At 44.2% G+C, this 72,089-nt stretch overlaps 2 long non-coding RNA genes across 2 annotated transcripts; both read left to right on the top strand.

Annotated features, from left to right (window-relative positions):
- The first annotated feature begins 29,481 nt into the window (after positions 1–29,481).
- On the top strand, positions 29,482–42,335 carry LOC119383540 (uncharacterized). Its single transcript, XR_005181681.2, has 4 exons — positions 29,482–29,712; positions 34,221–34,338; positions 35,801–36,001; positions 42,111–42,335. It is a non-coding gene; the product is annotated as an uncharacterized LOC119383540 (long non-coding RNA).
- A 7,982-nt stretch (positions 42,336–50,317) lies between these two features.
- LOC119381259 (uncharacterized) lies at positions 50,318–56,844 on the top strand. The gene is made up of 3 exons (XR_005181344.2): positions 50,318–50,426; positions 52,752–52,850; positions 56,776–56,844. It is a non-coding gene; the product is annotated as an uncharacterized LOC119381259 (long non-coding RNA).
- Positions 56,845–72,089: the final 15,245 nt, after the last annotated feature.

Raw genomic sequence — 72,089 nt, 5'->3', positions numbered from 1 at the left:
ATCGTGGTTTCGGGACGTTAAACCCCAGATATTATTATTATTATTAAGCTTACATGATGCAGTGACGTGAATCCTCGTTTCGTAATCTACGACGATCGTAGCGCTAGTTATTAGTTCAAAGATCGAGCGCTACAAGTGAAAGCAACCTGAACTCTGACATCAACCTCAGGCGAGTTTCTCATACTGATGACAGCCTTACGATACGGCCTGTGCGACCAGGCTTTGAAGGTTACTGAAATTAGTCAGTTTAGTTGGGAATTGGTGCTTACGACGAGTAAAGCAGGAAACAAAATTAACGTGATTAATCGTTACGTCGCATAGACTACTGCCAGTAGTAAAAATCTGCTAATGAAAAACGGATGAACTTAAGTATTTTAAGTTACAAAGTATGTCAGCCATCTAGCGATAATATTTGAAGGAAAACACGCCAGGCAGTAAGGAGGGAAATATAAGGCAGTCGTATACTGCGGCTGAATGTTTTGCGACGCTGTAAATCATCCGCTTCTAATTCATTGCAACCAGCAACAAAAATTTTTCTGAAAGGTTTGTACAATGTTGTTGACGGAGGCACTGGCTAATTTCTTTTGTTTGTTTGGCTCTCAGCATTCTTGACGTCGGAGTATATTTACGATTCCTTTGCGTTAGCCGAAATGAGATACGATATTAGTCTGCAGTTGAATGTGGTGTATATTTGTTGGCTTGGTATAAGTGTAAGAACTCTGCTGCGGGGTGCCTTATATTTCAAGATCGAGTAGACGTTTTCGAGCAAAATACGTTTTCGCATCTGCCTTTCACTGACACTCCATGTCCATCGAGTAAGCCGGAGAGAAGAAAAAAAAAACACTGAGTCAGGGGTAAGCAGAAAATAACGTAAATTCTAATAAAAATATATCAGATTTCTGAATGCTCAATCGTTCTTCACCAAGCGAGGACTTCCTGTTTACCCAGTGGTCGCATACGACACGCCTATGCGGGCGCACTTCTCCGAGAGCTATCCTGTCCGGCTTCAGCAATTCGCCGCCAAAAAGAGATATCTTGCTATTTGCATCGTCACTTTGACAGACGTACGCGAAGCGTCGGTGTAGTACCGAAATTTGATGACCGTCATGAATCTTTCATCGAGTTTCTTTCACTCTCGGACAACCTTTGTGGTGATGCACTTGCCTACGTCCGAGACCATACATTGGAGATTACTCCAGCTGGGCGTTTATTTAAAAAGACTTCCTCGGCCTTGCTCTGGCGCGGATATGACGGGGGGTACGTCAGCACATTTTGCCAACGAACGAAAGATACAAAATAAATAAATTTTAACAAGACACTTGCAGAACAAAATGTGCGGGCAAAACTTATTTAAATGTTTCGAAACTTTCAGTTCTTTCAAATTATGCAATGATATTTGAGCGTCTGCCACGCGCATATGATCAGCAGGAATTTTCACACCTTGTTACATTGAGGGAGATGCAGTTCTTATGACTCGGGCCTCGGGAAAAAAGCACATGTGGGCATGAAAGTAAGTGTTCGCTGGGAGCACGTGCCACACAACGGAGACAAAAACCACTACATCACTCTCTGGACTGAACGAAGAAAAATAAAAGTAAGGAACTCGCCGGCTCATTTCAGGTAACTGTATACCGTTGCTAGAAAATGCACCATGTCTACTTACGCCTTGATTCCAACGCACAAAAAAAATAGGGAACCTTCGCGCTGGTGGCGCGAAGCCTGAAGGGACAGCGGTCTGGGTTGCCTTCCTTAGCATACAAGCCAAGCCTAGCCTACAGATAGGTAGTTAATCCTGGCAAAGCCAAGTTCAGCGTAGGAAACCCAAGTTGAGGCTCTCTCTCTACTTATCTGTCCCTGTTTATTAAATGCGAAGCATTTCTTAGCGAACTTCTGCGACTTTGAGCGTATCTATCTATCTATCTATCTATCTATCTATCTATCTATCTATCTATCTATCTATCTATCTATCTATCTATCTATCTATCTATCTATCTATCTATCTATCTATCTATCTATCTATCTATCTATCTATCTATCTATCTATCTATCTAGCCGCCTACGACTTTGTGCTCTCCTAGTCGCTTGGTTAGTCGAATGTACACCAAAATTGGTATGGCGTAACATGACTGTATGACGAACATAATTGACGAGTCATAACATGAAAATCATGACACGCATGTCATGTACACCATGATTTACATGCCACGCTCATGGTGCACTGGCAGCCGTTTCGCTAGCTTGATATACACCAAAACTGGTATCTTGCGACGTGACTGTGTGACGAAGATAAATAACACGAGTTAACATGAAAATCATGACACGCATGTCATGTACAGCATGTCTTACGTGCCACGCTCATGGGGCGCTGGCGGCCGTTTCGCTAGCTTGATCTACCCCGGAATTGGTATTGCGCGACGTGACTGTGTGACGAACATAAATGACACGAGTTAACATGAAAATCATGACACGCATGTCATGTACAGCATGACTTACGTGCCACGCTCACGGTGCGCTGGTGGCCGTTTCGCTAGTTTTATGTACACCAAAATTGGTATCTTGCGACGTGACTGTGTAACGAACATAAATAACACGAGTTAACATGAAAAACATGACACGCATTTTCCTCAGTGACATACAAGTCGATGTATGCAGCTCTTTGCTGGCTGCTTCGCATTACATCGATTCCCACAATGCGTGGGATCTGCCGGCTTTTTCTCTTTCATTCAATTTCTCTCAGTCTCTCTTTTTCTGTCTTTATCTCTATTATTTCCTCTTTCTCTCGCCCGAGCAACGCAATCGTATGCTTTCCATAAACGGTTGTTTTGCTTGCACGCCTTGCAATTCTGGACGTGTGTACATGTATGTGTTTGCCTCGCTTTTTAGATGCCTTCTCTAGTGTGAAACAATGTGTGTTTTGTGGATGTTAGGTTAACTAAAATGTGATGAATTATTTTATGCGCAGTTGACAATTGCAGGTAATTTTTCCGTGCATAAATGAGAAAAAAAAACATGCCTGGATAGTGGGTACGACGCTCGCCTTCGGACAACAGGCACCCGGGTTCGAATCGCGCCTCGCCAAGAATTTTTTTGTTTTATTTATGTCTTCTCCTCTTTCTCTCCACCTATCTTCTCTCCTCTACCTTTGCTTCTTCCAACGCGTTGGAGGAAGGAAAGGTGGAGGCGACGCATGGTGATGCCATCACTCGACGGACTTTTTGCCAACGTCAACGGACCAAGGTCGAGCCTAAACAGCTCTGCTGATAAAACATTCCGTGGCTTACAGAATACTACAGCCCTACCAAATAATATTCATCTCATGTGTCCATCAGAGGAGCAACCGGAATATCGACTGCTTTATTGGCTGTACTGTTGGATAAAAGGAAATGTTTTTCTTTCACGGCCTGCCATTCTGTTGCAACAATGGAATATAACAGCGGGAAACATTGTTCAGTTGTCGTCGCTTCTGCAGCGCAAAAGGATTACAGCACGCTGACAGTGCGGCATCGACATTCCACTGTTTTCTTTTAATCTAGCCTGAGTGCTTCTAATGCAGAGAGCTTCTAATACAGAGAGCTGAGGCCACCGGCACGTGCTTTGCATCTCAAATTAGTTGCCAGCATCCAGCAAATTAGTTGCCAGAAACAAAGAGCAGCAAACAAAAATAAGCTTCGTCGTGCGCATTAGTTCGCGGTGGTTTCTTCGTGCGTGCGTTCGTGCGAGCATCTGCTTATTTTTTACGACTAAAGAGCAGAATTTGATAACCGTCTGGATATAGCGTAAGTCAACGTCGATAAACGAGTTGGAAAATTCGGCCTCGTGAATTCTCACGCTCATTTTTTTTCTTCTGCCACACCACCGTGTAAGTCTCGGTAAATAACGCTCTCGAAATGCTACGTTCCCATAGTATTCATTCCTGCATGAACCGAAGATTGAAGAAAATGCTGTCGTTTAACTCCCTTTTACCTTATTGAATTTTCTCGGTACTCAATTGTTGATAACTAACCGATGTGCTGGTTAGCGTTGAAAGACCAACATGGGCCTGTTTTCTCAAAAAGATCTGGCGCTAGTCTTGCGAGGAAGAGAAAATATCAGCCTATCCAAGTTTTCGCCAACAACCTTTCTTCCAGCAATATCAATACACGAGGCGCTTTTAGTTATTGCTGCAGCTTTTTCGTTGACCTCGCTGAGAGAAGTCCAAGACGTCCTACCAACGGCGATTCTGGGCATTCTCCTCCAACTTGTTTTATATTTATCTGATATATATATTATCGCCTCAGCGCCTTGTAAATTTTTCAGTCTGGCGGCTTTCGACCGCAGCCTGACCGCAAATCTTCACGCTTATTGCCATTCTGCAGAGACCTTTCACATGACACCGTTCAAGTGTACATCAAGACCCTGCTTGCTTTTTCTTTCTTTTGCGCTTTAGCTGTGCGCAATTGCTCCCGGTAATAGTTTGGATGGAGAACCGGAAGTGCTCCTAGGTGCCATCGGGTACGTTTACTTTCCGGAAAGCACCTAATCCTCAACAAAGTACAGAAAGCTGCGCGGACAATCCTGAAATTGTATTTTGGAAGCACGCCACATCGTAAGAAGGATAAGACAAAATAAAGAGCGGGAAAAGCTGTAAAGTACGTGAGGAAATGTCGAGAAAATCAAATAACAAAGGTGACCACGCTGTCATAGCATTTCAGGGCTGCTTTTAGTCCGAGAAAAAAAAGTCCCGTCGCAAATCCTCCGTCCGGCTGCATGTGTCACAAGCAGAACAATGGAAGGGCCGACATGCCGTATCTTATTAGTCTTGGATATATTTTATATATATATATATATATATATATATATGTAACGTATGAACAAGGCGATGGTAGGAGAAGGCGACGAAGAAGAAGTGCGCGTGCATTAGAATAAATGCATGGCAACTGAACCACGACGCGTCTCTGTTTTGTAACGTTACACAAGTCGACAGGATCGACCTCATCAACCTGCCATGGCTAAGCCGAAGCCTCCGCTCAACATACCGAAGTACAAGGGAACACCAGAAGACGTCCCCGTCGACAAGTGGCTTCTTCTTTTCGATACGAAGGCGGTCGAGGCATCGTGGACACACAGCGATCGGGTCAGTCAGTTCAGCGAATACATCGAAGGGGAAGCGTTCAAGTGGTACCTAACAGAGATTTTCGGAAAAGGCGAGACATGGGACGATATCAAGAGCGGCATGCAAAACCGCTTTGCTACGACCGACGGAGATGCCTTCCGTCTCTTCATTCACTACCGGCTGAAAGGAGGGCAGACCATCAAGGACTACTACGACGAGAAAAAACGACTGGGCTCCTTGGCCGACCTTAAAGAGTGCCACATCATTTCTGGACTGACTGACGGTGTTCCTCCTGATGTGGAACTAGCGCTTGCCGGACTGTCTTTCAACTCGTCATCAGAGTGGCTCGCCGCTGCTCAACGGGTCGAGACATCCTTAAAACGGGTGAGAGGAGTTTCTTTTGCTCGTAATCCTGGCACTACATCAGGAGCTTCACGTCTCTTCAGCAAACCGCAGCAGCCAACGTTGACTTCTCGACCGCGTGCCCCACAAAGCGAATGTAGATATTGCTCTGCTGCTGGCTTCCCACGGCAGTTTCACTGGCACAACGAATGTCCGCGCCGCGGCAACGTGTCCGCTATTGAGACTAGACCGGGAAACGAGGAGAGCGACCCAGAGTTTCATTAATACGCTTCAAAGCTCTCATCAACGGAAGGTCAGTAACTGCAATTCTTGATACAGGAGCAACCATTACTTGTATCAGTGAGGATGTGTACAAACAGCTCAAACTTCAGTTGATGAGAGACTCAAGCATCGCTGTCCAGCAAGTTACTTCAAGCATTCGAACTTTGGGTCGCGTAAACATTCACTTGCAAATTGGGAATGTAACAAAGAAAGTTTATGTACACGTTCTGCGAGGCATGAGAACGCAATTAATTCTTGGCCTAGACAGCGCTTCGTACTTCAATCTTTCTGTAAATTTGGAAAACAAGTCAGTGACGCAAGGACATCAAAATTTGAACCTACCGGATCATAATGAAAAGCAAACCATTGAAGCCCCGCTGATGAACACCCTGACTTCGGAAAACTTATCAGAGCGTGAATCTGCAGTGCTCGACTCTCTTTTAAACAAGTATGACGAGATCTTTTCGAAATCCCAAACAGATATTGGATGCATCACTACTGAGCAACATAGGATCGCACTTACCAATGCTGTCCCAATTCATCGAGCACCATACAGATGTTCACAGGCAGACAAAGCGGAGATTAACAAACAAGTTGACGCCCTCATTAAGCAAGGGGTTGTGAGGCCTTCGTTGTCCCCCTACGCCGCACCGGTCATCTTAGCGGAAAAGAAGGGCGAAGGACGTACTCGGTTATGTATTGACTACCGCAAGCTCAACGCCATAACGGTACCCGACTATCAACCAATTCCACGTATAGATGATATTCTTGACCACTTGGGAAAGGCGGAGTTTTTCACTACGTTGGATGTAACGTCCGGATACTGGCATGTCCGAATGCATCCCGATGACGTTCAGAAAACTGCGTTTGTCACGGCTAATGGTCATTATGAGTGGTTGGTAATGCCGTTCGGGTTAAAGAACGCTCCGGCTACATTTGAAAGAGCCATGAAATCAATAATAGCCAAACATCAGCTCACTAATGTTAACAACTACTTTGACGATGTGGTCGTATACTCGGAGACATTTGACGATCATATACGACACCTTGAGGCTTTATTGAAAGCTCTTAAAACCGAGAACGTAAGACTAAAACGGAAAAAGTGCCAGTTTGCAAGATCCAGCATTGAATACTTGGGCCACAAGATTTCACGTGGAATAGTGACACCTAAGCAAAGTAACGTGGCTGCAATACTCAGATTTCCGACACCTAAACGAGAGATAGATCTCCAGCGTTTCCTGGGCACTGTAAACACTTACAGACAGTACATCCCTCATTTCAGCGATATCGCTCTTCCCCTCACGAAGCTACTCTGCAAAGGCAGCAAGTGGTCGTGGACAGAAGCATGCGAGCAAGCCTTTCGGGAACTGAAGGAGCGAATGACTGAAGAACCGGTGCTTCGCATATACGATCCTTCTATACCATGTACTGTGTACTGTGACGCGTCTGCCGAAGGCATTGGTGCAGTGCTGAAGCAGCCTGACGACAAAGGCAAGGAACATCCCATTGCCTATTATTCCCGCAAACTACTGAAGCATGAGATGAACTATGCTATTACAGAGAGAGAATACCTTGCCATTATAGATGCCATTGATAAATGGCATTGCTACCTTCACGGAAAGCCATTCACTGTCGTAACGGATCACTCTGCACTTCAGTGGTTGAAGAATGTTAAGAATCCTCAAGGTCGTCTCTTCCGGTGGTCTTTAAAGCTGTCAATGTATGAAGTCAACATCAAACATCAAAAAGGCGTAAGCAACGTAGAAGCGGATACACTCTCCAGAGCCCCCATAGTTCAACTTCTGTCACACGACGAACTTCAACGATGCGCCAATGAGCACCCAAGAGGACCGTATTCATTGGAAAACAACATAGTCATCGTCAAAAGAAAAGGACTAAGGAAGATATATGTGCCACATGAACTGCGCCCTACCATTCTTAAGAACGCACATCAACATTTCGGGCATGTCGGAGTTAAGAAGACACTGTCACTCCTGTCTCCACAATACTATTGGCCGGATATGGTAACCGATGTTGCCACCTATATTCGGCATTGCGATACATGCCAGAGATGCAAGAAGACGAAAACAAAGAAGTATGGGACACTTGAATCACTGCCTCCAGCTGAAGAGCCTTTTGACCTCTTCGCAATGGACACCATTGGAGGATTTTCTGGATACGGCTCATCAAAAAGGTTTATCCATTTGGTTATTGATCATGCTACTCGCTACGTATGGGCGTTCGCTCATAAAAGTGAAAACAGTGACGCCTACATCTCATGCCTGAAAACCATTTTTGCTGCGGGAAAACCAAGGAAGTTCCTTTCAGATCGTGGAACGGGATTCACTGCAGGAAAATTTAAGCAGTTCCTAAAGCACAACCGAATACATCAACTCTTCACTTCATCTCATCATCCGCAATGCAATGGTATGAATGAGCGGACAAACCAGACCATTGTAACCAGACTTAAATGTAAGATCAATGACGAGCCACAGAAGTGTTGGACAAAACTGCTCTCGGAAGTAATAGACGAATACAACAGAACGCCCCACGAAGTTACTGGCTACGCACCTTCATTCCTGATGTATGGAATTCCATCGTATCCAACTATTCTGGAACAACGAGAAGAAACTGTTGAAGAAGCGCGGAAAGCTGCGGTTAACAATTCCATCGCCTACCACAATAAGAACAAAGTCGTCTATGATAGGAAATTTCTCCCGATTGAGTTCCAAGTCGGTGACTTCGTCCTTTACGAGACACCATGGCATCCCAACAACGGCAAACTGAGTTCCATCATGGAAGGTCCTTACAAGATTCTACGCAAGGTCTCACCAGTGAACTACGAGATCAACCGCTCTGTGTTTCCTTTAGGTAGAAACTCTGATATTGTTCATGTTAGCAAACTGCGGCGTTATTTTGTACCTTCTGAACTGCGACTTTCTCGGGGGGAGGGGGAAAAGTGTAACGTATGAACAAGGCGATGGTAGGAGAAGGCGACGAAGAAGAAGTGCGCGTGCATTAGAATAAATGCATGGCAACTGAACCACGACGCGTCTCTGTTTTGTAACGTTACACACATATATATATATATATATATATATATATATATATATATATATATATATATATATAGTGAGAGAGAGACAGAGATACTTCAGTTGTGTGTTTTTCTGCTGGGCACGGCCTTTATCCCGAAGCACCAGAGCGCAGCTGAAGTTTCCATAAAAACGTTTGTTTTTCCAGATGAAATTGCTCAAGTGCGCGTGCGTGTGTTCGCGCCTAGACATGTTGGTTCAATAAGTATTTATTTCTACTGTACAATGTTGGAACAAAGACTTCTTAAGGTGAAGCTGCGACCAAGTACATCGCTCAGGCCATACATGTTTGAAACGAGGCGACGCAGAAAAGGTAAAATTGCGATAAAACTGTTTTGAGACGCATTGCATAGACGAGCGGTCACGGAAGCACAGGCTGATATCACATCGCTTTCTAACACGAGCGCCGACACAACAGTTGAGTGCATGATAGGGAGTCATCCATCACATTACAGGAGACGCGTACCTCGCAAAAGTAGTTCTTTCGCATACGTAGCTCAAGCGTTACGTTGTGCCTTTTGTGGACCTGACTTTTTGGTCCATGACAGCGTGTAACGGCGTACGAAGCGTGTCACTGCCAGTACCATACACTCGCAACCTCCATCTTCGCCATTCTGGCGTCACATTACGTCTACCTAGACCAGTGCACCGTGCGACGTGTGCATGAGGTACCCTCTCCGTTATTTGATTTGCACGAACGCCACCCTGTGCGCACGGGGCGTTTCATGCGCGCCGCCAGCAGCCCAAAGCGGATTTCCCAGCTTCGAGCAAGCGCATTTTCGAGAGCCTGAAAAAAAGAAAGGTCAAACAGGGTATCTAGAGTTGACCTCAAAAATAAGAGTGTAAAACCAAGTTTCAGACTCACCCATACACTCTCCTCTCCATTGAGCTTTATCCTCCACCTCTTTTTGCACTGATAAGAAGGGAACACTATTTTTTCGCATGTTTAGTGAAGGCGCTAAAGCGCGCGTAGGCGGAACTTTGGTTTTCGCGCCTCAGCCGCTTGAGGGATAACCGTGTCTCCGTTGCAGAAGAGGATGATAAAAAAGAATGATCATTCGCTTATGCGTTTGGTAAAAATAAATTAAAATCCCACAAGGCTGCAGAGAAGGGGATGGAGATAGCGAGAATCGTATGGTCTCCCTTTTGTTCAATTTCATCACACTCTTCACAAAATCGGGCAATGTAGCGTCTTAGAAATAGATGTATATGTGTGTTTAAAACATCTGCGATTGTAGGTATGTGTATTGGCTTCTAACACACAAACACAGACGCACGCAAACACGTGTGTATGTGTGTGTGTGGTTATCTTCATCATTTCGGATGGGCGGGTTCGGATGGCAGCCCGCCGATGGTGGGAGATGGTGTAATTTTACTTTAGCGGGAGATGGCGTAATTAATAAAATTACACCATCTCCGGCTAAAGGGGACCATGAGGCGATGCGAAGCAGCGTTTCGGCATGTCGAGCCGGCGTTTCATCAGTAGCAGTTTCCCGCCGACGTTGCCGTTTGCGCTGGGCTCTCCTAGCCCGGAGCTCGGGGTCCGTTTCCCGACGTTTACGCTGCGCTTCGGCGCGTCGAGACCTCTGCTGCTCCTCCCGATGCTCCGCGATCTCGGCAGATGTTAAGGTATTACTGCAACTGGCTCCGACGTTGACGTTGGAACTCATGACACCGGCGCAGCCGGCTCAGTGACTGAGCGTGTGTACGACCTAACGCGAGCCTTTTATCTAAACGAGGAGGGGAGTGGAGAGGGGGAGAGGAGAGGAGGTGTGTGAAGAGGGTTTGCGCATGCACAGTAAGGGTGGTCACGCCGCACACCACCGGATTGAACTCCACCATATGCTGCTTCGCATCTAAAAATACAGTCGGTTACATCAGCGTTACTTTTCTCTCAACTTTCATTAATATTACGTGAACGAAAAAGACACTACGAGATAGCCAGTTGCTCACTTATTGCCGCCGCTTAAGTCATCCCACCTCTTTACTTTCACTAACTACTGCCTGCCAGCATTTTCTCTTGTCATCTTCCATTGTTCTCTTGTCGGGATAGCAGCAACTACAACAATGCAGTGCTCGATGCAGGGTTCTCAAGGACACGTTTTACCTTGCCCTGCATATACACATGGCACATTTCTCACGCACACATTATTGCGTTCGTGATGAGAATCTATGTGTCTACTAGGGTGCATACTCTCCTCTCTGCGACACAGATAGTAAGCGCCATCGCTAAAAATGCATGCACCGCAGATTAATATTTAAAACGAAATTAACCGAAACATCCCTTCACGGGTACTTTCAATTTAGTTCATGTTTGAACACTTCAGCTCATGTTTCAATACATTCATAGATGTTAATAATGTAAGTGACCCTGTAAGGCCATTCGAAATTTTCATCGTCGAAAATGTTGATGTCATTTTTCCGTAGTTCGTTACAGATTGACGCTGCATATTCAACAAACTGTTTTGATCTAGTGATTGCCACATGAAGGAGTAGCTGTAGTGAGAAGAAACTTTGCTCTATAATGAATTCAGTCAATAGAAATATTCTGCTTAACTAAATTGCAGCAAAACTCGATGCATCCTGTAAAAGTGTAGCAAGTAACAAATGTAAGGCCTTTTTTTATCCTTCTGTGATATCCGCGTATAGCGGGCATTGATATGGTTCTATAAGTACCGCAGTAATAAAAGAAATTTTTGCTTTCGATTGTGCAAAAAAAGTATTTCCCGCTTTCAGTCAATGTTGAGGCATGTACAAGAGAAATCACCGCAACACTCGAAAACTTTTTGCAATAAGATGCTTGCGTAATGTCTACTCCCGCCAAGGTTAGGCGTCTGATCAATCTTACGGAAAGGATATGGAACTACCGCCCATACCGACAGTGAAGAGTATAGGCTGCTGCCAGCTGACTTTCCTGTTGGCAAAAACGAAAAAAATAGTTGTCGGCACTCTGCTGCAACCGCATCGCGGCTTCAGTTGATCTATTTTCCACATGTCTGAGATACGCTGGAAGTTAGAAATGCAGCGGTCCGCGGGACATAAAGAAATTCTGAAGCCCTTAGCGGCGACTGAATCTGACAGCGCGAGGTTGCGGAACCGTTCGCCAAATGGCACGGGTAGCTCTTGACGCTGTCAGAGAGCGTGATGAAATGCTGTTCATAGCCAAGAAGCGTCATGGGCTGCATTACTAGGTTCTGGAAAAAAAAGGGAGTTGCGCGTTTCACAATCGAGAGTGTGATCGCAGCACCAAAAAAAAAAACGCATGGTTTACGCGCATATCGATTGCTTGGCACGCTCTAAAGCGGCACGTGGTTTCCATACCAACGAAATTTAAACTTATTGCCATCGCTGAGTCTTTCGCACGAAAATGTTGGCGGGAAACGCCATGCTGCGCAAAAGACGAGGGTAGAAGCAGGCGGAAGGCGGGGCTGCTCGTGAGCACGCAATAAAAGAGAAAAAGAAGTGTCAGATCGGGGCAACACGGGTGTCGGTCTCTACTCTGTCTCTATAATATTGGTGCCGAAACCCGGGAGAAGGCCGAAGCCCTCCGCGCCTATACCGTACCGAGGATGGAGAAGTTGCACTGACATCGAGGCGTCTTTCGTGGTGCCACCACCCGACTCCTCTCCGAGGCCAGCGAGATCTTTTTGCAAGGCACTCTATCATCTTCCGGCGACCTGCAGGAGATCATCGACGGGCCTCACGACAAAGACTCAGGTTTCGCCGAACTAGATAAACAGATCGCTGACGCCCTTGACGGTGAGCAGCTTGACGAAGAAAATTATGGCCCTATGGCCCCACGAAACGTTCACAAAAGTCGTCAACGAACCTCAAGGCTGTGGACACCTTGACGTCACCTCATCTACCGTCCACCGTAGCACTAACAGCATATTCATCATCGCCAGGTACGACATTAAAACCTGCGCAGACTATGTGTCCCCTCTGTGCCATCCCAAGTCACGTGACGTGTGATTGCCGAGCCATGCTCTCAGCGGAGAAAAAACTTGAGCGGCTATGGCTGCAGGACGTTCATTGCGACGAGCATGTTCCATCTGATGCCGAGGACTTGTGGAAGAAGTCGGTATCAGAACAGCATGTACTGTCTGCCCTTGGCATTCCACGTTGCCGGTCATCTCAGGATGACCGCTCTCTAACGCAACTCTGCCAAGACACCGACGTTGCACGGGCGCCAACACTATCGCACTTCCTAACCAACAAGGACATCGTGCAGCTACCAACAAGAGCTACCGGCTGTTTTCCTGGTTCCACCGCGCACTACCTGCGAAGGCGTGTGAAGTGCAAACACCAGCTTCTGCTACGATTGTGGAAAAGAGGCAAGAAAGGGTACTTGCTTCTCCTGCACTCCGCACATCAGTGCCAGACATCTTCGTTGCGACTGCACGTTGGTGACCTTGTGACTCTACAGAATGACAGCATACCGGTACTGCAGTGGAAACTCGGCAGAGTGGTCTAGGCATCTCCAGGCAAGGACGGCACTGAGAGGTATTTCGAAATCGCCTTCCCAAACGGCCAGCTAGTCTGGCGCACCACTCATCGGCTGTACCTGTTGAAGGCGAGCAACCACACCGCGGAGCGGCCTCGGAAGAATGTCGAGTCTACCGCGGGAAAAGCTTGGCGGGAAACGCCATGCGGCGCACCAGACAAAGGAAGACGAGGGCGGAAGGCGGGGCTGCTCGTGAGCAAGCAATAAAGAGAGAAAGTGTTGGATCAGGGCAACTCAATTCTTGACCGAACCCCCACAGTGGGTGTGAATCACAGTTAATTGATGAACATTATCAACAACCAGCAACGCGGGTGTCGGTTTCATCTCTGCCTCTAAAGACATGAAAGACGGATTCTCAATCTGCTTTCCGCAAATACCCTGAGTATCATGCATTCTTATCCTTATTTTTTTGTTCATTGCATCTCAGTTCTTCACCGTCATTAAATAAGGGTCTCTTAGGGAGTCTTCTTAACCTTGAACCTCACTATGTATAAAATCATGCAGTAAGGTATGTAATGCAACTGCGTGCAGAATAATCAAAAACATTATCGCACTGTGTCAGTGTGGTTATTGTTAAAGTAACGATTTTACCTAATTATTTACCTTCATTGTAAGTGAACTGTTGCAGTAGATCGTGTACTGCATAGCAGTGAGAATGTTCGTTTGGTATATAGAACAGCCCTTAGCACCACTTCGCTATGAGATCGAGGCATCTGTATAAAGAACACCTGTCCTAAGCCACGTTCATTTCGCAAGTAATTTTTTTTTCATCTACCATATCTGTCTTGAGATTAAGCGCATATTGGTATAAGGACAACCTTATCGTCGAATGCTTTTGATGCGTTTGCGTGTTTTGATATATATCCTCATATGAAGACTTACCTCACTCTCAGTCGCGCAATCAATGGGGCGAGTATATTGCTTGAACATCACTTGTGGTGTTTCTCACTCATATCGGCGAAACACGCTAATCTCTCTCTCTCTCTCTCTCTACACACACACACATCGATATAATATATATATATATATATATATATATATATATATATATATATATATATATATATATATATATATATATATATATATATATATATTTCAGCTGCATAATTTACCATGAGGCATTACAACTATGCAACCTCAAGCATTACTGGGTCATGCAGATTTGACCCTTCTTAAAGGGATCCTGCAACACTTTTTAGCATGGTCAGAAACGCAGCCGATCGGTGTCCTGCGAACACGCGAGCCAAACATTATAGCGTAGCACGAGTTAAAAATAATTTACGATTGATTCTCAAAATCAGCTTGAAATCTTCCCTCTTCTATCAACAAATTATGCCATAAATTTAAGAGACCGCGCCATAAACCCAAAGTCCACGGCCATTCTCTGATTAGAGCATCGTGTGCGGCATAGTTACCGCCGGCCACCACTGGATGCCGCCACGTGCCCGCGCGAGCTTTCGCGATCACGCTGAAGTAATCCGCGCGTTCGAAGAACAAAAAAAGAAAAAAAATGCTCGAGCTCATGATGCGCGTTGACGCAGGGATGGATCTTCTTTCTACATTGCCATCCCCTCTCTGCGCAGCTTTCAGCGCGCTCGCTGGCACGAAAGGAGAGAAAAAGCGCTTAAAGCATGCGGCCAATCCCTCTAACTCCGCTCGTACTTGGCGGATTCTAAAAATGTGTGTGGCAGTCGATTTGTGAGGCAATAAACTTCTTTAATGATGACATTCGACGATTTCTTCGGAAAGTGTCGCAGGGCCCCTTTATAGACGCACCTGAGGCCACGCTAACGCGTAAAACCGATCAACGTCCGAACTCTCCAAGAAAACTTTCCGCCGTGTGTCGGAAAAGACCGGCAGCCGGAAGCCGGAGACCGGAAGAGACCTGGCGAAAAGCCGGAGAACGCACTTGTCCCGCCAAGCGGTTATTGTGACGATCAGAGTACCGGAAACGGGCACTAAATCCACATCCGCTTTTCAGCATCTTTTATTGTCTATTTATTTCGTTCGTTGTTGTTATCAATTCTTGGAGATTTTTTTTTCTCTTCCCTTCCATGGCGAAGAGGGAGAACATTGTTTAAGCACTTTCATATGGCTTGGTGTACAGCCTACGTGACAGCCAACCAGATCCTTTACTCGTTTACCTCGCTCTTTTCTGCCTTTTATTATTTTTTTAATTTTTATTGTAGAAATGCTTTCCGTGAAGCCACTGAAACGATGACATTCTGAATCGTGACCGGAAAGTTTAAACAGTCACTACATTTTCGTGAGAGGGTGAATTCTGCCACACCTGATTACGCGGCGTCGGAGTTTTGTTTTTCTTGTAAGGGTCGTCGTTTTCCTTCGTCAGTGCCCCTAGTCACAAATAATCGGTCGAGTCTCTTCACATTTGCGCTTGCGTCATGGAGAGAGATACTCCAGCATTGATCCGAGAAACTCACCAAGCATGTTGTTAGCGAACTCGACCGCTCAGCGGTCCTTATAACTAGAGGGTACAGTTAGAACACGAAACTTTGCCTCACAGGTTTACGTCTGCACATGAAACGGGAAATAATTTTCTATGAGGCAGAAGGAAGGTACGTAGTAAATGGTACACAAGCTTTCGAGAAACAAACAACACCGGGATGCTGAGCCAGTTCGAAGTTTAGCGGGCAAGAAGAGTGTCTCGTCATTCCCCCAAATGGCGGCCCAACAGCATGGAAACAGAAATTCAGAGAGATGTACGTACAAACAAACCGTTCCAGAAAGACACGCATGCTCTCTCTCTTTCTGCCCGCTTTCGCTGTCTGTCTCTACCGTACTGAGAAGCAAATCAATGAGCGCGCGGGGTCTGCCAAATCCACAGAAACGCAATTAGCGGAGCTGCTGTGCCACGTCCACATTTTTTTGTTCCCCTCGCTTGCAGGATGCCATACAAAATCGGCATTCATTCCCCGGCGCAGCCAGGGATCTTGGATGTCATACTTGCTCTTTGTCACATTGCTTTCAGCGTGTCCGTGGTGCATGAGGCAGTCTGCATAGCACGAACGAGACGTACATAGTATAGATACGTATATCGATAGCAAAACGTGCGGAGCTGAGGTTACACGGACATGAGAGAAAGAATGACTGATCTGTATACTGTAACATGAGAACTGGCTCTAAGGCGCTCGGGAAGTTATTGACGGTATAGAGACAAAAGCGGGACCGACTATTACCGCTTGTATTGCTTCTCTTTTTTTTGACAGTGGTAGTAGCGCATTAGGGCATGCATCTGGTTCTCGAGCGTTTCGGCAGTTATAACTAAAACCACCCTGCCATACAGGGCTATGTGCTCATGACCTTTTTGAAAGTGCCATACGAGCTCTCTGTACTCGCATTTCTTGCGTGCCTTTCTAGCGCGTGCCCTTGTGTATATACACGGCCAATTGCTGGGCTGATATCCCTCGTAATTTTCTTCCTGGTTAGGTTCGGTGGTTTCGTGCGTGACCGGGAAGGGCCGTCAGCGTGTGGAGTTGGGAGGTGTGCGAGAAAACTGCGGGTCGTAAAGGTTGAACGTCCGCACCTACAAACGCGCACGAAGGCACGCCACCAAACATTAATGAAGGAAAGTGTATATTACAGCGACAGTGGCAGGACCCTATGGGCAGTCTGTACCTTGCATAGCAGTGGCGGTTGCCAAGGGAACTGCGCAGGCATGAACGGAGCGGGGTGCTGTGACACCGGGCTCCCTAATGAAGCGGACGGCTGTCGGTCGCGCACGACGTAACGTTAATGGTACTGCACCCAGGAGTGGGTCGCAATGAGCGCCCGGTCAAGCAACGAAAAGAATCAGTATGGTCGAGGCTTGGGCTAGTTCGTTCATGGTTCTACCATGAACCTACCATACCTGTTATGCTCATTCGCCCTATCGCCTCACAGCATCGTGTGAGCGCGTGCACCTTACCGAAAGGCCGCCTTCCTGCGCCGCGGAATTTGCACGGTTTTGTTATGTACCTGCGCCTCAGTATTCTGCGAGTGTCTCTGCGTACGGGTTTAATTTGCCGTCTAAAACATTGCTACTGTGAAGAGCGAGGTGTGTGTGTGTGTGTGTGTGTGTGTGTGTGTGTGTGTGTGTGTGTGTGTGTGTGTGTGTGTGTGTGTGTGTGTGTGTGTGCGTGTGTGCGTGTGTGCATGTGTGCGTGTGTGCGTGCGTGTGTGTGTGTGTGCGTGTGTGTGTGTGTCTACTAAGGGATATCCCACATTATCATGTTTTGTGTGGCGCGAAAGTTAAAGTAGGTCGAGTTCGTTGCACAAGTGGCGCTAAGCATGTCTACTTAATTCCACGTCACGGGTCTGCATGCTTGTTTTGAACGCAAAATCGGTTCGGTACAGCATATGTTAAACTTTCCGTCTCTTGCCATGCGTGCGTCACTCGCACAAGTGGTTCGGATATCTCAGGCTGACCAAACTGGCGTGTGTTACAAAAGTTCAGCCAGCGACGAAACAATCCGGGTCGTTTGCTTCATTTTACGTTCTTGCTTTTGTCTAAACTACGCACACATAGTTGGCCGTTTGCTGCTTAACAACCAACTGCTTAATTGGAGTCTGCTTTATCAAAAGGTGTCACTTGCGTGGGCAGACATTGGAATATGTGCAATCGCTCCCATAGTCTTCGTAATCAAAAGTGTGTGGCGGGTGGAGCGGTGCCGGAACTTTACAGTGAGCCGTGAAGGGTGAATGGGTGAGTCGATCCAAGAGTGTGTGAAGGTGACACGGGTGCACAGATCCTTACAAGTACGACATATATAACGGTGTTCCCAGCACTGACCTCCATTAAAAAGGCTGGACGGCGCATCCCCGCTCTGCGAGGCGGTCGCTTGTGAAGCCACCGGAAGGTCCCCTGTTTGTCCCGGAAGTTGGCGTCTTCTCTCCGTCTCAGTAGCGCAATTCAAATATTCTCGGGTGGCAGCTGTTGTTATGATCGTTTTTCTTTTTTATTTTTCAAACTCTGCGTTTACGCCTCACTTTAGACGCCGACGAACGCTACACGCAAGATGACAGACGCCGTGCCGACACCGTCCGAATACGGCGGAGTGCTGCAACGTACAAAATGCGCAAAAAATAATGCAACTTTGAGGTACTTACGCGTGAAATGCCTTCCCTGACGACTTTTCCGGTCGATTTGTACAGTTTACTGCGCTACAAGAAGGTATTTCTTTAAAGAAGAAGAGAAAAGCTCTGTTCCGGGACAAAAAAAAATCACAGCATATCCACGGAGTGAATGATGATGAGTGGGCGAAGCTGCGGAGGTTCATCGGTAAACCGTGAATCTTCCGTGAATTTTGCCCAGTGCATCACCGACGTGAGATCGGGCGCGTTTATACTAAAGGTTCGATGAGTTATGACGACTTGCAGCTCACTTTAATTTTACATGTACGCTGTGAATTTTCATTGTTTAGAAAACCATTGCTTTAGAAAACATCTAGCGTCTTTCGTTAAGCAGCTGGCGTCTTTTCGTTTTGCTTTAGAAACATCTGGCGTTCTTTCGTTTTGCTTTTAGAAAACATCTGGCGTCTTTCGTTGGTTTATTTCATCAATCAACGGCGTTTTGAAGAAAATTTTTAATGTTTAATCGCGCACAGGAGAAATCTCGCCAGGCACTACCTTGGAGGTAAACAATGGCTGCTAATGGGAATGAGAGACAAAAGAAGTCGGCTTTTAGCTAAAACTTACACTTCTACTAACGTTTCCTACCGGAACATGCCAATGACAGCTAATGGGGAATGAGAGACAGAAGAATTCGGCTTTTAGTTAACGCGCACGCTGCGAATTTTTTATTGTTCAACAACGCACAGGAAAAATCTCCCACCGGCACCACATTGGAGGTCAAGATCTGGTACTAGCGTTACGACTGGTTACGCACTACTACGAGGGACGAACGGGTGCCGCCTTAAGGAGCTTCGCCCCTAAAACAGCGGCTTCCGGTGGCTTCACGCCCGCGTGCTCGATGCGCCATCCAGTTCCTCCTAGTGGAGATCAGTGGTTCACAGTATGGGTCCATTCTACAGGAAAATGAATTATGACGACGCTGGTAATGCTTTCGCATTACCGTCACTCGAGTGTTATATCAGGAATATGGTGCAATTTAAACTTCCTCGCATATTCATTCGTCTTTGGCGTCCAAGGCTCGCCATGTAGTTATAGCGACAGTTTGTCTGCACAGCTCAAGATCGGAAGTAAAAGCATGAAAAACATTTTCAGGATGAGGGACAATTGGTGAGGGCAAAATACTTCTCGCATCATCGGTGTGTCTCTGCGGTCACGTGGATCGGACGCGTTGTTTGAGTAATCGACTGACAACGTCGTCACCAGAGGTGCTGGATGTACGAAGGAGCACAGCTGTGTTTCATATTGTTTCGCGTGCATTTATACACCACGGCTGGCGGCGCTTCCATTGCCACCCCCGCAGAGGACATCACTAGACTGCAGGTCATTGCTGCATCCATACTGCCTACCATGTGGTCCATTGAACCTTTTTATGTGCTTATGCCGAATGGCGGCAAAAATTAGGTGAGTTCTTTTTTTTTTATTATTGCTTTAGTTTTGCCCTGCGGCATCGATACACATTGCGCACTGCAGAATGGTACTGTTGTGTTTCCTCCATGAAGTCCAGGACGGACGTATAGTTCGGGCGGTATAGCCATTGCAGCAAGTCAGGTGGCCTGGTGTGCTGAAGTCCCGCACGCCGCAGGTGGTATCGAGGAGCCACTTGTAGCTCAAAGCATGTCCATAGAAGGTGGTTCAGGTCTGGTTCCCGCACTGGCGCAGGGCAAATTGGGAAGTTTGAAGTTGTTTCGTTGTAGCCTCCCCCCCCCCTCGCTCGGATTGAATTGGAAATAATAAAATGCTTCTATACACGTGTTCCTTCAAAGTTTGTATGACTTTCAAGTGAAGCGATCTAAGGAGGTTACCCTTAAATCAGAGCCCACCAAGTTCTTTAAATCTGTTGCTTTTACCTCATGTTATTGATAGGGACCGCCTGTCTGTAGGTATACCGAGTTTTTTTAGGAGAACACGAGTTTAAGGAAGACAGATAACTAAAGGAATATCATGTGCCTACTGACCTAATTCACGTCTTTCGTTAAGCTGAGTTTATCGCCGTCATTGGTGTTCTGCTTAACTCTCTTCAATTTCAGACGTTGCGCGGCTTCGATTACGAGACAAAAAAAAGTTAGGCTTTTGTCTCTCCTCCTTGTTACTGCAGGCTGGCCAGGGCTACACGTTATAAAGGAAAGTATTAACGAAACTTCCACAAACTAAGACCACCTTATTCTCTTTTTTTTTTTTGACGAGAAGAAGGAAAGAAAACATTCGGCGAGGTCGTTTGGAATTTCCCAGATAAGAAGCGAAATGTAGGCTTTGTGCTAAAGATAATATAGCAATGACAGAGAGAAACAAACGCGATACACGCAACGTATCCGACGAGACTGCGACGGTATTACTATTAGAATAAAGTCTGCGATTTACTTCCTCCTAAACAACAGCTTTGAAAGCTTCGTGTTAATACAACAAAATTTTTCAATTATCCTTTCCTCAGACGCCATTCTCTTAGTCTGTAGTAGAGGTAAAATAATGTGGTGGGCGAAGTACGACACCTTTTTTTGACAGCAAAAGTAACTCACCTTCTAATGGACTGCGTGCAAAAACAGAACAGGCACAGGGGGTTTGTTATTTTGAAATATATTACATAGGACATCAAAAGCTTCCCTTCCACGTGTACCTAAAATCCATTATCTCGGCGCCAGCGTTCCCTGTCCTGAAAGAACATGGCGAGAGCGAAAGAAGTTCTCTGGGTACTTAGATTGTACTTGCACTGTATGAAAAGCTGATTCATGAAGCTAGCGCGCCGCAGATGAGCAAGCCGGCCTTCATCCAAAGTAAGCGTCCGCTTTGGCGTTTTGTATGCAGGTTTTAGGTACTCCTGTTTTAAAAGCAATGGGAAATTGGAGTTTTTTCTGCCGTACATGTTGTGAATGTCCGATTACGTTGGCTGAAAAGCAGTCTCTTTTAGCGCAGAGGCCTATGTTTATTTTCGTTTTCTTTTTTAATTGTGTGCTGAAAGGTGGAAAAGTTGTCCCTCTCTAAATGCGCGCTATTCCACTCACACTGTATTTTTTTCTTTTTCCAGGTGGAAGATGGCGCGCGATATCTTGAGTTTCGTAGTGGCTCGTTATTCAGGAGGCAATGTTCTGTACTAAGGTGATGATTATAGGAGGTTTACGAGAATCTGGTGTAATACTGGTGCTTTCTTATGTGGGTTCAGGTTATCGTGATATCATAATTACACACTTCATTGCGTATGAAAAACAGGGCTCTAAAAATGTCTTGTAACCTCTATAATTTCCTGTTAACCACCAATGCCAACTGTTTAAACGTGGTAGTAACTTTATCATACTTGGATGTGTCTTAACGTATCGGCAAATCTAGCTCGACCTACAATGAAATGAGTCCTAGTTAGACATTATATTGTCAAACGATGGCCCTCCCACCAAATTAGGACATACTCTAAACGCATATTACTGTGAACATATTTCTAAGTAGGGTTGTAATACAAAGTACAAAACCACAGTTTCAAGGAACACTTCGTATCCGACATGCTGTGCAGCAGTCTAGATCAAAGACAAACTTGGATTTCTGCACAAGATGTTGATCTCCTATCAACGTCGAAAAACGATCGGTGAGGGTTGCACGGGACTACACGGCGTGTATGACGCCATGTCAGCCTCCAGCATTTTTAACGATATCGCGCGAGCGTCGACCGCACGCGCTATCAGCGCCTTAAAACAGCGATAATATGCGACACCGCACTGCAAAAACTGTCCTTTAGAAGCACGAACAAGACAGCCGTAAAACTTACAGACGCCTCTCATTATTTGAAAATATGGAGGAGAGGGACGTGGATACCACGGACTTATTGCTTTATTTTAAGGTACGGAGAGTGTGACATTAACCAGGGACACACTCTCCGACTATTTACCAGTCTACTTTTTTCTTTAGAAGTGATGTGCTGATCAAAAGCCTGGGAAACGTTGAACTATACGAGTGCTCTCCATGGTTTATCTTTAATATTTTTATTGCGATAGCAATTATAGGGACACTCGATGGGCTTTTGCCGTCGCCGTCATGTTCCGTATAAAGTCCAAGTCGATAACGTCCCCCCGCGCATCGTATCCCTATTGAAGAAATCCATATGCCATCTCACGGAAAATATACGGATTCCATATATTTTCCATATAAAACATATGGATTTTGTGCGGACGTATACGGATGCATACGGAAATTGTACGGAAGATATGGAAAGTAACATATGGTACATAAGGAATTCCGTACGGGTGTATGGATAGAGTCTTACGGAACACACGAAATCCGCATCTGTTATACGGACAGACCCATGCGGCGATACGGAATATATGGAAACTATGATACGGAACGTGCGGAAACCACATGGGCATACGGAAAGAACAAACGGAATCCGTATCTGCTATGGAAATGGCCATGTGGCAATAAGGACTATATGGAAAGCATGGTCTTCTGCATAAGGAGCATAGGCGTGCGCAGGGTTCCCCTTCAAGGGGGCGAAGGTTCGTTGCAGCGCCCCCTCCCAATTATGTCAGCGCCCTCGGGGGGGGGGGGGGGCGCTGACATTGCGCCCCCCGCCGAGTCGCAGCGCCTCCTTCCCTATTATGTCACTGTGTGGAACTGACTTTGCGGCCCCCCTCTTACGTGAATAGGGGGGCGGCCCCCCTGCCCCCCCCTTGTGCGCACGCCTATGATAAGGAGGATGCATGGGCGCACTGGTGGCATTGAGCGGAACCCATTCGTGTGATACGCATGTGCGGAAAACATTTGTACGGCAGAAGTGAAAATATTTTAGCGCATAAGCTTCTCTATGAAATATGCAGAATATTTATTTATTTATTTCTGAACACTAAAATAATAAAAGATCATACTATGGCGATTAAAAAATAAAGATATGCAGGAAACAAACAAACATGGCACAGTAATTATTGCAGGAATAAGAATGATATATATGCAAAAGTATAAAAACACAAAGACTTACCAGCACAAAAATATAACCTAACTTGAGTATTCCCTCATGTTCATAGTCGTCTGTACGGTATGATGTTCATACTCACGTCTACTTACACCCCTCAACACTCACCCATACTCAGACTCACGGCTACTCACACCAATGAGTATTCACGTGCTGTCTACTCCCACCTCTCGACGACTCTTACTCACACCTACTCACACCGATGCCTATTCACTCACGTCTAATCCTACCCGTCAACACTCACTCATGCCTACTCATGCCCTTGCCTACCGCCACCCCTCAACACTCACTCATACTCACAGTCATGCCTACTCACACCTCTAAATATTCACTCATGTTCATACACACATCTCACATCCCTCATCCCTGGCTCATACTCACACTCACGAGTACTCACTCATGTTTATACTCACACCGACTAACACTCATTGTACTCACTCACGTCCATACTGCACACCGACTCACACTCATGATTAACCACTCATGCTCATACTCAGGTTTGCTTAAGCCCCTTGCTACTCACTTGTAATCACACTCACGCCTTTCAAATGACTGTGAGTGTGTGTACTCATGAGCATAGTTCGGCAAAAAAATGTGGAGCTCACTCAGGCTCTTTCACCAAGAATATTTTGCCTTTAGTGCTCACTCGGACTCAGACTCACCAAAATTTTTCTAAACCAGACTCACTCGGACTCAGACTCACTGAAGGTTTTCTCAACCGGACTCACTCAGTCTCAGATTCACAAAAATATTACTCAGCCTGACTCACTCAGACTCAGACTCATGGCTCGATCTGAGTCTGAGTCGACTCATTAGTGAGTTTGCCGACCTATCCTTATGAGTGAGTATGCCGAGCTGATTTTCACATCTTCTCTGGGTAAAAGACCTGTATACGCATTGATGGTTGCAAATGATTCAGTTCAAAAAAAGTGAGTTTTGTATTCATAAAAATATTTGTCTACGTTCATGGATTGGTTACCCAGAAGCTGTACAAGGTGGGCTGAAAGTAATATGCCTTAAAGTAAGTCAATGAAGTTCTTTAGCTGCGGTTAAGCACAGCGTTAAATTACTAGTTTAACCCATTGTAGTAGCACATGAACACTGGCAACAGACACATTCTCTTTGCCATAAAATGACTCCACAAAAACTGTTTTTCTTTTGTCATAATTGTGTGTTATTGAACTTCCTGTATTCTCAGTATTAAACCAACAATGACTTCAATCAAAGAAGACCCAGTGGCCTGTAGGCCTTGCTGTTTGGAAAGATTCACATTGAACAAGCACTTTCTCTGAAGCAGTATTAGGCTGTCCTTCATTCATATATATGTGTGCGTCATAAGAGCATAGTCACCTTAATATCGCTTGCACACACTTAAGTTCTGCCTAAAAGACCACATTAAATATATATCAGAGATCACGATTTAAGGTATACACGTGTAAATCGTTCATAAACTAGTGGTGCTACCTGTGTGTCCTCTTTATATGATGCAATTTTAACTTCTCTGAGACACTGGTCTTAATTAAATGCATTTTCTTACATATTGTGATATGCATACGCACAGTGTTGTACATATGAATACTTCATGAAACAAATGTATGCAGTTTTTGTTAAAAAGCTTCACTCTCAACCATTTATTTGCTCAAAAGGGTTTAAGAGCACACATGTGTTTACATAGTTCAGCCATAAAGGAAGTATTGATGTACTCAAATCTGTAGAAGAGAAAGCTCACTGCTCTCATTAAGAGTGACAATGTTGCACATCTGACCCCACTACTGTAATACCTTTGTCATCAGCTGGTTATACAGCTGAATAAGTGCCTGATCTTTTTTTTACATGTTGTCGTATGTGCTAATAAGTAAGGATGCTGTTCAAATCTCAAGTGATCAATAACACATACGCATCATCACACTGATGCTCACTGTCGAAGATCCCAAACCGCATGTCGAGCTGCTTGGTTATCAGTTTTCATGCAAGTTATCAACTAGCCAACTGTAAAATACAGATATATGAAGCAAATTTGCCTCTCTGCTCTACTTTCCTATAGACCCTGGGTGTTGATGCACATGATTAATACCTATTTATACTACAAGGGTACTTAAAATGAAAGAGAAAATAAAAAGAGGTAAAAGACGAAAGAAAGGCAGGCAGGTTCACCAGGTTGAATTGACTTGCTGCCCTACAGTCAGAGGGAAGGTGATCAGAAAACGAATTACTCATGAAGGCACAAGGGATGTGTACGCACACATAACCGTGTTCATCAATGATGCATCTATGAGGACTCACGTTCATATACACACCTACTCACTAACATTCATACTCACGCCAACTCACTCTGATGTGTACTCACTCACGTTCATACTCGGGTTTGCTAATGCCCCTCATCACTCACTCGTAGTCACAGTCATGCTTTTCAAATGAGTGTGTGTACTCACAAGTGAGTAGTATGTCAAGCCGTAGTCGTCATATCTACTGTAGGTAAGAGACCTATATACACAAAGATGGTTGCAAGTGATTCAGTTCGACAGAAGTGAGTTTAGTATTGAGAAAAATATTTGTCCATATTCATGGTTTGGCTACCTAGAAACTTTACAAGGTGGGCTGTAGTAGGATGTCCTAAAGTAAGTGAATGACGTTATTTAGGTGTGGCTAAGCACAGCATGAAATTACTCGTTTAACCTTTGTAGCAGCACATTCGCAGTGGCAACAAAGACACGTTCATATTGTCATGAAATGCCTTCATGAACACTGTTCTTCATTTGTCATAGGTGTGCGTTATTGAACTTCTGGTATTCTCAGTATTAAACCAACAAAGACTTCAACCAAAGAAGGCCCGGTGACCTGTAGGTTTTTGCTAAATGAAAAGGTTCACATTGAACAAGCACTTTGCCTTAAGCAGTATTAGGCAGTACTTCCTGCATTATATACGTCATGAGAGCATACTCAGAATCACCTTAATATGTAACTTGCACGCACTTAACTTCTGCCTAAAGGATCATTCTAAATGTATCTTAGGGATCCCAATTTGAGGTAGCAAGTGTACGTGGTTTAGACTAGTAGTGCTACCTGTGTGTCCTGTATATGATGCCATTTAAACTTCTCTGAGACTGGCTTTGGTGAAATACATTTTCTTCCACGATGTGCCACATGTGTGCACAGTGTCATGCGTACGAAAACTTTATGTAAGAGACAAACGTATTCAGTTTTTGGTAAAGAGTTTCACTCTCTCCCATCTAGTGTACAGAGAGTCTTAGTGCACAGATCTGTTTACATAGTTCAGCCATTGGTGTACTTACACCTGTTCGAGAGAAAGCTATCACCAAAAGTGACAGTCTTGCACTTCTGATCTTATTACCGTAATACATTTATCGTCAAGTTATATGGCTAAACAACTGCCTCATTTATTCACATGTTGTTGTATATGCGAGCAAGTGTGGACATTGTTCAAATCACAGGCGATCAATAACACCTGTGCATCGTCATACAGAAGCTCCCTGTTGAAGATCCCAAACCACATGTTGAGGTGCTTGGTTATTACTTTTCATGCAAGTTATCAAGTGGCCAATTTGAAGTACAGACGAATGAAGCAAACTTGCCTGTGCTCTACTTTCTAATAGACAATGAGTCTTGACACATATGTTTAATACCTCTTTCAACAACAAGGGCAGATGAAATGAAGTGGAAAAAAAAGAGAGGCAAAAAGATGAAAGAAAGGCAGGGAGGTTAACCAGGCTGAACTGATTTGTTGCCCAACAGTGGAGGGGGGGGGGCGTGGTCAGAAAAAGAGCACAACTGATGTGCATGGACACATAACAGTGTTCATCATTGATGCACGGATACTCACGTACAGAACTGGGTTGTTTTGAGAAATTGCAATAGCATTGTTTCAGCCCGCATTGCAGATTATGCTTGCAATGGTATCTTATATGATAAAATTTAAGCGCCTGTTTTAATAAGTTTGGAGACGCAACAAGGGCTTTAGAATTTTGATCATGGCTGCGTGGACACACATGTGCCACACAGAGAGTGCAATAAAGTGAGGATGCTCGAGGTTCACCTTAATTAAAGAGTGCAGGACGATAGCATAATCGTGGGGCCCCAAGTGCATCATCTTCTCAACTGCTAGCCTGGCTTCAGTTCTCGGTGAATGCCTCAACCGTGCCGCAAGGAAACGAACTTGTGTGCGCGTAACATGGGCCATTTCAAACTATCCTAGAATGTCAATACTGCAAGTACAGTTGCGTAATACCCACTACGCTGTAGCTCGTCATTTCGGAAAGGGTGGATTTTCAAACAATCAACATTGTACACTTTCTATCACTTTAATTTGTGCCCCTAGTTTTTTGTTTAGCTCGGTCCCTTTTTGCGGTCCTTATTTTGCAATATCGTCAAGTGGATAATGCCAAAAAATAGAAAAATAACCGGTGTGTAAGCAAACACAGTGCCACACACATATTCTAATCTAATGTTTTTTGTTGTATTTTTAAGTTTCAGCACCCAACACGCTAACAGGAATAGCAGTACATCAATGAAAATGAAAAAAAAAAGAAAAGCAAAAAAAGCATTAACTGACTCTAAGCCACGTAAACAAGTTGTGATCTCTACGCGCGAGCCTGCTGCTCCAGCCTGCTACGCCACCCGCACACCCGTCGTGACAGCTTCCTAATTTAATAGATGAAAGTGCTTACGCGCTATCCGAGAGTGCATAGTAGGTACAATATGAGATCATACTTATTATTGCGGGCATATATTTTGGGACCGTATCTACGCCTCACACTTTTCTCGTGTCTTTTCACTATAGGTTGCCGATCGCTCGCGTATGAAAACACGGATGCTTACACACAAGCAATGTAATTTACGCAAGCAGTTGAAGCTTGTTCCCCGAGGCTCTCTTCTGAATAATAGTCGGCTATCGCGCGAAACGGGAGTGATACGCCGTTAACCCGTGCGTCTAGCTGTGTTCCCCTCCGTGGCTGTCTCGCTCGATCACGAATTCAGCGCGGGAAATGAAGCACACGGCAGTGCCGCGCGTAGCGGCGACATCAGCTGATCACGCCGGCTTGCTTCCCTTTGCTTCAACGCATACTGCATTACGTAAGATTGGATTGGATTGGATTGGATTGGAATAACTTTATTAACAAAGTCCGGAGGCCTGTGCCTTAGCACGCGGCGGGCCGCTCCCACGACGGGACAGTCAGGCCGAGACCTACCGCCGCATCGTGGGCCCTCTGGACAGCCCAAAGTTGTGACTGAATGTCCGGACTCCTCAGAGCGGAGCCCCACTTGCTGGCCGATGCTGTATCAGTGCCACGTACCGAGGGGCACTCCCAGAGCATGTGGTGTAAGGTGGCTCAACAGCCACATTTCGTACATGAGTTAGTTAAGTAAACATCAGGATAAAGCTTGTGCAGAAAGGCAGGGTTAGGATATGTTTCAGTTTGCAGCAATCTCAGTGTCAAAGCCTGCGCCCTGTTTAACTTCCGAGTCACATACTGCATTACGTAAAAGTGTTACTGCTTTGGAGTCATCCTGCTATTCACTGAGGACGTACATACAACTACTGTAGAGTTTTGCTTCGGCGGCAAGCATGGTTCGTAAAGCCGCACTACTACGTCCGTGGTACAAGCAGTAGAAACCTGTCGTCTGCTAGAACAAAAAGAAAAAAAAATCTACTGGAAAAGTGTTTACCTTGTCTCGTATAAATTTTTCTTGAAGACAAGTCATTATGTTTTAACTATTTTGCCCAATAACATGCATTCTCTAACAATTTCACACGGCGACGTTTTCTTTTTCTTTTGCACGAACAACAATTCAAGCTAGATCCATCCATAGCCGAAGCCAGATGTTGTTGGCCTTTGTTTGCGAGCGTCTCGTGTGTGTTCTCGTCCACAAGAAGATTCAAGGTAAAAGCATTAAATTTACGTAAGGAAGCTTCGTTCCTCGTTTGTGCGGTGTTCAAAGATTGCGCGCAATTCCCGCTGTTCTCGGAGTGCCGATGAAGTACGAGTCGTTCAAGGAATCAACGAAATGTGCGGGCGCTCGAATGACTCCATGGCTGACGCCCGTGGCCACCTGCCACACGCCAGTGCGAAAGAAACTAAAGGTAAGTGGGACAGCGTATTATGTGAAGTATGCAACTCAGCGCAAGGCTCTGTTACCGCACTCGGACGTGGCGTCGTAAAGAGGCAGCCTTACGCACCTTTGCGAGCGACGACATTGTGCGCGTTACCGATTCGCTTTGACTACGCCGATCTGAGCGGAGCCATGGCGCATCGGCACGGCCTTAGGGGAGCGAATTCGCGACAACTGCGAGAACATGAATGTGTGTGATGATCGATTTTTTCTTGTGTGCATTGCAGTCTGCAAGACGCAAGTGGCGCTTGCTTCGTTTGTTGTTGATAAATCAAAGCCTGCAGCGTCATTTGCTGCTGGGCAGCATTTTGCTCACGTTCGTGGGCTATATAATTTGTAACGTGGCTCAATTCATCTAGCCAACCACTTAAATGGTGATAATGAGCCTACATTCAGGTGAAGTGTTTATTATGCGCTTGAACGCTGGCTTGAGCTAGTTAAACGTAATCGTGTGTTTGCCTTGTGTAGAGAGAGGTGTTAAAAGAATATGTGTGTGTATATGCACGTCGCCTTCGCGTGTCAGTAATATTGCACCAGCCAGCAACCTACGTTGGACATCTGACGGTTATGAAAAATTGCATGCACAATGTGAGACTTCGTATTCTGTCAGAGTTTCGCTTTTTATACATTAATGTGCTGCCAGCATGTAGTAGAATACATTACGCTGCTGTGTGGCAGTGGTGTGATTATCACAGTGCTGTGGGGTGTCTGATTGAAGGATTTATAGGTACGATGCAGGAGAATTTCTCATCTGACTAGCTCATCAGGCATGTGCGTGTTTTAGCGCAAACAAGACAAGGACAGAAGGTTGACATGTAACGACAGGACCAGCACACAGTTACGTGTCACCCTTCTGTCCGCATCTTGTTTGCACTAGAACGCCTATGCTTGCATACTTTTAGCAACAGGCTTTTCTGTTATACTTCTCTTGCCCAATTTGTGCTACAGTAGAGTCGTCAACTATACGAGTGTAAGCACTGAAATTAGCATTTAAAGGTCAGAGTGACTAAATGCATAGTAATGAACAGCATAAAGTAAGAACGAAAGACGTAAGTAAGAACAATGCGGGACAAGCACAGGCTGTCAAATGAAAAATTTATTGCACAAGACCTTGCCTGAATAGCATTAGCTGTACACCTCATGCACGTGAGGGTCCGTTTAGAAAAAACAAGTTACAAAATCAACAGGCTTGATTGATTTTGTAACTTGTTTTTTCTAACCGGACCCTCATTTGCACGAGGTGTGCGGCTAATGTTATTTAGGCAAGGTTCTACGCAATAAATTTTTCAGTTGACAGTCTGTGTTCGTCCTGCATTGTCCTTCCTTTTGTCTCTCGTTCATACTTTGTGCTGTTCATTACTATGCATCCATACCAACTGGCTTACTTTACGACTATTTTGGACTATATGCAGTTGGCAAGCGCAATAGTGTTCATAACAATTGCTCAAGCGAAAAGGTATCTCTTGCTATTCAGTAAGTCGCATTTATATTGGTAATCATTGATTAAACATGTGTTCAGTGTTCTCTCTCGTAGTGCTCACAAGCGTACATATCAAAATAGATGCAGCATATTAAGCGTGCTTTTTAGCAAAGCGAACTATGCTATTACTTTGAGCACCTCACAAAAGACCGCTGCATGCTTACTTCCTACGTATTCAGGTGTGCTTGAAATACATTTCAATTCTTCAGCACACTGGCAATAACCCTAGTAGCACCAAATGTTGACACATTGTTGCCGCCACATTGAGAAAGTTACGTGAGTGTTGTGGCAACATTGCTTGCTACTAGGGAACACTTCACACTGAGGGCAACATTAACCATTGTTTGAGTTCTATCTTAAAAAAAATGTCGGCGTGCCTCTAGGGAGCTTACACAGTGGGGGGGATATAGGTGGCTATTTTGTTGTCATAGCCAGTCGAGGTGGCAGTCAGGAAAGTGTGCGCGGAAGCAGCTCTCGCTTCAAAGGTTCTGGCGCGATGATGCACTGTGTGGTATATGTTCCCCTTGTATTGTAGCAAGCATATATAGCTACTCTACTGTAGCAGTTGCACCCAATGTAAGGCAAAGAAGTTGCAGTTGGAGAAAGATGGTTGCTGCATCTACAACACACCGAAGGGACAAAATAAACCCTATACATACCACGCATTTTTGACCATGTCGAGGAGCAGTTTTTCTCAAAACCTAATAGAGTTATCCACATATTACAATAATAATTTTCTTCCAAATTTGGCACTCTTTCAACCGTACTAGATTATTTAAAATCTGATTATTATTACTTTTTTCGGTGAACGTTTGCCACTAGGACCTAAATATTGGGTTAATTTGCATCTTTCAAAATTTGTAACACAAAAATAGTGAAGTGCCTAATTTCAATTCTGGTACAGTATTTGTATGCACTTACGCTGAATACATAGAAAAATATTGAACTGGTTTTGTTGAAATACATGGAAAATAATGGTAGCTAAGTAATAAAAGCATAGCTTTAAGTCAATCAACATTAAAGTAAGAAAACAGTTGAAAGGGGATCTCTTGCCACAAACAACGTTAAACTATTTTATTTAGTACCTACAAGCTTGGTAATCATTGCCAAAGTCATTTTTTTCCTCTTTCGAGCCTGTAGTCTTGTTTGCCTTGCTTCTTATGTGAGCTGTCATACAGCTCTATTCACAAAGTATCGTCGATTGTGGTCAACTTCTTTTAGCAAATTTACTGTGCTTTGGCCAGGCTTCAGTCCTAATGATTTCAGTATTTCGGCACGTGCGATACTGCCATCATTAGATGAAAAAAAAGCATCCATCGTCGCAATCTTTAAGACTCTGGAACCTAAAGAAAGAGAGCAAGGACTTTGTGACACAGTTCCGATTAGCTCAGCACTTGGACCACTCAGTTTGCATGCACAGTTCTGTCTAATTGCATCACAAATAATATTGATGCCCATAAGAGCATACCCGTTGTCACTGTGCGCGAGTTGCCTTCAAGGACGCTGAAAAGGCTGGGATTCAATGACGAAGAGTGTGATGGTTCAGTATTCAGCATTTCAGCACGTCGCTAACATTTATTCACATTTACAAGACAACTGTATTAGTTGCCACGAAATATACTGTTGCTGAAGGCTTTCTCTACCCTCAGCATCTCAACGTATCGATTGGCACGACAGACACAAGGTGTAATGAAGCTAGGAGCAAAAATTGTTTGAATAGATGCGCTCTGAACCACGAATGTGAATAAAGACGCACACAGCATCTTCGGATTGTCTTAGCTGAAAAATCAGGCATGCAGAAAGTTACCCGACAATTTCAGAAAATGGACTGTAAGCACGGAGTGCATACGAGGGGCTTGTCTTGGGTGCGTGTTCACACACTATTTGCTTTCGGAAAATGAGGTTCTCAGCTACAAAAAAGACTTTCAAAGAAATGCACGAATATGCAAAATAAAAAAAGAAGGATACACTTCCCAAATTGCAAACAACAAAAATGTGATTTTTTTTTTAATTTTGCTTTACCCTGTGCCCTTAACGAGCACGACAAGATGAACGAGCTATTTTGAGCAGTGTCATGGTAAATGGCTCACGCACAAGGACAGTCCCAACAAGCATCACGTCTGTCCTCAGCACTTTCTCCCTTGTAGGTAAACCATGCTGGGCTTTCGGAGTTTCTCTGTTTCGTGTGTGAGGGGACTAAACAGAGCTACCGAAACGTTTCGGTCTCTTTAGGGACTTCGCGAAGCTTTTCTGGGAGCGTGTGCGGTAGCTTCATGGAAAGAAGCGCAAGTACAGTACATACTGGTGCGATCTCCTTGATGACATTGAGGTTGCAATCTTTGACATTAGTTCTGAGCAAGGAGCACGAGGTCAGCAAATATGTACTCAGCAGGACCCTTCTAGAAGGATCCTTACGATATAACGAAAAAAGCCATCTATCCTCACCCGTTCACACTTCATGCAGCCGACTGCATCGTGTACGTAAACCTGTGGCCACGTGTCGACGCCTCGGACATTTGCAAATTACTTGTCTTACTTTTTGTCGAGCTTTGTCATGCAGCAGCAGTGAAGTCATAAACGGCTCTAGGCCACAACACTGTGAGAAGTGGCTAGTTACACGAGGGTAGAGAAAATCTGGGGCCGATAGCGTCGTGGTCATGACATGAGCAAGTTGTAAGGACGCTCTAACTCTTGGTAAATATTAATTTTAACATTGTTTTAATTCATATGTACAGTGGCCCAGTTGCAGAAACAGTGAAGGCCTCATTAAAAAGGGACCTTACACATGTAGCCACAACGGTCCTGGGTCGTCGCAGCAGAACCTGATACGTTTCTTGTGCATTTGCCTACCCTAAAGGAAGCAATGAGGACAAACTTGATGCTTGTCAGGGTTGCCTATGCGCTAGAGCCATCCACGCTGGCACTGTTCTGATAGCTCCTTCGTCTTGTGCTCGCTGAGGCGCACCTTCGGCATCTTGAAGACGTTGCAACCATCTTTCTGTGACTATGACTTTGCCATACTTTGCATGCAACTACTACAACCTACAACTGCACGCGCTTCCCCGATTGCCAGCTCAACTGGCTGTGACAACAAAATGGGTGCTACCTCATTACCACCATTGGTGCAAGCTCCCTATAGAATACTTCTGTGTCTTGCATGTATATCTGTGACTGAAAAACATTATGTAAACTATGCTCATCTCACAAATTGGTTGCAGCACTGTGGGGGCTGCAGGGTGGCTTTGCCAGTAGGAAGGGCGGAAATTCCTGAAGATGTATTCATCCATGCTGCATCAGCTGCTTGGTGTTTTCATGGCATCTCTGCACATGTGCTGGGTAAGTAAAGTGAGCTGGTAGCAGAACCGGGAAAACGAAAACATGGCAGCACCACTTGAAGCGCGTGCCTTTCACGTTGAATTTATCAAGTTGTCATCGTGCACTGTGCGGCCTGTAATTTTTAAAGTGGCACTTCTATTTGCTTTACATTTGCATCCTCATGCTTCGACAGCAATGTATTTGTGACTATTTTACATTGTTTCCACAATGTAGTCTCAAGTTCTTGGTGACAAGGCTTAACAAGTGTGACTAAACAAACAACTGATCTCAATAATGACAAAACACATCTGATGCTTTGTTCTCAGCGTAACTTCGTTCATAGCTATAGCTGACTTCACCATTTATTTGTGGCTGATGGTTGGGGGCAAGCAGCAAGCACGACTTCGGATTGAAGCGGGCGGTCATGGCTGCATGGGCTGTGCGATGTTGCTTCGTAACCACAGTTACTGGTGGTTACATATACAATAAAGGCACACGACGTACATTCGAAACGAGGTTAACATATCCGATATCACTGTGACAAATCATGTGCCGAACAAATGCAAATGTCTCAAGCTTGCTGCTTTAAACGGCCCCTAAACCACCCAGAGGTTGAAATTTAGTTGTGGTTTTGCAGTTGTGCATAAGTCTACAGCGAACACATAACCATGAGAATTTTTTGAAACTGTGCCGTAATAGTGGAGTTACACGCGTTTAATAATACAATACAGGCCCTCTCTGGTTTCACTTTTTCCTTCTCTATGCTTTGTTCGTCAGCTCGTCTCTCTTCCTTACTGAGTGCTCCTCTTCACCATGCCAGGAGGAAGAGCGCCCAGTCTCATAGAGTGAAGCGTATATTTACAGGGACCAGATGACGTGTCCAAATGAACCGATTTTCTAAATTAATGAGAGTCAAATTAACGAGCTTTTACTGTACAGCAAACACAACGACTCGATAACACATCATCAGGCATCTTCTGCTAGGATGCATGACATACTGTTTTTTTTTACCTTTAAACGCAATTAAAAATGTAATCCTACTCAAATTGCGAAAAGCATGCCCTGCAATTCACGGTCTTTATATTTCCGCCAGGATCTAATCACATGTTCTGGCCAGTTATCGGTCCCTTTAATGATTAATAAATCTTTGCATATTTTTCAGTGTAGTGCCACCATCAGTGTCAAGCCATTTCATAAAGAAGCCGTCCAGAGCATTCAGCTAACGTTGCTTGCCTGCCCAGTTAGGGTTGTGGTTGTGCTGGACGAGCTTTTTTTACATACAGTGCATAGTGAATTAACACCTTCAAAGTAAAGCGCAGCTTCAAAACAAAAGAACTAATATAGAGTTTGCAAATGCAGGGCCTTAACTTTAAGAAGGGATGCCTCAATGTGCCTTCTGGAAAATGGGAGTGTTTTCATTTGCTGTAGAAATTCGGCTATCATAATTTACAATTCTAAAGACCTCATCTACGACCTTGTGCAGGTTGATCTTAAGCAGAAAACCAGAAGCGGCAGTGGTCTCCAGTAGAGACCCAAGGACCCCAAGCTCTCTGTGACACAAACAGGAAGGGCACTGTGGTGCATTGAAAACCTGCGCCAGTAGTGCATTACCAGTGCACTATGCTGCTGTTTCATCAAGGAGAAAGGAGGTGACCACCCTCAGAGGAACTTCATGCTCTACAGTGTGAGTGCCTGGATGGTTTCGTTTTTGTCCTGTCACACGTGCTGAATAGTGGGTGAGATTCAGCTGGGGTGGCTAGAGGAATAGGGGTGACAAGTGTGGTAATTTCTCTAGCCAGGTAGTGTCGGCTTTTGCACCAGTGCTGTTAGTGGCCCCAAGTGGTGCAGCTGTTCAGAAGTTTCAAAATGGTTGTGGCTGCCGCCACAGATTACTGTAGCTTTGTCACCTCGGTAAATGTTCAGATGCATCAGGAAAAATTCGCTATGTTACTTTCTTCTACAGCTGCCAACATTTTGCATTATACTTGAGTTGTTCCGGGCGTAAGAGCACAAATCAGCCTAGCATAGATTAAATGCTGAAATTTTACTCACGGGAGGCCCTGCATGTATGCTTGGCATTGTTATCATAAGCACCTTGATTGGGTCAGCACGTATGGTGAAAAATTGGGTATCCGTTGCATCATGGATGCTACATATCCCATTGATCACATCCAGTGAATCAGATGCAGTGGCATACTGGTCAACCGGTCTCGTTACAGATAAATGATGTGTAAATGGACATTATTTGCAAAAAAACCATATCAGCACATTCATTGAATAAACCAGGTACAGCATGGACCGCTTATAACAAGTTGCCAGAGTCGCAAATATCTGCACTATAAGCGGTACTGCCCTGTAAACAAAACAATATTTGTGAAAGGCTGTACATCTGAAAAACATGACCAACAGGCACCCGCATGATTCCGACTATCTAGGCATGCAACTTGGGCGTAAATTTACCAGTGTTGAAAGGTTAAAGTCTGCGGACCTGCAGTGTTGACACAGTGAACGTGGAAACGAGAAAACAGAAACAAAGGGTGCCGTAGCGGAAAGCCGCCGACTGACTTTCCAGACCTCCTGATTTATGCGGACTTTGTTGTGGTACCACACTGGCCATAAACTACACGTCGAACGGCTATTGAAATTGCGGGCACGATGTCCAAAAAACAGTGCCAACCGTGAACCACCAATCTAGTGTTGCACATGCACTCCCTATTTTCGGTGAAGATTTAAGTCACTCCTGAATGCAACAACTGCAAAACGTTTCATTGACTCGGCACCAAACCGCAACCTTGATAGTCCGCAGACACTAACAACTAGGTAGCTAGTGCTCGTTAGGCCTAGCGTGCGGGAGTTCGCCCCAGACAACACGGCTATTGGGCGTAGAAGATGTCGCACTCCTGACCTAAACAGTGGGCAGCAGGTGTGAAACGAAATTCCGATCCGCGATCTGGAAAGTCGCGCCAACTATCTATCCTGAAAGAGTCTTCCAAGCTTCTAATTGTAAGTCCACCTGCGGGTAGCAAAGGCAAAAGCTTGGTCATGTCTTAAAACATTGTCACTTGCTGGGGAATAGAAGTCGCACGTACAATATCTCGCTCTACGATGAGACTATTTGCCTGACAGAAAACCGAAGAGCCAAACAGCAGTTACGTGCAATTCATGCAGACACGGGTGGCCCTTCATAGTGCAGCGCACACACAACAAGCAGCCAGAGCAAAGGGAGCAAAGGCTTTTCTGTTGCCTAGGCAATCACTCCCCCTCCTCACACCATGATGCCCCCCTTGTTTTTCTTTTTTTTTCTTCCACTGTTTCCCGTTCATTCACTCTTTGTCTCATCCTCCATAACGCTGTGGTTCTTCTCTCCCAGGCTGATCCGAAGCGCACTCGCTCCGTGTCTGAGAATTTTGCGGCAGCCGCCTTATAGCCGGTGTTTCATGTGGGGAGACTGCACAGTAAGCGGTATGCGTGTATACGTGGTGCTTTATGGGAGGGTATGCTGAAGTCAGAAAAAACTGCAATATAACCGGTCCTGCACTGTAAACGATTGCGTTATAAATGGTGTGAACTGTACATAAGTATTTTATACGCCTTAGACTGGGGCACATGTTTACATTGAAAAGTTGAAGATACTGGCGAAAAGGAAATTTAAATAAACATACTTTTTTATCGTAGCCATTTAAAATGTTTCTTCTCATTCCACAGACAGTCCTTCTGCATTTCGTGGTCTTGGATCTCGGGATTCAGTGTTAGTATATAATTTGTCTTCCTATGCTGGTTGGAGTTAACCAGATGTTGCACTTACTTGCATTACGACTGCAGCACTAATTCTGTCAACCAAATTTTATTATCGTTCTTCCCTTGTAATGCACACTCTGAACAACTTCCCATCCTGCGATGGCAGTTAGGTTGCCAGATGTCCGTTGCTTTGCTTTGCGCTTTGTTTTTTCTGCGTAATTGAGTTTGAAAATTAGTTTCTCATTGTGCTCGAACGGGGTGCTATTCGTTGTTTCTCTAACAATGACATTAGATGCACCTTACAGTAGAACCCCACTATTATGTTTTTGAAGGGACCGTGAGAAGTAAACATAAAAGCCAGGGAATGCAAGAGCCTAAAAACAGGAAAAACGAAAAAATTATAGTGGTACAGAATTTTATTTTAATGTTTACACGCTTGAAAAAACCGTGCGACGTTGCCTGGTGCGTTTACTCATGCCTGAGCAGAGCTAAAAGTTCTTCGAGCACCTGCAGTGTTATATCCTTTTAATAAATCTAGTGCGACCACGGCCGACACCTTGCAAGTGATCACTTTTGGCGACACTTTTGCGAGGTTCTCACCAGATGTGTCACCGTCTCCAAGCAATAACTTAACACTGTTGGCATAGTGTCAGACCACCATGGCTTGTAATAGATGTTCAAATGCCTCGTGAGAATACACCCAAAAGCAAGCATTGAAGAAAATAATCCTTGCTTCATCAATTGCTAAGCTTTGTCACTGGTGTACCCATTGGCGCACACTCAGCCATGATCTCGTTGATGGATAGAACCACAGAGTTGAAAGCGGCATCATCCACAGATATTGTCACGTGGTCGTGACGTTGACGAAGGCAGCACTCAGCACGTCAGAGGTGAAACTCTTTATTTGGCCGAACTTGTGGCCGGGAAACTGAAAAGCAATACACTGATAGCGGCGAATAGAGCGTCGACCGTCGATCAACTGACAAACGGTGAAGCGCGTCGGCATTTAAACATGTGCCGTCGAATATTCCAGCGTTATCGCTGGCTGTCGCGCAAATTCTAGAATGAGCTCGAGTGTGCGCGTCTTGCGCGTAATCTTAACAAAACGATCTACAATGATCGGGAAGCTTCTCGAACAATGAGGCGCGGTTCGCGCTGAGCGTTGCGGACAGTCTTTGTGGGCGAAAACCGAATAAAGCAAAAGTGATAATAGGAAACGCCCGTGGCAATGCCCCCCTCTGAAAAAGCATCGTCCCGATGCTTAAAACAGAACAGGCCAATGCATGCAACAATAAATAACAAGAATAAGCAACAAAGTACAATAAACAATAAGCACAAGCAAGAAAGTACAATAATAAAGCAAAATGACAGTCCTCAGATTCGCTAACGCGCGTAATATGGTTTGAGGCGCACGACATGGACGACTTCAGGTCGTGCACGGCGCCGCTGAGAGTTCGTAATGCCGTCAGGGACAACCTCGTAGTCGAGTGCGCCCAGGCGCCGAAGTACCGTGTACGGTCCGAAGTATCGGCGAAGAAGCTTCTCACTCAATCCGCGTCGTCGTATTGGCGTCCAGACCCAGACACGGTCGCCGGGCTGGTACTCGATCAAGCGTCGTCGAAGATTGTAGCGACGGCTGTCGGTGCGCTGCTGGGTCTTGATGCGCAGGCGGGCCAGCTGTCGTGCTTCTTCGGCGCGCTGTAGGTAGGTGGTCACGTCGATATTTTCCTCGTCGGTCACGTTTGGTAACATGGCGTCGAGCGTTGTTGCCGGGCTCCGTCCGTAGACCAACTTGTATGGCGTCATCTGCGTCGTTTCTTGTACGGCCGTGTTGTACGCGAAGGTCACATATGGAAGGATGGCGTCCCACGTCTTGTGTTCGACGTCGACGTACATAGCTAGCATGTCGGCGATGGTCTTATTGAGACGCTCGGTCAGGCCGTTGGTCTGTGGGTGGTACGCGGTCATCCGGCGGTGGCTTGTGTGGCTGTATTCCAAGACCGCTTGAGTTAGGACAGCCGTAAACGCCGTACCTCTGTCGGTGATGAGAACCTCTGGGGCGCCATGACGCAAGACGATGTGCTCCACGAAGAACTTGGCTACCTCGGCGGCACTGCCTTTGGGCAAGGCCTTTGTCTCGGCGTAGCGGGTGAGGTAGTCAGTTGCCACGACGATCCACTTGTTTCCGGTATTGGACGTCGGGAACGGCCCCAGTAAGTCCATCCCGATTTGCTGGAACGGCCGCCGTGGTGGCTCGATAGGCTGCAGAAGTCCTCGCAACAGAAAGACACTGTGGCTGCGTGGAGAGGTGTACAAATGAGCACAGATACATCGGCAGTGCTCTCATCTATTCAACCTTTGTGTTGTCTCATTCAGTGCATGAATTGTGGACACATGGCTTTGCTATCGCTAAGGTGCCTATGTGGTACTGGATTGCACAACGCCTTGAACATTTTTCAGTTCAGTGGGAGCACGGGCTAATCAGTCTCGAGATAAGTGCTTCCTCTCTATTGCTGCACATGATCAAATAGAGGTTTCGCTTAGTATACTGCTACACGGCTCTGGCTTTGAACTTCTCAAGACGAATGTCGGTTCGTTGCTATTTACAGTCACGAATTTATCCATTATGGAAGCTGCGGATCAGCAAAGCTTTTGTAGCAGGTGAGCACGATTGATTGCATCGGTTGCCACCAGAGTGTCGGCGCACAAATTGCCATAGTAAGAGCCAATCAAATGTCTGCGTACATTGTGAATTTTATCAGACGTGCCTTTTTTTTCTTGCTTTCCTATGCAGCCATTGTATGTGAGGTTGGCAGTAACAGAAAGGTGACAGTTTGAGCTTTGGAACAATAAAAAAATGGCAGTGGGAAAAATGACAGATGCCCCCATGCACTTTGGTTTTTTTAACTCCTCTAATTGTTCGCAGCGACTGAATTGCTTTTTCAGGGACAGTGCTTATTCAGCTGAATTGTTTGACACCAACTACCTAGATCAGTGGTTCTAAGCAAGAGATATCTTGGGACCCCTTGGGGGCCGGTGAAGTGGTGAGGGACACCTTGCAGTGAGAGAAATGGAGAGGGGGTATAGGTTAGCACAATATGCAACAAGAAATGGATGCCTTTTATTTCCCCCTGGCAAACAACGCTCAAACTAAAGTGTAATGTCAATTCGATCTCAATACCTTGTCAATAAGTTGTGCTGTCTGCAGCCACATTCAATGTGTTTCTAGCTATATTTTCTTTTCAAGTGTACAAGGATAGAAAAGGTATCCTCGCGTGCATATGTCGTAGAAAACTACAATGAAAGCTTCACAGCCATCTCATGGAGAAGTGTAAACATAAGTCAGCTCGGCCACAATACAAGCGTGCTATGCAGTGAAGCATACTAAAATTCAGAAGGGGCCGCTGTGACGGGACGTAGTGTGCATCTAAAAAGAAAGTTCCCTTTTTGCTAGAAAAAGTTTTGCGGGCCCCCGAAATGGCTTTGTGGACTCACATTTGAGAACCACTGACCTGGATAAAAGGCAGTGTATATAGAGGCAAATGCAAAGGCATTAAAGATGACGAAAAGGGGTGTTTCCTTTTTTTTTTTGCAATTTTTGTGTTATGTGCTGTGCATTTTGCGGTGCAGTTCATGCAAAGCTGAGTGAACATAGGCCTTAAAAACAAACGTTGCCTGTGTTGAGCCTGATTCTTTGGTTATAATCGTGGCAGCCATAGTTAAAGTTGCGCTTTGCAACTTTATTGTTCCTTTAATATGTTTGTTCTCTTGAAGCTTTTATCCTGCATAATGATGCTCTGAAGTCTGATTTAATTTTTCTCCCAAACAAAAAGTGAGATCATTATGTGGCACTTAATAAACAGTCGCTTAATTCTACTGCACCTTTTACATTCTTTGTAGGGCAGTTATTTTAGATATCAGTGTTTAAAATGCGATGAGCCTATTGTATGCATCATGGCTTTAGCACTATTGCAAATAGATCATCTACCTAACTCTCCCGTTGGCAAATAATTTGTCTTTCTGCTCACGTAGCGTTGACTTCTGGCCTATTTCAGATGCTTTTGAGTGTCACGTGGAGAAGTGTGGAAGGCGTTCCTCCATGGAAGAGCGGTGACCGGAGCTTGAGCTGATACCTGGCAGACAAGCTGGATGTCATTGCAACTGGTGGCGTAAGGAGAAGACAACAAGATGCTTGTGTGGTTGTGCGTGCCGGGACTTGATTGCGTCTTTTCTCAGACTATACTGTTTTTACTTGTACACATGTAAAATAAATATTGTTTGCTCAATTTGAGATATCAGAAACTACTGTACAAGTCAGTTTTCACCTTACAGAAAATAGATTTTAGTGTCCCCAAATGGACGGTACGAAATCCTAATGGGATCTGATGCGGAAACCGAATATAATAAAACTGCGTCCTGCAGTTTATGCATGACCACAATTCCGCATGGCATTCGTATCATACGGCATCCGTAATACCATATTTCCGTATATATGGATGCCGTATATACGGAGCTTTTGATGTGGAAACCATATATATGGATCGTGCGGATCCGTATCATGCGGATCCGTACCATGCGGATCCGTAATACCATAATTCTATATGTACGGATCCGTATCTTCCGTACATATGAAATTTTTCACTAGGGATGTTCCACCCGCGGGTAAAAGCGTGCCAGCGGGGGTGACGAACGCCGCTGAAGTAGAGATGAAAAGAGCCGACCCACCTCCCATATGAGCTGGAACCGTGAATTCATGCTTATTCGGCGATTACTTGTAATGTGTGTAATGATACGAATGTGACGTAGCGAACTGCGAGAAATATAGCTTTCCGCTTGAGCATTTAGTGTTTTTGCCAACTGCGTCTAGCCACTATGGCCCTCAAAATGTAACCTCTGATTGCTCATGAGTACGGCTGTACATATCTAAAGTGTGGTCGCATGTGAGCCAACACGTGCAGACACAACCGGCATTGGTAAAATGTATACCATCTGCAGATGGTGTCAATGTATGGAAGCATGGTGTCACCTGCGGTGCGAGCGACGTGGACGCTGTCTAATAAATATATCTTATTTTAATAAATGCCGACATTACGCACTCGCGTAATGTTTAAATCCCAGAGCTTTGCACTTGTGCTCGTCAACAGCGTTGGTGGACCTATGTTCGTTCCAAATGAATCCGCGAATAGCAGTGACCGCTCGTGGAATTCGTCTAGGGAGCAGTGTTGTATATTCTTGTTTCACTTATGCCGTAAGGCCGTAAGGCATACTGCATCCCCGCCCCCCCCCCCTCCCGCAAAAAATAAAGAATAACAGCAACAACGTTTCAAAAGCGCAAAACGAAGGCGTATAATGATAACAAATGACAGCAGTTCTAAAATTTCCTGATCTATCGCGTGCGGAACACTGAAGTCGCTTTCACCACAGTGCGTTGTTGTCATGCAAAAAAGTGCACTAACATTTGCACGGGAGACTCGAACTTTAAGTAATCCTTCTGAACGGGCGCGGCCATCAATCACCCGAAAAAGAACGCTAACGCTATCGCGAAAAGAAACAATAACAAATCACAGCGTGTATAAAATTTTATCACCTTGCTCCATCGAGTACGCAGTGCTCAAGCCACTTTCGCCGCAGTACACCTGTGTCAAGTAAAAAAAGCGCAATAACCTTCTAGTTGTCACTGGACCCAGCACACTTTGTCATTTAAGTACACACGCTTGCACGCGCCGTATAATTACGAGTAATTGTATGATCGTCAACGTCTGAAAACTTTAGTGAAACAGCGTAACCCCTTGCCAATCTCAGTGCACTTTTTTTGCATGACATTAGTGCACTGCGGTGAAAGTGACTGAAGTGTGTCCGGACAGGATAGATCGGGGCCAGAAAGTTTTAGTAGCGTCGTCCTTTGCCGTTAAGATTCCCTTCTCGCGGTGGCGTTGGCGCTGTTTTTTTGGGAGATCTGTGGCCGTGTTCGCACAATCGGGATAGAGAGAGAGAAAAACTTTTATTTGTGCAAGAATAAGTGGTCTTCCTCGTAGGGTGCTCCATAGAGTTTCCTACAATACTTACTAGAGGGAACTCTGGCGCTAGTGTCTATGGGAGCTGCAACGCATGACGCTTCAGCCAGCATGGGAATGATGGGTAGTACACAAATTTGTCTAAACTTCGTTCTTTCGGCTCCGTTTGGCTCCGCGTCGGCTGCATCCGCTTTGTCGCAAAACTAAATTCAGCAAAAGTCGGTAGTTCCACTTCACCACTTTAACTTTTTTAGGCTAACCAAATCAAACCTGGTCACGAAGTTCACGGCGGTCTATTCTTTTATCCGAAACGAACGCCAAAACGCGGCAATAAACAAAGCCACAAGTACGTTTGAAGCCGCAAGCACGAAGGCTAGGCAAATTTGTGTACTACCCATCATTCCCATGGTAGCTGAACGATCGCAGCGCCAGAGTCCCCTCTAGTTAATTTTAGGAAACTCTATGGGGTGCTCCGCGTGCCCGCAATCGCAATCGGGAGGATCGCTCAAAATTTGTCTCTCCCGTGCAGATCGTAGTGTGTCCTTTTTTTTTTGCATGGCACAAATGTACTGTGGTGAAAGTCACTTAAGTGTTCCGCACGCCATAGATCAAGTCAAGAAATTTTTTAGAACCGCTGTCATTTATTATTATACGCCTTCCTTTTGCAGCTTCAATTCAAGTTTACCTGCTTTGGCATGTCACACCAGCAAGCATGCCTAAGGTAGGCTTCGCCTTCGCATTTCGAACCTTTCACGCATAAGCGTCTTCCATCTCGCGTACTACGGTCGGAAATAACCTCCTTGGTCCTGACTTATTCACAAAACAGTGAGCGAATATTGCGATTCGCGAGAGAAGCTGTCGTCAAGGGAGAAGGGCGCAGTGCTTATTCTGTGGACCAGACCACAGAATGAACCCCCGCAATTTGTGAGAAAAAAAAGAGAGATGGGCTGTTTGGGCCAGAGATCTTCAATCATACGAGTTGCGAAACTCCCCACAGGCTCCATTTATGAAAATCGGGGTACGCCATTGGCCGAAGTTGCAGGAGTATGCTGATTGTCGCGTCATCTGTTGATAAAAAACGAAACTAATAAACGCTCAAAACGACGCCAGCGTTGCGTGCGGCGTTTAGCAACTTGCGAGACGCGCTCGCAAGAAGTGACGCCGCGGTGCTTTGATGTTTTGTATTGCCGCCACCAGATGGCGCGACAATCTGTTAACTCCCGCAGAATCGGCGAGTTTCGGAACGCAGTTGGGCAACTGGTTTGGGCTACAGCGAAGTCTGGTGCGTACGGTCCACAGCACAAGTCTCTTTGGTGTGGTCCACAAAATAAAGCTGTGGTCTGGTCCACAGAATTGTATATTCTGCGGTATGGCGCACATAAACCGTCATCAAGATAGGTCGGCTGCTCGGGCTGCAGTACATTCTGCACGGCCCACAGCGCACTTTATTTTGTTGTCTGGTCCACAGAATAAAGCTGGAGTTTATTCTGTGGTCTGGACAACAAAATAGTCACTGTGTTCTGCTGCAGACACCATAGAGTAATATAAAAAAGGTTAAGAGAGGCCACTCCCGTAGGCCCCTGCGGCTGATTTGGGTTCGCAGCGCACCAAACGGAAGTGGGGAATCTTAACAGCCGCCTCAGAAATCGGAAATCGCAAAAAAAAAAAAAAATTAAAAATGCCCATCTCAGAGGCTATTATTTAGCTATAGGTAAAATTACACAGCCCCCGAGACTACTTCTGTGTGTGTGATTGTCTCGGAGGTCATTCATATATATATATATATATATATATATATATATATATATATTCTTTTTTTAACGCGTTATTTGCATGCATAAGTAGCTTCGTGTGTAAGCCACACGGCCAGAGCGGCGAGCACACAATGCCATTGTTTATGCACACACGGCAATCGTTGGGAGAGACGAAACATTTTGTTTGAAGTGACATTCTCAGTAAACACATACAACAGATGGGTGCACTGCACAATGCAAGACAGCTGCCACATGTTGAGAAATTGCACAGTAGGAATAAATAGGCTATATTTAGAAAATTCCCACAATACAATAAAAGTGCAGAAGACAGCATTAGCATCACAGAGGAAAAGGGGATTTCAGAGTGAAAAGGGGACGATTTTTCAGAGTGAAAAGGGGCCACTCGATTTAAGCGAATGAAGAATATGTATGACCATCCAAACACTGACTAGCTGAACGGCAAAATAGTGCGAAAGATACGGACATACTTTGATAGTTAGTTAATGATAACCACAACTTCAAAATTACATCTTGGAAAGGTGCAAAGGGCTACCTGTCGTCTCGCGGAATCCTGAACCACTTAGTACCACGCTCTCTCCCTATCCTGCCGTTGTTGCACCACGCAGCGCAGCAGTAGCTGCCGTAGTACTTGACTCCGGACGGCATGACTTGGAAAAAGAGAAAAAAAGTTTACCGTATTTTCTCTGGCCTTCGCGCAAATTGTCTCCGACGCACTTCTCAGCGCCCTTTCGCGAAAAACAGTCCCAAGCAGTTGCCGCAGTGAAAACAAAGCAACCTTCGGTGCATGAACTACTGAGGCAGCATTTAAGGAGAATATTACGTCGTAGCCACGGCCAACAAACACTGTTCTCATTTCTCAAGTTCTCTCTAATTCGGCTCTTCACATAGGCGTCAAGCAAACTGCGAATACCACAAATAACGATTCTAAGCATAACTGCACTCTTTCACACATTTGCACACCCACGCAGTGAATTAGAACAGCGTGTAACGGCATTGTATGTACAAAGAAAACCTTACGACGCAAGCGGCGACTCATTTTTGGCGCCAAGAAACGATTTCTTCGCTAACGTGCTGCGCAGCATTTCAAGTTGCTATTTCTTAATGCAAAGCAATTCACGAGCATCATAAGCGAAGCGTGAAGCACAAAGAAGCTTTCGGCGCTAAAGCACAAAGTGCGTCAAAAGCGACATATACATTGCAAAGTAATGAAGGGAAAAAAGAACCTAATGAAGGCGTTCTTACCAAGCAGCCGCCAAGCAGAGTGACTTCCCGGCAGACGATCCCAGCGAATTCCACGGAGCAGGTAGAGCCAATTTTGTATGCGTGCCGGCAATCCTGACCATATATGGTCATGACAGCTACCAATCGATGATTTCGAACTGTCCAATCGCTGACGATAAAAACAGATTTAGAGCCGCACTGCGAGCCAGCGGAAGCCACTGCCGCAGCCACATAGACTGACAAAGACAAGTAGATGTATCGTGAACCAGCAAAGGTACTGCAGTAGATAACTAGTACGCGCGTTCTCTTGGAAACAGGGAGTGACGTGCTGCCGTCTAACGGCTGGCGAGAAGCTGCGTAGCTTCGCCGCTTATAGGCTTGTGTGTCCACTCTTGTCATTTTCTGTTACTCTATGCAGACACGATGAAACACATACGAATGCAGAACTTCTGCATTCGTGTGTGTTTCATCGTGTCGAGTTTTGTTCATGCGGTCGACTTTTACGGCGTTGCTTGGCATTGTATGTTGTACGTATGTTGTGGTTTCTGACCGTAAGAGAAAGCTCTTCAATCGGTATTATACGCGGGTACCGGGCGAATAGTCACCAGATGCCGGCCGTGCGATTCAAATATCTGCGACTCCTTTGTTCAGTGAACACCTTCAAACGTTTCCGCACGTCAGTGAGTAGCAGTGCCGCAATCCTTTCTCGACGACGCGCTCTGTGGCCCTGGAAAATGCCTTGACGTTCGGGGATGCCGGGCGCGGGTAGCTTGGCCATTCATCGCTTGGTGCATCGCTTGAAAACCGATGGTCAGCCTGCAGTGTACGCCGCCGGCGTGCTTTCTTGCCAGAGGTAAGTGATATTGAAGGTTACGCTTCGTACATTGTGAATTGTTCTTTTTGCAGTACGCGTTGTCGCCGAAGAAAATCGCATAATGTGTTGGTACTGTATGCGGTTGTAGTCGTGTGGATTGTTCTCGCGCATGACGTTTGTCAAGAACGTAGTCGGTAGTTTTATAAAGTTTTGGTAATTAGCTCGCTTGCACGCACTGCTCTACTTTAATATTTGCTGAAAGGAGCCAACATTTTCGTCAGGCACATCATTGTCATGCGTTTTATGAATGTAATTTACTCTTGTCAACTTACTTAAAGTAACGCCACGAAACTGAAGCTTCATTCATTTCTTTCGCACGAGCTCTGAACGAATAATCTTGTCACCGCGTTGTGCGGTGAATCGTGAATCGGTACAATGGAAGAGGTAATGTGTATCTAGGGGTATTTTCTTTAGGCGTGCATTTTATGTGTCATTAGGTAACGTGACCCTCAAAAGCGTATAGGTTAGCATTCTTGGACATTGCTTATCGTCTTTCAAGCTACAGCTAATGTAGATTTGCTAAAAATGCAATTTATGCAGCACAACACTGTATGTTGTTCAATTGGTTTGCCCCATTTTTAACCTTTATGCGCATTGACCTAATTTGACAAGCCGTACTTTCAGCTGAATTTTCAATTGCTTTCAGCACTAATATGTGCGTCCGTGCATTGAAGTCCCACCTCTTATCGCATAATAATGCTGGTGAAGAACAACGCTTGCCTTTATTTAGCCATTTATCAGAGCTCTGCTCCCCTCCTCAAAGAGCAAACTGCTGCTGGCACACCTGCTTCGGCTTTTCTTTTTTTTTTAATGCTTAAGTTTTTCGCAACGTACTGCAGGTAGCAAACAGCAGTGCCACGACTAATAGTGGAGTGCTGACCACGCAGTCCAGAAGGTGGCCGAGGCAAGCGTGCCATAGGAGGTGCTTATTCAGGCAGAAGAAATAAGCATCTGTAGTCAACGTAAAGGTAATGTACAAAGTTCCATTTAATGAAGAAGAATCTTGTTTTGAGCTAGTCACGTCGAAGGGAAACAATGAGTGCTAGATAAATGAGATGGAAATGCAGAGCAACAACATGATGTATGCCAGCAACCAACTTAAGTTTATTCATGCAAAAGGGTTATTTCCAACTGGTTTATTCGGAAGAAGAGCCCAATAGCTTCCACAAATAGGCATAACTGGCAGTGGTTGCACGTCCTGTTAGTCTGTTCGTGCACTCATTATTATGTGCCACTTACTCCTGTGACCTTCCACCAAGGTGAAAAAGGTGAAGACATAAACAGCAGCAAGAAGGCTCTTGCTAGAGAGCTCAATTAAGATAGTGTTACCATAGTTTTTAGTTTCACTAAACCAGCTAAGCTATTGAGAGCGTAATCCATGTGTTTGTCACCTTGGCCAGTGGATTTTGCCTGGGAACATGGCTTAGTTTGGCAAACATATATGTTCCCTTTCTGTAAAACGTTGTACTGGTAAGTGGAATTGTGCCAAAAATATTAAGGTTTATGACTCTTGCAGCACACATTGTTGTACAGGGATGCTATCTTTTTCATAAATGCAATGCATGGTGCCTGAAGAATATAGCAGCCCACTTTAAAATTTATAGCTTCATGACTGCATTATCTGGAACAGACTTTTCTGTATACTGTTTGTTTCTGCAAAGCTTCAACCTATCACCTGCAATTTTTCAAGGCAAATTAACTGAATTTGCTGTGTACATTTGACTACACAATTTCATCACTTATGCTAAACAGGCGCATTCTGCATACTGGGAAATGTTACCTGAAGCAACATTTTGCTGTGATTGCAGCTAAGTGAGAACAAATGGGTTTGTATTGTCTGTCCATCTGTCAATACCATTACACAGGCTTGTTAAGTGCATTGAAGTAGCTTTAGCAATGCAATTGTAGCTACAGAGCCAAAAGAGGCAGCCAATTTCAACAGCAGAGTTCCCTCTGCATATCCCACTTTCCATTAAGGGTATTGTTTTGCGATACCTTAAAGTCAAAACTTGCTCAATTACACACTTCTTCGTGTCTGACAAACAGGAATTATGATAATTCTTTATATCTCATGTAAAATTATGCCATTGTTTTTTTTTCATATTGTTACTTTGCATGCATACTTTACGACTGCACCCTCGCCAACCGAAGCTTTACTACTGTTACATTCTGTCATTGGTGAAAAAAAAACAGGCCAGGGAAAGCAGTATCATGGCCTGTAATGTAGCAAAATGCTGCTGTCGCATTGATTAGTCTACAGCTGAATTTAATGAGAAAGGGCAGCAATGTAGGTCATATGTGGATGTTTGCAGACCATAATTATGTTGTGCTCATTTTGTTATCGCAGGAAGCACCTTCAAAAGGCAGTGCTACAAGGATGTGAGCAGCAGTTTCCCTTCAACGAACGGGTCAAATTCGTGGAAGCCATGTGCCTGCTGCTTCTGGCCTACACAAACATGCAGCCACCATAGTAAAGTTCTTGCAAAGGTGTGATGCATCCCTATGCCGCATGGATTCAGCATGTTTTAATTGCCTGTTTTTTATAACTTATAGTGATATGTATACAAGTGTACTTCCTTGCAATGTATGTTTACATTCTCTTAAAGGGCCGGTCAGCAGGCTCTGACCTCTTTTTTTACACCTCCCAAACAAGCTCGCTAATTCGTACAGAGGGCCGCAGCAATCGCATTGTGCAAATATCACAGACACTCCATTTCTAAAAACAATAACCGCGCCTCCTCTTCAGTACTTGACCAGTCCTCTTTGCTAGCAAGTAGTGTAATGTTGCTTATGAACAACATTAAGTAATGCTGACTGTCGAATAGTCCTCTGCAGTATGAAACGGTATTTTGGCTCTGCGATGGTGCAGTATAGGCTGTGTGGTTGTCACGGGTGTTGTGAATTTATCTTGCCATTGCGTTGACCTGTGCTTCCTCACCACATCGCTCTGGCACAATGCACATCGACGAAGCCCCTCTTCACGACGGTGAGGCTGAGTGAGAAATTGAAACCAGCTGGAGTGCTTGTTTTATCCCCTGTGTCTTCATTATTACACCACTTAATCAAAAAATTCTTGTGGCAACATGTTCACATTGTACAACCGTGCAGTTATCACAAATTTTAGACTCCGGGGTTGTTTAGTGGCCCTTAAGCTTTATTTATGAATGGTAAATTCATCCGTCACGTGGCTTCCTTTATTTGTTGCAATGCTCATTTCTAAAATAGCATGTCGGCTTCTGTGAGTGGTAATTTATACATTTAGCATACAAAATTTCATGGTATATGCAATAAGTGCCATTATGGATTTTTCATTGCACCAGAGCAACCTTTTTGCCCTGTGGCAGCCACATGGAAGTTCATTGCTATGCTGCTTTGATTTTTTCAATCAATGCATTTCACAGTCCAGGATGTTTGGTGTATTTGCATCTTGAGGTGTTTAATATCATACAAGTAACGGAAATTTTTCTGTCTTTTAGTGTTTACTTTTCAGCTATTTAACTGTGGTTTTCAGAGCTATATGTAGACAGGAACTTCGATTCTGCTAAGCTTTGGTTTGAAAAGAGAAGCTGAACAGGAGTTCCTTAGGTTTATGCCCCGAGCACCAGCCCTTTGGGTTACAGAAATATCTAAACTGCATAATGTCTGTAGCTACTTGTTTAATTGCATGTCTTTCTTCAACCTACAGCTCTTTCCATAATCCTTAACATTAACCTGCATTACCAAGTGAACATCCCCCGCTATAATACAGTGGTTATAATGCTGAGCTGCTCATCTGAACTGTGCAGGTTCGATCCTTGGTGCAGTGGTTGCACTTTTGATGAAAGTGAAAATCCTAGAGGCTCATGTGCTTTTAAATTGACGTTCACATTACAGAACACCATTATAATTATTACATCAGCGAGGGAACAGAGTGGTAATTCTAGATCGTATATATATTTTAGAATAACAGAGAGCTGAGCTAGTTGGTAGGTATTCATGTTAAAACGGCAGGTCATGCAAACATGGACACGAAAGAAGTCAAGAGACCACTAATGCCAACTGAAAATGTGGACAGTGGCACAAAATTAAGTAGACACAAAAGCTTATCTGCGCATGCCCAGGCAAGAGGAAATACCTATCAATCCGGCACGTGCGATAGTCTAGGTGAGAGATAACTTCTCAAGCACATGATTTCTTCTTTGTGCTAGTTGATCAATGATTGGCTCCCGCGTGCACTGCCATTATCGATATGCCAGGCCTCGACCATTGGACGCATTTCTTCATTCATGTGCTTGTACAAAACTGTGCATTCATTGAATTTTGGCATGCATTTACGCTCTCGACAATGTAAAGATAGATTAGGTGATGAGCCTCTGGTTAGCGATCTTGGCGTTTGAGGTGTCTTGACTCTCTTGTATCCATGTTTGCATGCCCCATCTTTTTAACATGTATTCATATAGTGTGTAAGAGAAATAGGTTATCTAGTGAGTTACTTGGAAATCAAGTTGAGGGCAGACACTAAAATAGCAGTGTAAATTAAATTTAAGTGATGAATGCATTGAGCTGCATTAGAAAATGATATAACGGGGAAATATAGCCGCTTGCTGCTTGCTTATACTCGTCTCAGTTTTTTTTTTTGTCTTCTATGCTTTGACAATGACCAGGTGTTGTCTTGGATGCTACTAATAGGTTATGAGCTATACATAGACGGAGCAGCGGCTGTTTGGATGCTCCTTAAACGGTTACCTCATGGGGCGATAAAAGTTAATTTGTGTTACGTGAGGCATGCTCAAAAAAGTGAACTTGTTTCTGATGTTTTTGTTTTCCTGGCAGACATTCTACACAAACTTGCCCAAAGGCGGAAGGAAGGCACGCACAGATGGACACAGAAATCACGGGGCTGCCACAGAAGCTATGAATGAGCATTAACCTGTGCGTATGTGTCTTAAACTTTTCGCTGAAGCCTTCAATTTTGGCTGGACATTCTTATCCATGCTTTGTATTCCCTGATTTGTAGTGCAATATTTTTACACCTTGTTGCTTACACAGCTGCATTGCACAGCAGAACACTAGTCTGGTACAAAGCCCAAAAAGTTCCACCCAGATGAACAAATGGCGGCAGCCAGTTGCTTCCGCAATCAGTGCAATAGTGGAAGAAAACAGCGCAAAAGATGAAGCACAAAGAAAGGAAGATAAACAGTGCTGTGCTCGTGTGCTGAGTCTTCTGCACTGCTTTGTTTTTACTATATCGTACGAACCAAGCATCCATTTTAGCTTATGTAGTAGTCCAGCTCATACACTTATTAGTGTTTTCCAGCGGCAGGATTACCGGCTATCTGGCTTGTGAATTCAATCTAAAGTGCATGCCTATTGGTGTAGACTTGTGTGAATCCATCATTGAGATGGAAATGCAGCTGCGTTTTAATATTTTAGGCAGTATAGCTCGTGAATGGAATTTGGAGCTGTGACAGCAACACTTTTAGAGGGGGCGAGTTACTAAATTTTTGTAGACTTGTGTGCATCCACCATTGAGATGGAAATGCAGCTGTGTTTTATTATTTTAGCCAGTATAGCTCTGAATAGAATTTGGAGCTGTGACAGCAACACTTGTAAGGGGGCGAGTTACTAAATTATTGTGTATATCTCTATGTTTGCATGTTATAAAAATATAGCTGGTTAAAATTAGTCCAGACTTTACGCTATCTCTTAACATATGACCTTCCGTGCTGTTTGAAGGCATTGAACCATATGAAATGCATTGTGCCTTTGTGTGTGTGCCAAAGGTTAGGAGTCGTTATACTAGAGATAGACAAAAATAGGTCAGAGGTTAAAGTATTTTTTTCACAATCAACTCCTTGCGGAGAGTTGTTCATAGCAGGGTTTTGAAGTAATTTAGCAATACAAGCAGATTAGTGTTTTGTTTTAGTGTCTGACAGTGCACACTGTTTTATTTTAGTACCTATTGTGAAGTTTCTTGGAGGTTTGCCTTCACTGCACAGCACATCGCTGTTCTTGCACGGTATTTCAGATAGAAGTATTGCTTAAATCTGCAACAATTGGACTTGCACTATATGAGCACAGGGGCACCCACGTGAATTCTGTGCCAATGTGCTCTGTAGCGAAGGTCAAGGAACGAGACTCCTTGTGCAGGCTAGGGATTATTCACTTCAGTAAATTTTTTCTTGCTTACCACCAAGCAGTATATTTTTTTAAAATGGAATATAAATTGTTAGCAAAGTGTACCACACAATAATGTCTTGGCGACATTTCTGCTGGGAATGCTACATAGCAAAAGCTAAGCTGCAATATGGGTCAAAAAGCTATTTTTTCCGACTCTGTTACAGTTTGGGTTTAACGTTTCTGTTTATGTTGTTTTCACGGTAGTTTTATGACAAAGTGTATATCTATTTACCTATTTATTTTATTAATTAATTAACTTCTTTACTTATTTACTTATTACTTGACAATACTGCTGACACCAGTAAGCAGTATTGCAAAGTGGGCTTCAATGATAAGTTACACATAAAATAACCTTGCAAAGCAAGAACTGGAGCATAACATATACAAAACACACAATAAAGCAAGAACATCTATACAACTGTGTTAAGCAAAATAATAAGGGAACAGCACAAAAACAAAGGCAATGAACTTTAGACAATCAACTGTGGGTATTCAATACGAAAGAATTGGTCTTTCTCCTGATAAATGTTAACATTAGAACTTCAGCATCTTGCAATGTTTCCTCGTGGCGGAAAAATGTAACTTGAAATGCAAATTAGTAAACTATTTTAGCCATGAAACACTGTCACCTTCAGATTAAAGAAAGAAATATTTTGCATTAAAATGGGAACAAACAGCGCTGGACACGGGATGAAGGAAGATTAATATACGAGAGTGCTGTCGCCTTCGTCTAGATTTTTTTTTTCTTCCCGTGTCCAGCGCTCTTTGTTCCCGTCATAATCATGTACTAACCAGCCCAGTTAGGTGCTCTCCTAAAATATTTTGCTCTAGTTTCTCAAAGCAATAACTTTGTATAAGTTATCTTGCATGGCACAGTTTCACATCTGTAGATGGATGGATGCTATGGGTGTTCCCTTTAAAGCGAAGTAGTGACATGCAAGTGGCCAAGCTCAATTTTTGAATTGGCCTAATGCCTTTCCTACCTGAATAAAATTTCTTTAAAAAAACTTATAAATTAGTAGCTTATCTTTTGGCATTGTACATAAGGACACTTCCTTTTGTGCATGTTTGTTTTTGGCTGTTCTCCCTGTTTTTCCACTACCAATTGTCCGTCTGTCCTTATTTCTCTTGCGGAGATGTTCATATTTGTCCAGCTTTCTCTAAATCTAGGGCTTCATGAGAGCTAGTTCACAACACGCACATGGGTGGGCATTTTTAAATTTATTTAAAAGGTGGTCCGTCATTTCCATATCTCTCTCCCAGCCAGTACATGTGACGCCTACTTACTGGATCTCACTTTATGACTGCATATTCTAAGGCAAGATCACCTCGCTTCAAACATAGCACTAGCTTATCATAATATGCTTCCCTCCTTACTTCGTCCTTATCCTTCCGATAGTTACTCAGAGCTGTTCTTTTTTAGTATTTGCTATCCATTAAATCATCTCCACCTCTCTGACATTGCGCCTAACGCTTATCGTGCATGAAGTTTAATGCACGCTCTCAGCATCACGAAATTTCGTTCTGGAAATTATCACTTGATTACAGGTAGGATCTTTTTAGCAGAATGATCTTTTTCAACACCAAAGGAGTTACTTGAAAAACCACCTTGTATACTTAAAATGGGGATAACTAATTCATAGCTTGTTTATTAGAGTTAACCTCTTTCAATTTCCTTACGCTTGTTCTTTTTGTTGTGCTTGCCTCAATGTCTGTAGTCTATGGATCTGGTATATTTAGAGGGTTGAATAGCCGGTCACCTGCTTATGACACTGCAGCTTAAGTATTGCACTCACTATCATTGCCATAGAATCATTTGGTAGAGTTGAGGTTTGTAATGAATGTAACGAAATGTACAGCTCATAAAAAAAATTGCTGAACAACGAATGTTGTTGGAGCTAGTGTTTCGACAAGAGGACTCGTCTTTATAGGTGCAGGGAATCGCATCAAGGTTGCTGCCACAACCTAGATACATCATTTTGTTGAAACATTGGCTCCAACAACACGCTTTGTTCAATGGTTTCACATTCATTCAAGCTGCCATCTTCAGCTCAACTTCTGTCGCGTTAAGATGTACAGGATATACAAATGTCATGTTGCGTTCTGATAGAATTCAAGAGCTTTGACAGCAAGCCTTGCTTCTCAATAATTCTGACCCTTTACGTTTCCGCTTTAATCTTTGTCATCTTCAGCCTTAATATATGTCCACTGCAGCAGTAGGCCTTCGCAGTGGTCTACAATTCGCCTCGTCTTGTGCGAGCTTGTTCCATTTTATACATGCGCAATTCTTCATTTCTTCACCCATGTTACTCTCCGCCTTCTCGGCAGCATTAAGTAGTGCAAAAATGTAACTTGAGACTTTTGCTGCTACATCATGACAATAATTGAATAAATTGATTATGCACGTACATAAATACCCTTGCAGTTAGAATGTAGTGTGTTTAATCCTGAATTCTTCTGTACTATAGCACTAAGTCTTCGTGAAATCATATTGCTTCTTCTTCATATGATCAGAACGAGTCCAGAAATATCTGCAAAATACCGTTTCTGCTTTTTTGATTTCTGAAACAGTGATGCTAAGGGAGGCCATGTGCACATGCACCATGGCAATGTTTAAATGGGTATAAATTCTGAACATTGCTGTTGCTCTAGGTGTTTTCTTTCACTTCCTTTTCAGATGTACAGAAAGGAGCGAAGTGGAGCTGTCCATGGGCCGTGCACACAGTTTCATAAGCAGGCTTGCAACCCTTTTGACAAATATGTTCCTGAATACATCTGCCAAAGTCGCATTTAAAGAAGCACGTAGTAGTGTACTGCACTGTTTATTTGGTATGCTTCCGTCATCAGCAAGTTCACACAGTACAGTGCATCTACACATGGCATGCTACCCCCACATCTACCAGCTTGGGATGTGTAGCTTGATTGTAAAATGTTTACTTTGACTTAACACAACAAATATTAACAAAATGACATGAAAGTATTGCCACCTATGCAGGCGACATTCTCAGTATATGCTGGCAAATATAAGCAGAGTTTGACCAGTCCTTTAGTCGCACATTTCCTTGTAAACATCCCATAGAGGGCCGATGTTGTTGTTTCAAGCCAATGCGCCGTGATGAATGAACCATGATTACAAGATTTTTCTTTTCCTCCTACCTTTGTACACGAGGCAGCATCGTCGAATTGATTAGATCAAAGTTATGCCTTGTCATTCAGCAGCATTCAGCAAGCTCCGTCTTAGAACACGTTGCATGGGTGGTTTTCACAACATCCTCTTTGTGTTCTTTAACCTTCGATCACCTTCTTCGACCCGTTTCGCCTATGCAAGTTGTGTCGCAATCCCCACATTGTACTTCGAAGATGATCCCACTCTAATCTTCGGCGGTGTTTGTGTATACCTTGTCCTTAGGACATGTGTTCACAAAGCCCAAAGACCGCACACCTGCGGATGATTAGAGCAGGGTACTCTACAGAGTACGTTGTGGGGTTCACGACACCGCTTACATCGGCGAATCGGGCAGGAAAATGCCAAAGACGTTCAAAGAACACAAAGTGGGAATGTTGCTAAAGCCACCCATGGAGCGCATTTTAAGACAGCTTGTTGAATACTGCTAGACGACAGGTTATAGCTTCGACCTTAACAATGCGACGATGCTGGCTCAGGAACAAAGGTGGAGGAAAGCTATTGGAATTATGGTTCATACGTCATGAAGCATCTGCTTGAAACAACAACCACAGACCCATACCGAACGTGTACGTGGACGTATGTGGCTAGTGGACTGGTCGACCTCTGCTCACTTGTTGCCAGCGTATACCGAGACTGCCACCTGCATAGGTGGCAAAGCTTCTATGGGATTTTATGGTGCAGCTGTGGTACAAAACCATTATTTTGCATTAAGGCAAATGTGCCATATTATATTGGACAGTACGGGCAGACCATTCTTTAGTATCTTAACGTAGGAGGTACGTAAGAAGACCTTCTTTGAAGGAAATTGTTGTATTCTGGTCACGGAACAGTGTTCCCATTCAAACGAAGTGACGGAGTGCTTTGTTTTATCTGTGGTAACGAAAGCACTTCGTAAGAAGACTCCTTCTTAGAGAAATCGTTTAATTCGAATCGCGGAAAAGTGCTCGGCACCTCTATACCTTCAGCTTTGTCCGTGAACAGGGGGCCATATTTTTTGCAGTGCGGCAGTAGTACGCGCATGCGCACAAAGCACCACTAGCGCAAGCGTCGTCTGCCACGCTGTACTCCTGTGCCACGTCGTCTGCCACGCCGTTGTAAGGCGCTGATACTGCGTGCGGTAGACGCTCGCGCGATATAGTTAAAAATGCTCGAGGCTGTACTCTCTCCTTGACGCCGGTCCGCACGGACGTTCCAATAGTTAGCGCTCAACTTAATTTAGTACATAGCTCTTTGACCACATTAGGATAAATGTCATCAAGACGACGAGGTAGCTTAGATGATGTAATATTGTCACGCGCGCTTCTTTTGCTATTTTTATGGCAGCCCAGATACTGACGTCTCTATGTTGTTTTTTGACGTTAAAAGAAAAGGCAAGTGTTTATCAAAACCCACGAACTGAAAACCATATGTCAGGCGAGAAAAACTGTTGACAAAGGTGCGGGTACACTCTAAAGGAAGCAGTGCGGGGAAGAGCTTCGTTTCACCCTTCTGTGACGTGCTTACACTAATATTTTAGTAAGGTAATTAAGCCCAGAGCACCCGCTCAAACATTGGTTGCCTTTCTTCTGGCGATATGAGAGGATGGTCGTGAAACGCAGACACGGGCTCTTGGAGTCTAGTCTCAGAAAAATGCCGGCGTTTGAGAAAAACAAGTGACAAAGAGTACTTGTGCCGTTATTTCTTTTCTTTTTTAGTTTAGGGCCCTGCTAAACCGAAAAGCGAAAGAACCTGTGACAACCATCATGATTGTAGTTATTGATGAGGCTTACTCAAAGAGAAAGTCTTTCGTTGTAAAGGATATCAATCTGTGCGTAATCTTCTGAATATCAGAGTTTCTAGAAAAGCTCGAGCCTATCAGAATATGACACATGTCTTGGTTGCTTTCTGAAGCCGGTTAATTCGCTAGGTGTATACAATCCGAGCGAATTCTCAGATGACATCATTTTGGTGATGTTGATTTTCGATGAGACGAAAATATATCTTTTTAAGAAAGTATTGGAGGAGTTCTTATGATGTTTATTTGTCTCGCGGGTTACTCCTTTCCTCTGGCGTGGTAGTCATTTTCGTTATGGAGTCAACGACCGCAAGAATCGCGAAAACAACGCACGGATGACTATTAGAAAATCCTTCCCTAATAATCAAGTGAAAAAGGTAGCCGTCACCAGCTAATGGCGACAACTCCTTTGTTTATTGTTGATTTCAGTAAACATAATGACACTCGCATAGTACTATACAAGACGTGACGTGTATCGACGTCTACAATACGAGAGTTCGCGCAACAACACCGCCATTCTATTTGATTTTGTCAAAATAGCGATACGCCAAGTAACACTTCGTTTTGCCAAAATTTTAACGGCGACAAGTGTCTCACATCAGATATGAAAAACCAGCACTTCAAGGCAGTATCTCTAAGCAGAAAAAAAACTGCCTAGTAGTCGAAAAAAGATAGTTTAGAGATTTGACGAGAGAGCCAATTTCCTTACCATAACGCGAACTGACTTCAACACTGACGGGCGATTTTTTTTTAAACAACGTTATCTGATGCGCTGGGTAAAAAAGGAGAAAAGCCTCACCCGAGCATATTAACGAAGGCAAAAGAGAACAACATCCAATATCGCCAACTGCGCGCTGACCATCATTATGAAGGCCGCGCTTGATTCCTATTATGCGTCCATATAACTACCACCTAACTATGGTCTTTCTCCGGGTATAAACAGGTTTGTTTTTTTTATCTCATCAATCGTAGATTATTCTATCAGAGAAAGACAGAGCCAAAAAGATACGCCGTTCGCACTCTCCGAGAAGACAACCAACAGGAAAAAACGAAGCATCAATGGAGGACGAAAAAGCAATTTTAGCCATCGACGCGCCGGCGTTAATGTGGCCGTCATTAATTCATTACCTTCTTTATTTTTTTTTAACGCCCCACCAAGGTTCTGCGCTTGACTGCGGTAGAACACTCTTATACACGTCAGCTTCCGCCACTTGGGGCCAAGCCCGAAGCCTCGGATGAACGAATCTTGTGGACGCATCGGGGTTTTTTTGTCCTCTCTTAATCCCGGCCAAGCGCCATGGAAAGTCAAGTATAACGACTGTATTTCATTTTTTTTTTTACGAGGGAGCTCGCGGATCAGCAAACGACCGATAGTGGCAAACTCTTTCTTCGCCTCACTGACGCCAACGAGCAACCCCCGTATACTGAACATTCACGACGCCGCCCTCCCCCTCCCTTGTTCCACCCCTTCCCTTCCCTCTTTATTCTCCTTTGTAACTGTTACCAGCTATCGCGTGACTTTATTTCGGTGAAGATAGAACGGCCTCGCATTGATGGCTCGCTATTGCTTCCGTCTTGGGTTCCGTGCTGAAGGGGTTCGTGGATGTCTGCCCCAAGGACCGCCGCCAGGGACTGCTGAGGAACTAGATTTATATTTATTAGCTAAAACAAACTTGAACGGTTAGGCAGAATGATAGCAAAACTTCCGGCCCCAACCTTGGCCCGGCGGGGCGCACGACGCGTGCACGAACATTCCCCGCGACAGTCTGTCGGCCACTCTGGCATGGCTGCCCACGGTCCCTTCTTATAGGTCGTTCCTGGCGCGTGGAACATGCGCACGGCCGTCGAATCATGCCTCGTGTGTCAGCCATTGGGGGCGATGGGGCTTACAACAACAACAACAACAACAACAATAATAATAATAATAATAATAATAATAATAATAATAATAATAATAATAATAATAATAATAATAATAATAATAATAATAATAATAATAACAATAATAATAATAATAATAATAATAATAATAATAATAATAATAATAATAATAATAATAATAATAATGATAATAATAATGATAATAATAATAATAATAATAATAATCAATCAATCAATCAAACGTTTATTTAATGTGCCCAGGAACAACCGTAAGGTCTTTGTACTGGCGCACACAAAAAAAACAAAAAAAAAACAAAAAAAACAAAGGAAACATTTATAATAAAATATCAGGGATAAAAAACGTTACAAAATTGCACATATACAACTATGCGCAGGCAGAAAAAAAATATCAACAGTGTACAAGGCTATGCAAGTACAGTGCAAAGCTCGGAGCAGAACAACGACTGGGAGCTGTGAAAAACATCGAGCTCCATAAAGTAAGCATTGTAAAGACGTTGTATCCTGCCAATGGTCGAATGTTCACAGAGGCAGGCGGTTACGTGAAAAGGTCTATTCTCTCTGGTCAGCTTACGTGGAATTCGGAAATTAAGACAGTTGAGCAGTACAGGGCAGGATATGATACCATGCACAAGCTTGTAAAGAAATAACAGATCAGCGCGATTTCGTCAGCAGCAAAGTGATGGCAATGATAATAATAATAATAATAATAATAATAATAATCAATAATTTATTTAACGTGCACAGGAACAACCGTAAGGTCTTTGTGCAGGCGCACGCAAAAAAAACAATAAAAATGAACAATACAATACAGACAGTTTTCAGAAATAAAAAGAGCAAAAACACGTAGACAAAGAGAAATGAACACAAAAGGGGAGGAGTTAAATAAGACAACATGAGAAATATTGACGGGGAATAAAAAATTACATTGCATATATACAACTATGTGGAAAGACTCAGAAGGGAAGACTTTGTACATTGTGCCACACTATGTCAAAACAGTGCAAAGCTCGGATAAAAACAATGATTGTGGGCTATGAAGAACGTCAAGATCAAGAAAATTAACATTATAGAGACTTTGTATTCTGTGAACGGTAGGGTGTGGGAAGAAGCAGGCGGGTACATTAAACGATCTCTTCTCTCTGGTTAACTTACGCGGAATTCGAAAATTAACACAATTGAGAAGTACAGGGAAGGATATGATACCGTGGACTAGTTTGTAAAGAAATAAGAGATCAGAGCGATTTCGTCGGCAGTGAAGTGATGGCAGTGACAATAGTTCAGCAGTATTTGAACGAGATCCAGAGTCATTTTTAGCAAAGCGATGGTTATATATGCTGAGGAATTTTTTCTGGACTCGTTCAATGGTGTTACCGCTGGATTGAGCAATGCCATTCCATATCACGGACGCATACGCAAGTTGTGGAAGACATATGGCCGTGTACGATTTGTGGAGGGCTATGGGAGACCTGAATTCTCGAGATATTCAACAAACACATCCGAGAGAACGAAGGCCCCCCATAGCAGCACGCTTAACGTGAGCAGAAAAGTTTAACGCGCTGTCAACAACAACACCAAGATCACTGATCTCATAAACCTTGCATAAGGACACAGAATTGACAGAGTATTCAAATGACACGCTAGATGTTTTGCGGGTGATAGACATGATTTTTGTCTTCGAGGTATTCAGAGAAAGGTTATTACCGTAGCACTATCCGGAAAAAGAGCGCAAGTCTGACTGCAGCAAGCGACAGTCGTTAACTGCATGAATTTCCTTAAAAATCTTGATGTCATCGGCATACAAGAGAAAAGAAGAATTACGGATGGCAAAAGAAACATCATTAACGTAAATTAAATATAGGAGTGGGCCTAATACCGACCCTTGAGGGACCCTACTAGTCACTTTATACAAAGAAGAGGCTTGGCCATTTACGGCAACATAACAAGATCTATTGAACAGATAGCTGTGCAAGAGATTCACAATCGACAAGTCAACGTCAAAGTTCGCAAGTTTAACCATAATCAGTGTGTGGCTGACTACGTCAAAAGCCTTGCTCAGGTCACAGTAGATTACGTCAACCTGACTTCTCTGAGAAATTGGTGTGGAGATCTGCGTCATGAAACTAGCAAGATTTGTGGTAGTTGAGCGGCCAGCAAGAAAACCATGTTGATTTGGAATCGATGAGTTTTTCACACTAAAAAATTCATTGATTCCAAATCAACATAATAATAATAATAATAATAATAATAATAATCAATCAATCAATCATTTATTTAACGTGCCCAGGAACAACCGTAAGGTGTTTGTGCAGGCGCACGCAAAAAAAAAACAATAAAAATAAACTATACAATACAGACAGTCTTAAGAAATAAAAAGAGCAAATACACGTAGACAAAGAGAAATGAACACAAAAGGGGAGGAGTAAAATAAGACAACACGAGAAATATTGAAGGGGAATGAAAAATTAGATTGCATATATACAGCTATGCGGAAAGACGGAGAAGGTAAGACTTTGTACATTGTGCCATACTATGTCAAAACAGTACAAAGCTCGGATAAAAACAATGATTGTGGACTATGAAAAATGTCAAGATCAAGAAAATTAACATTATAGAGACTTTGTATTCTGTGAACGGTAGAGTGTTGGAAGAAGCAGGCGGGTACATGAAACGGTCTGTTCTCTCTGGTTAACTTACGCGGAATTCGAAAATTAACACAATTGAGAAGTACAGGGCAGGATATGATACCGTGGACTAGCTTGTAAAGAAACAAGAGATCAGAACGATTTCGTCGGCAGTGAAGTGATGGCAATGATAATAATTCAGCAGTATTTGAACGAGATTTTTTAGCAAAGCGATGGTTATATATGCTAAGGAATTTTTTCTGGACTCGTTCAATGGTGTTACCGCTGGATTGAGCAATGCCATTCCATATCACGGACGCATACTCCAGTTGAGGGAGACATAGCGCGGTGTACAATTTTCGGAAGGGCATAGGAGAACGGAATTCTCTAGACAATCTGCAAACACAGCCTAGGGTGCGAAGACCCCGCAAAGCAACACGCTTAGCGTGAGCAGAAAAGTTTAACGTGCTATCAACAACAACACCAAGATCACTGATCTCATAAACCTTGCATAAGGACACAGAATTGACAGAGTATTGAAATGACACGCTAGATATTTTGCGAGTGATAGACATGAATTTTGTCTTCGAGGCATTCAGAGAAAGGTTATTAGCGTTGCACCATTCGGAAAAAGAGCGCAAATCTGACTGCAGCAAGCGACAGTCGTTAACTGAATGAATTTCCTTAAAAATCTTGATGTCATCGGCATACAAGAGGAAAGAAGAATTACGAATGGCAAAAGAAACATCATTAACGTAAATTAAAAATAGGAGTGGGCCTAATACTGACCCTTGAGGGACCCCACTAGTCACTTTATACAAAGAAGACGTTTGGCCATTTACCGCTACATAACAATATCTATTGAGCAGATAGCTCTGCAGGAGATTCACAACCGACAAGTCAACATCAAATTGCGCAAGTTTAACCATAAGCAGTGTGTGGCTGACTGCGTCAAAAGCCTTGCTCAGGTAATAATAATAATAATAATAATAATAATAATAATAATAATAATAATAATAATAATAATAATAATAATAATAATAATAATAATAATAATAATAATAACAATAATAATAATATTATTATTATTATTATTATTATTATTCCCAGAAAAATCGACAAAACGCCCAGATTTGCCTTCAAGCGAGGTGACTACGTTGGCTTGTACCATGACTTGTCCACCACAGATTGGTCACTGGTAACTGACAAACCCAATGTTGATGATCAAGTCGATCAGTTTACGGAGCTTATCTTGACCAGCATGCGCAAGTTCATTCCCCAGTATACACCTCATCATTGTAAATATCCCTCCTGGTTCTCATCAGAACTTATAAGTGCACTGAAACATAAAGATCGTGCACACAGAAAGTATAAACGTTCTGCATCAACTGATTTGAAGGAAGAATTCTGTCGTTTTCGTACTCTTTGTAAACGCCTTTATAAACGGGATCACAGTCTATATATTTCATTTTTAGAAAAAAGCGCGTCTGACAGGACGGCTGAGTTTTGGAAGTATGTGCGCAAACGGTCGAGCAAAAGTGGCGAGTCCTTCAGGATAGTGGACCCAAATGGAGTAGAAGTTCAAGCCGTTGCTGACTGTTTTGCCATGCATTTTTCATCTGTCTATAAGTCTCCAGCCTCTGTAGCTAGTAACGGTCGACAGGTTAAGGCAGTTGGCGCAGCTGATGCTGTGTCGCTAGATGAAGATTCCATTTCAGAATTCATTAAGCGCTTGAAACCATCCTTTTCAGCTGGCCCAGATGGCATCCCCTCTGCCATACTAAAAGCCTATGGCAGTACACTTGTCCCAGTATTGACTACCATATTTAATAAGTGTCTGCATGCTTCAACGTTTCCTAGCATGTGGAAAACTGCTCGTGTTTTCCCAGTGTTTAAGTCTGGCTGTAAAAGTGACGTCTCGAACTACCGCCCTATTTCCCTTCTTTGTGCCGCATCCAAAATCTTTGAGCTTGCTCTTCACAAAATATTGTCTTTTGATGTAAAAAATTCATTGATTGTGAATCAGCATGGGTTTCTCGCTGGCCGCTCAACTGTCACTAATCTTGCCAGTTTCATGATGCAAGTCTCCACGCCTATTTCGCAGAGAGGACAGGTTGACACTATTTACTGTGACCTTAGCAAAGCTTTTGATGTTGTCAGCCATTCGCTGCTTGTGGATAAACTTGCACACTTTGATGTTGATTCTTCAATTGTGAATCTCCTCCATAGCTATCTTCTTGATAGATTATGTTACGTTGCCGTTAATGGCCAAACGTCCTCTTTGTATAAAGCTACTAGTGGGGTTCCTCAAGGGTCGGTACTGGGCCCACTCCTCTTTTTAATTTATGTTAATGATGTTTCTTCTGTCATTCGGAATTCTTCTTTCCTTTTGTATGCCGATGACATAAAGATATTTAAGGAAATTCATTCAGTTATCGATTGTCGCTTGCTGCAATCTGATTTGTGTTCTTTTTCTGAATGGTGCAACAGCAATAACCTCTCCCTAAATATTTCAAAAACCAAGGTAATGAGTTTCACTCGAAAAACATCTAGTGTGCCATTTTTATATTCTGTCAATTCTGTGTCGTGGTGTAAGGTATCTGAGATCAATGATCTAGGTGTTCTTTTTGATAGCACCTTACACTTTTCTGCTCACGCTAAGCGTGTTGCTTTGCGGGGTCTTCGCACCCTAGGCTGTGTTTGCAGAATGTCTAGAGAATTCCGTTCTCCTGTGCCCTTCCGAAAATTGTACACCGCGCTATGTCTTCCTCAACTAGAGTATGCATCTGTGATCTGGAATGGCATTCCTAATTCCAGCAGCAACGCCATTGAGCGAGTCCAGAAAAAATTCCTAAGCATTTACAACCATCGTTTCGCTAGAAATGACTCTGGATCTCGTTCTAACGCTGCTGGATTATTATCATTGCCATCACTTTGCTGCCGACGAAATCGCGCTGATCTGTTATTTCTTTACAAGCTTGTGCATGGTATCATATCCTGCCCTGTACTGCTCAACTGTCTTAATTTCCGAATTCCACGTAAGCTGACCAGAGAGAATAGACCTTTTCATGTAACCGCCTGCCTCTGTGAACATTCGACCATTGGCAGGATACAACGTCTTTACGATGCTTACTTTATGGAGCTCGATGTTTTTCACAGCTCCCAGTCGTTGTTCTGCTCCGAGCTTTGCACTGTACTTACATAGCCTTGTACACTGTTGATATTTTTTTTCTGCCTGCGCATAGTTGTATATGTGCAATTTTGTAACGTTTTTTATCCCTGATATTTTATTATGAATGTTTCCTTTGTTTTTTTTGTTTTTTTTTTGTTTTTTTGTGTGCGCCAGTACAAAGACCTTACGGTTGTTCCTGGGCACATTAAATAAACGTTTGATTGATTGATTGATTGATTATTATCATAACAACCTTATTCCCACCAATATAACGTTGTTGGAAAATGGAAGAATAAAACGACTATTTCCTTCAATGGCTTCTTCCATCCTAAGGACAAGCATCCAGTTTGCTAACTTTCGCTGAGGAAGTGGTCAGGACACAGAGTCAGTTGAGAATTAAAGGCGCGCTCCCAGTAAAAGTAAATAAATAAACAAAGGCAAAGGCACGTAGGCACGGCCAACAGAGAAACAAATAAACAAAGGAAACAAACTCGCAAGTACTCCACTAATTGAGGGTTGTTATAGTCTATTTTACGTAAAATGCGCCCCGCCACCTTAGGCTGTGACGTGAATTGATAAGGTCAGGAAACGCCGGATGCAGCAGCCCAACCGTTTTCACGTGTGTACGCCCACCTAGTACTGTTCGTTCAACCGTTCAAGACAAAAAGCGGCGAGGTTAACAGTCCAAAATGGCGGCACCAAAACCCATCCGTAAAATAGTCTATATTGCGACTTGCTTGTCGAGAGCCAAACAAAAACAAAAACAAAAAAGTAAAGACGACTGTCAATGTAATCGACCGTACACTACAAGCGGCTTCAAATGCGCTGCAAACAGCAGGTTTCGGGAGTGAGAGAAAATAGTTTGTATGTGTGATGCATGTTTTCGAGGAACGAACCAACTTCATGGCATATATCTATATAACAATCGTCTTTCACACATCGCCGTGGTAATGATAATTATGATGACGATGATGATGATGAAAACATTTCTTTGTTGCAGTGCAAAGAAAAACAGAAAGGGTCCCTAATCCGGAACTCTTATGACAACCCCTGCAATCAGGTGGACCGAAGATTGGTAGGAGGGGAGGGAAGGAAGGCAGTGGAGCACTCTACGGCGATGTATGCACATGGAAAGAAAAAGTGAGCCATCGCAAGGAGATCGCTGAGTTCTTCTTTTAGCAACGGACAAAATCTGAGAAGCAATATATCCATCTTGTCCTCGGTAGGGTGTGCAGGTGGGTGCTTTCTAAAGCGGCTGTATCTTTACTTTTTGTTAAACTTTGCTCGGCGCAGGTTATAAAAAGATGAAAGAGGGTCGGGAATATGGTAGTTCCTCGAATAGATAGATGCACGCCGTTAATGTCAGATGGTTTCTCGATGAGCGTACACTTCATTTACGAGGATAATTTGGAAAATGTCGGCTATCTGCGTTGAAAGACATACTTACAAGCTGATCAAGTAAAAAAAAAATAGAAAGGAAATGACTGAGATGTTAAGGCGAGACCCCTTATGAAGGAATAGTTCGATGTCATTCTAAAACCATGTTATATGTATGTACCTTGCACGGTATCATTACTTGGCAAAAGGTTTTGAAGCCAGTCTCAGTGATGGAGCGTAGGTTTTGTCGTATACATTAGAGTACACAAGTGCGTTTGCAGTTGGTACACTTTGAGCTTATAAATTTCACGTCACAAAGAACTGTCGAAGAGTACATAATGCCCAATTTGCGCTTTCTGCAAAAGGCAGCACTCCGGGCATAACGTGTAACATGTTTATATTCCCCTATAACTCTAGAACTGATGCTTAACCAAGCTTAGTGGTCCTGAGCAATAATTGTGTTTTTAAAAAAGCTTCGCAGGGCCCTCGTAAGGTATGACATCACTTCCTGTTTCATTTCTCTCTTACTATTCTTTTGCATAACCAGCAACGCTTAATTAAAAAAACTTGATCTTTATTATGCGATATAATAGTAAAAAAAATATCAGAGGAAACACATCATTAATACACTGACTTGAACCCCCAGAATAATTTATTATAGTTACAGAGTCACCTTTTGACACACATACGAAAGAAAATAAGCAATGTACTGTCAAAGGCGCTCTTGGCATTTTAGAAACTCCTGTGCGAAGAAAAAGCAGGTCGCGCACGTTTGCGTTTTGACAACCACTGGAGAATAATTACAAGCGGCGAGTGGCCATTATTGAATCCCGCTTTACCACCGGTGTCGACCGGAGCATCGTTGGTTCTCTCTTATAATGAGGGATTTCTTCGTAGCCGACAAGCCTCGACCCTAACACCAAGTGATTATACACAAGGCTGCTTTTTGGGGAGAATTTTGGAGCAGCGCGAGGAGGCTTTGGATTGGCGCCGTCGAAACTTCGGATTGGCGCCGTCGCATGACTTAGGCCTAGATGGCAAAGTCTGCAGACGCTCGTTTCTTCTGCCCTGCCCTATATATATATATATTAAAGCCACAAAGAAAAATAATTCAGAAAAACTTTGAAACGCGCGGAATCGAACGGGCGACCTCCCGCTTTCCAGCGTGCGGCGTTGAACACAGCACCATCTCGCAGCCTCCTAACGGCGAGCTATTTATATACAGCACTTACATCACGGCCACCTGGATCGGGGCGCGCGGCGGTGTTGCTCCGGCCGTCCCATTCGGCGCGCGCCCCTTTGAAAAGTTGTAATTGAGGTAGTTCAGACGCGCGCCGCGACGCGGCGCTCTCCTCCTACCCCCTTGCGAATGATGCCGCGCTGACCGCGCCGTAGACAGCCGCAGATGTGTTTGGAAAAATGCACACTGGACATCGTGCACGTGGTGACTGGAATCAAGGTACGCTATTATGTAATGTTAATCGGGCTTTACACAGTGAGTGTTGTTCTCTGTAGCATGTTACAATCGAGATAGAGCCAACCAGCGTGCTTAAGAGACTTCGTGTGGCGCGGCGCGTTCATGTGCCATGACCACGGCCGCTACATAAGTGCCATGACACATATATTGTGCCGAGTACGTGATTTTCCGTGCTTCTCATTCTTTGTTTTGGCAATCGTGTCTCCCACGGCCGCCTGGACCGGCGCGCGCCATGCTTCTTTCTAAAGGAAATACATTTTGTCGTCGTCGGCACTGCATAGCTATCTTCTGCGGTCGAGCGCTGTCTTAAGAGCATCACGTTGCTAGAAAACAATTGCGGTAATGATAATGCTGTAGTCGTTTTCTCCTTGCCGATGATAGGCAACATTTTGATATGGGCACGTCTCTTTGCATTCTGAAGTTCTCACGATACGACAGTGATGTGAATGCGACGTTCTTATTTAAGTGCAGGCCGCATGTAGGCGAATTTGAACGCGAAAGCGATGAGTGACGCTTGTCGCCTGCGAATTAGCTAAGGGTCGGTCGCGCAATGGCCACTTTCTCTCGTTTTGGTATCGAATTGTCGTTTTAACGCGACAGCATGAAAGAGCCCGTTTCCCAAGCAACATTTTATCCTTGGCAAAATGTCGGCCTGACGTCGCTGGCCAACTGCACTGTCGTTGGCTCAACCTTGGCAACCAATGTAGGGCCGGTCTTGGGGATTGACATTGGCCTCATGTGGGCCTGCGTCGGCACCCGATGTAGGCCCGTCCACCGTGGCCGACGATGCCGAGTGCATGCCGCTCGCGGGTTGACCAAGGCCCGACGTTACATAAGCGTCGATTTACCGACGGCCGTAGGCCGGTTGCGGACGTTTCTCGCTAGTATTGCTCTGCTTTTTTTTTCTTATTTCTTGTGCGTGTTCTAACAAAACGCATCAATTGTTTTTCTGGTGTGTTGGTGCGTGTCGTATTTAATGTAAACTGGCAGTTTATAGAGGCGTTTAACTCTATCTTAATTAATTACAGGCAGAGTGCACATGTAAGACGGAAATAAACGCCTCTAACGGTCTGCACTAATTAACGTGTTAATACGGAACACACAATAAAAGAAAGACGTGAATATAAGTTTTCTGTCTTTAAATGTTTCACATTGTCATACCACATTGACTTCAGGCAAGTAATTTGTTTTTTAGTCTGCGTTCCACGAGGTTTCGCCTGTTAGCTGTAGCTGCGACTTTTTCACAATAAAAAAAGACGTGAATATACGTTTTCTCTCTTTAGATGTTTCACATTGTCATACCACATTGACTTCAGGCAACTAATTTGTTTTTAGTCTGCGTACCACGAGGTTACGCCTGTTAGCTGTAGCTGCGAGTTTTTCACTCGCTTGCCTCATTTACCGTGTTTTTCAGAAACGTGCCGTACTGCTGCGTGCCTTACTGTAAGTCAACACCAAGAAAGATTACGTTGCCTCGACGCCAAAGTGGCATTCCTTCCAGCAGGTAAAGCTCGCGCACTCAAGGCCGCAGCATCCCAGGGGAAATCCGCAAACCTACTTTAAGGAGCGGAACCAACCTTCGGATCGTTTCCCCTATTCTGGAAGCACTCAGAAAAAAAGGCTTTTTTTAATAAATCTCGTGCTTTCCTTCGCATGTATACCAGAACAATTTCCTCCGCATGTACACCAAAACAATTTTCTTGAAATGTGACTCGCGGGTGTTTTCGCTTCGGTCACCATCATCACGACAAGGAATGGCGCACACACACAAAAAAATAAAGAATATAGCGATAGCCGCCATTAATCCTTTTATGTGCTTTTTGTGAGGGTGGGGCAAGTGCTATGCTAACTCACGGTTACTCTACAGCGATATCTTCAAGGCGCCGCAAACCTTCCCGCATAGAGCGCAAAGGAATGGAGGGGTAGTAGGCGCGCGCCGCGGTGCGGCGAAAGGAGCGGTCACGCCCCTTTCTGCAATTACGCCTCCTCCGTCCGAATGGGACGGCCGGAGCAACACCGCCGCGCGCCCCGATCCAGGCGGCCGTGCTTACATCAGCATGCTTTCTTAGTTACCACATAGATGGCGCGATGTGCACGCGTGGCGCGCTTTAAAGATCGTCGCCCCGTCCCTGCGAACGCCGTTGCTCTTCGCCCTACAGGGCGTGGTCGCCTTCGTGCGCTTATCTCGAGGAAAGAAGGGGGCAGCTGGTGGAGGGGGGGGGGCGGAGCGGGGGGTGGTATGTCTTGTGCTTTCCCCGCGATGTCCGCGCTGAAGTCACAGAGCGTACGAAGGTTGCTTCGCTCGCTGCTGCGGCCGCGCTTGCGAAAGGAGCGCGCTGTTCAAACAGAAATAAGTAACAACTGCGACATTTAGTTCGCGCTCGTCCTGTGTGTACCTGTTCGTTCGTTTCGTGCGTCCTGCTTTATGTTTGAGCAGTGCGCTTCCAGTGTCGAGCTGTGACGCATGATAGTTCGCGCTCG

The sequence above is a fragment of the Rhipicephalus sanguineus genome, chromosome 2 (assembly GCF_013339695.2).
Source record: "Rhipicephalus sanguineus isolate Rsan-2018 chromosome 2, BIME_Rsan_1.4, whole genome shotgun sequence".
In the NCBI taxonomy this organism is placed as follows: Eukaryota; Metazoa; Arthropoda; class Arachnida; order Ixodida; family Ixodidae; genus Rhipicephalus; species Rhipicephalus sanguineus.
Note: the sequence above shows the minus strand (reverse complement) of the source record. Positions and strands in the feature narration are given on the sequence as shown.